The 72,089-nt window shown below is 38.6% G+C and overlaps 1 protein-coding gene and 1 pseudogene across 2 annotated transcripts in view; one reads left to right on the forward strand and one right to left on the reverse strand.

The window, feature by feature from the left end:
• Positions 1-18,266: 18,266 nt before the first annotated feature.
• Positions 18,267-58,526, forward strand: LOC308609862 (ferritin light chain-like; annotated as a pseudogene). The gene is made up of 2 exons: positions 18,267-18,298; positions 57,836-58,526. The product of its transcript is annotated as a ferritin light chain-like (transcript).
• An 11,126-nt stretch (positions 58,527-69,652) lies between these two features.
• The window catches only part of LOC308609867 (UDP-N-acetylglucosamine--peptide N-acetylglucosaminyltransferase 110 kDa subunit-like), a 3,418-nt gene continuing 981 nt past the window's right edge, over positions 69,653-72,089 (reverse strand). Inside the window, exon 1 of the mRNA XM_081259151.1 lies at positions 69,653-72,089. This exon is cut by the window's right edge and continues 981 nt beyond it. Within this exon, the coding sequence (XP_081115277.1) occupies positions 69,877-72,089 (2,213 nt within the window). The 3' untranslated portion in view covers positions 69,653-69,876.

The raw sequence follows: 72,089 nt of genomic DNA on the forward strand, positions 1-72,089 counted from the left end.
GCTACTAAAGTTTTCACGTTAATTGAGGCTCTATTTTTGATTTCAGTTTAAAGGTGTTGCTAGTGATTGAATCTACTCAGTAGTGCACTTTTATGAATAAGACTCTGAATATTAAAATTCTTACATGTACTCTCTCAATTCATTGAGATTCAGTCAAATAGAAAGATATCATATACCAAGAAGATTCCTTTGTATATGATGTACAATGGGGTAACAGATTAATTTTCCTTTTTGGACAACTTAATGATATTGATTAACATTAAAAAACTTCAACAGCTACATATTAAAAAAAAGACTGGGGTACAAGGCAGATAATTAGTAGTATTACCTTTAAAGGCTTTTGTTAGAGGAAGTGAATGTTAACAACTCTTTATAAATTAAAGTTGCCCTCTCCCAGGGACTTCAATACTGTATCAGAAAAAAATAAAATAAAATTGTCAACTATTGCTTTTAAGAAAGGGAACAATTCCCATTTTCTATAACATTACTTCTGAAATCAACACCCTTGATATCATTTCTGATAATGAGCCAGTGAAAAGAGTGATTAGACAAATGGTACAATTCAGAAAGAAAATAAGATGCAGAAAGAAATTCAGAAAGAAAATAAGATGCCAACTGAGTTTTCCCAGGTCATCCAATCAACTCCTTGCAGAGTTAAAAATAGAAGCTAAGACTAATTCCCACAGCTACTGCCAGATCAGAGCCTGACAACTTTGCATTGTGGTAGCTTCAACCTCTCCTGCTACTGGGATTACCTGCGTTGAGACGTCTTCCTATGAGGTTCAGTCATTTCAAGGTTTGCTTTAAAATGGAGAGGGGTAGGAAAAGGTTCATAATTTTAGGGAAAATCTGTGGTAATGAGATCTCATTGTAAACTGCTCTTGAGAATTAGAAAGATAAAAACTGGAAATATTTACTAACCCTTACTATGTCTCAAACACTGCAGTAAGTTCCCTTTTATGTTATCTTCTTTAATCTTCGCAACAACCCTGTGATTTTCCTGTTTTAAATATCCAGAAACAATTCACAGTGGTTAAGTAACTTACCCTAAGTCATAGAGATAGAAAACAATAGAGGTAGGATTCAAACTAGGTGAGGTTCAAAGTTCAAATTCACTTCCTGAAAAACATGATTAGAACATAAGTGGTAGCCAAAACTCCCCAAAATAAATTAAAAAATTAAAAGTAAGAGAGAAAGGAGGAGAGGAGGGCCTAGTGATCTGCATACCTTAAAAATAATGTTTAGAACTTTTTGATTGATCTTTAAAATGACCAAAACTAGCTGCCTGAGAGCTCTAAGAATAAAATTATTAACAAACTAAACAAAAAATATTGATTTTTATACTCACTCACTTTGAGATCACCCAATTGCTTTCCTTTCATAACACTGTACTGCCATTTTATTTCATTTTCTATTATATTTATTAAGGGATAATTTAAAGACAAGTATTTTGCCTAACAGGTTAATGATTTTCTGTTCTTCTAAACGATGACCAAGATGCCGATCCTCCTCCCCTTATTCAATGGACTAATTAGTGTCAGATCATTTTAGTGTCATATTTAATTTCTGTGGTGAAATAGTGATTTCACAAACCCTGTAAAGATGTTTATAACATGCATGCAGGTGGAAAAAATTTTCAACTGATGTAGATTTTGCTTTCTCTATGATTGTATTCTTCACAATCAATGAGATAGAAAAAGACACAGAGATAAGAGAACTGTTGACTAATATTTTCTTATTAAAATGTGTATCTTGGGCTTCCCTGGTGGTGCAGCAGTTAAGAATCCGCCTGCCAATGCAGGAGACATGGGTTCGAACCCTGGTCTGGGAAGATCCCACATGCCGCAAAGCAACTAAGCCCATGTGCCACAACTACTGAGCCTGCGCTCTAGAGCCCGCGAGCCACAACTACTGAGCCCATGTGCTGCAACTACTGAACCCGGCGTGCCCTAGAGCCCGTGCTCTGCAACAAGAGAAGCCACCGCCATGAGAGGCTCGCGCGCCACAACGAAGAGTAGTCCCCACTCCCCGCAACTAGACAAAGCCCAGGCACGGCAACAAAGAACCAACGCTGCCAGAATTAAATAAATTACTTAAAAAAATAAATAAACTCTGTATCTTGCATTTTCAGTTTTCTAAAAGTTCAAATCCATGGTGGTTGAAAAAAGAAGAGTAATGTCATATGTTTTCTTGTCCTGGGTAAATGGATTGTGCTTGGTTGAGTGTCTTTTTTTTTTTTTGCCAGAATTTCTTTTTTATTATTTTTAGATCTACTATTACTTATTTGAATTCTACTCACTGTTTTTTGTTTTTTCATCTTTATTGGAATACAATTGCTTTACAATGGTGTGTTAGTTTCTGCTTTATAACAAAGTCAATCAGTTATACATATACATATGTTCCCATATCTCTTCCCTCTTGTGTCTCCCTCCCTCCCACCCTCCTTTTATCACCCCTCTAGGTGGTCACAAAGCACTGAGCTGATCTCCCTGTGCTATGTGGCTGCTTCCCACTAGCTATCTATTTTACGTTTGGTAGTGTATATATGTCCATGCCACTCTCTCACTTTGTCACAGCTTACCCTTCCCCCTCCCCATATCCTCAAGTCCATTCTCTAGTAGGTCTGTGTCTTTATTCCCATCTTACCCCTAGGTTCTTCATGACCTTTTTTTCTTTTTTCTTAGATTCCATGTATATGTGTTAGCATACGGTATTTGTCTTTCTCTTTCTGACTTACTGGTTGAGTGTCTTGAACTGCTCAAACTTTAAGGTCCATCATCTCTAATTTCCACCTTACCAAAACCTCAGACAAGAAACAGGAGAAAGGGTAGTGCCATCCATAATTCATTCCCACCACACCTACAAAAATAATCACAAGGAACTTGTGTAGAATACCAATTCTTTTGTATTAGGAAGGCAGTTTTCAAAATTAAATGGCATTGGTTCATTTGGTTGTTTAATAAATATCTTGCAGATGCCTATCATAAAGCCAAACACCAAACTGACCATTTAAGTTGCAGGAATTTGTACGGTCTTGATATTTTACTATTTTAAAGTAACAGTTTACATTTGAGTGCTTACCACAATATGTAATACCAATAAACTCCCTAGAAATCTAAACATTTATAAAATACACCAAATGCTACTGTCTCATGCCTTGCTTTGCAATCCTGGATTGCTTTCTACTATGGAGATGATGTAAGAAATATAAGCTAGATATCTCTTCTATGGGATCACCAGCCATGTCTCAACTAACTTTTATCAGTGGAGACTCTCAGTACATACATAGTTATTTATTATAAAACTCTTCGGTACTGATCATTAGGTAATTCTGGTAAATGTGGGCACGTAATAATAGTTAAGAATGTCAGCCCCATTTCATTTCAGCTTGATCCACTGCAGGAAAGCACAAATTAGATGAAAGCAATTTCCCCAAGAACAACTCACTTCCTTGAGATGAGACATAAACTTGGGTGAACAATGATTTGTCACAATTTATTTTTGAGGGTAGTGGTTTAAAAAAAGTGCTAATGTAATCTTTTCAGAATGAATTCTTTTTAAAATGCATTAATTCTCCAGTGAATATAGCTTATAATTAAAAACCTATACATGTAATTTTACTTTCCTAAATTTTTACATATGACCATATATAATAAATATGGAAATCTTAAAATCTTCATTATCTTTAAAATTTGATGGCCTTTAAATCTGAATTTGGATTTGGTGAGTCTGACGGATTATTCTTAGTGACTCTATTGGGTACCACCAATTCAGATTCAACATTATTTCTGCAAGTCTCAGAAGCATTAAGTTTTGTGAATGGATAGAGGGTATTAACATCCTGGTGGTTTTTCACTACATTGAGATGACCAGAGAACCTGAGTGTGAAAGATCATGGAGAGGAGTGTAAGAAATGGCACTAAAGGTATCACTGACTTCTCTCTATTTACTCAGATTCTGCAGTATACAACAGAAGGAACAAAGCAGGTTGTGTTGCTGCTACTGTTGCAATGGCCAAGGATCCTCAATCTCATAGCCACTGCAGTCCATTGTTTAAGATGTGAGCTTGTTGTTGCTTATTCAGGCAAAAGTCAGAATGCTTATTTGTTTTATGTCTGTTTTTTAATGAGGGTTTGATTAGACAGCAATAAAGACAAAAGTAAATAGGAGAAATGTTTATTAATAGGTCCCTCCATCCCTATCAACCAAAGAAAAGGCATACCTTAAAATATTGTAGTGAAATGTCTAGGGTGAGTCTGTCTGTGTTCTTACCACCCTTCACCTTTAAGTAGCTTTTCAAAAATAAGTTATAAACATGTTGCTTCATCCTTGCCCTTTTAGCCTGTTAATGTCTAATTTAAGTAAAGCAGGATGCAATCCCCAGCAAGTTATCTGTTTCTCCTTTCTTGGACCATGCAAATCAAAAGAGTCTTCTTCTAAGGAGAGTAGTGAAAAGTTGTGCCAATTGTGTTCATACTTCAGCTATTCCAACGTCCTTTAGTTTATCTTAAATGAGACATTCTCATCTTTGGGCTTTAATTATTCTGTTTAAAAATAAATTTTAAAAGATACTCTGAAGAGAAACTAAGAAAAAAAACAACAAAATAAAAGATTTACCATAATGCAGGTACATAAATATGAGCTAAAAATACTTTTAAATTAAAAATTAATCTATTTTATTTTAAAAATTAATCTCATTAAAATTACAGATTAGGCTGGATAGAATTGATCCATTGCTGAAGCTTAAAAACAAACTAGCTATAAATGTTACTAGTTTTCTACACCGTTGTTACAAGACTTGACTGACATCCGTGATGTACTCTGCAATATTTTTGAAATGATGAAATGTGTGATCCAGAGACTTGAAATATTTCAATACTTGTGTATAGGAATTTTCTTCCATGAACTAGAAATGAAAAAAGTGAGAATGTTTCCTTGCTCAAATCACATTAAGTGGATTCCCTTACATTACTTGCATTCATTTTTAAGATAGTCATAAATGGTTACATAAAATACAGGAATATTATCTGTTGAAGAAGTTGATGGTTTTTATAGTCAATGTATGTATTCAAATGATAAATGTTTCTGCATAATCTCTGACCCAACAATACCATTCCATGCCACTCCAAGAATTCTTCCATCAAAAGTAAAAGCTCCAGGACATAAAGACATGAACCTCTATGTCCATTACTACATTTCTTGAAATCATAAAACTGTTTGGAACTTAATAAATGTTTATCAATGGGTTTTGACTGAATGAAATTATGGCTCACTCATAGTACACATTACTGGGCATCTACTAAAGGTAATATGGTAGTGACATATGCTAGATATCATTAATATAATAGAAACACAATGTACTAAAAGTGTTTTGCAACTAAAAATCACTATACATTGTATGGCTTTAAAAAGGAATGAAATGCTGCTACATGCTATAACATGGATAAACTTTGAAAACATTATGTTAAGTGAAAGAAGCCAGACACAAAAGGACAACTATTATATGATTCCACTTATATGAGGTAGTTAGAATAGGCAAATTATAAACCCAGAAAATAGAATAGAGTTAACCAGAGGCTAAGGGGAGGGGAGAAATAAGGGGTTATTGTTTAGTGCGTACAGTTTCTGTTTGGGATAACAAGAAAGGTCTTAAAATGGATAATGGTAATGGTTGCTCAACATTGTGAATGTACTTAATACCAATAAATGATACACTTAAAAATGGTTAAAATGGTAAATTTTACATTATGGGACATTTTACCAAAATAAAAAATAAAAATATACTATAAAATAAAGTAAAAATTTACCTCATACTAGGCATACTATGAAGTTTGCATAAAATTGCACTTATTTTAGGAGCTTATATGGTTATTATCATATTTGGGGACATGTAAAGAAAGCAACAGCTTAAGTAGTCCTCTTGAGTTCTTTCTCTCCATCTTTCCAACCTGGTGTTTTCTAGATTAATGGTTTTGTCACGCCTCTCTTTGAATACTAGCATCAGTAGGAATGCTAGCTAGTACTGGTTTCCTTAAGTATCAGCTAAAAAGTTTAATGTATTTTTATGCTGGTAATTGTTCTAGAACCTGGGAGGGATGTCATTGTTTTCTTAACTTGCCAAAAGCAAATATAGTACTGTAGACAGCATTACTAGAAAGAAATAGTAACTTTGAAGTAGACATATGTCCATCCTAAGCAAACTGAATATATTTCAAAGCAGACCACACCACTCAACTGCTGGCAATGTTCTTCCACATACTTGGCAGTATACTACTCGCAGTCTGAGAACTGTTTCTTTTTTTTTTTTTTTTTTTTAAACTTATTTATTTATTTATTTATTTTTGGCTGTGTTGGGTCTTCGTTTCTGTGCGAGGGCTTTCTCTAGTTGTGGCAAGTGGGGGCCACTCCTCATCGCGGTGCACGGGCCTCTCACTATCGCGGCCTCTCTTGTTGTGGAGCACAGGCTCCAGACGCGCAGGCTCAGTAATTGTGGCTCACGGGGCTAGTTGCTCCGCGGCATGTGGGATCTTCCCAGACCAGGGCTCGAACCCGTGTCCCCTGCATTGGCAGGCAGACTCCCAACCACTGCGCCACCAGGGAAGCCCTGAACTGTTTCTTTTTTGTAAAAAATGATTTTGATTGGAAAACCCTGAATAAATCCTTTGGAATGTGTAACATTTAGAGCTCCTTCTGGGATTCCTTTTCCATGAATCAAGGTTCTTTGATTCACTATCCTCCTTGGCACTTGCTTCCTAGTCATCTCAGCAGCCTTTGTGCCAGTGCTAATGAAGAGCTCCCACTTTAGGTCCTAAAGCAGGGAGAACAATAAAAGGAGAACCTCATTTCAAGTACCAGAAATGTCTGGGCTATAAAGGACACACATATTGTCAAAGTAAGCCCAGAGTGGGGTGACATCACCAAGGTCATTCCTGGCTCCACGTCCCCCACAGGAGGAACAACTAACAATTATTTGGAAACAGGACACTATTTGAGAGAATCCTAGAACATGGAGGTGAGGCTGAAGCACCCCCGTGCACCACAGAGACCAAGACAGACTGCATTAGAAGGGTGAGAAAAGGAGCTTGACCACACTGCCCCTCCCCCAAGCCAGTGGAGCACCATGGGTGAGGTCTCCCCTGAACCTCTGGTTCCTCCAGTAGGGGAAGAGAACTGGGGGACAGCAAGCACCACCACTAGCATTGGGGTTGCTTTGTGGGAGCCACTGCTCTAATCTGCTCCACTGGGTTTGCAGGGGAATCTGCAGGGTTTGACCACTAAAAGTTGGACTGTGATGAAGGGGGAAGGGGCATGCAGCAGCCAGCACATGGATTGTGACCGATGGAATTCATACCTGCAGTGCCCAAGTAGTGATCACAACTGGCACCTTTGCTTATCTACAGAGCCAGGTTGGTGGGACACTACAACCGGGGAACTCAGCAGGGTACAGATCCACCTGATATGCATCTGGCCCTTGAACCTGGTTTGCCCATACCCAGGGAAAGAGCAGAGTCACAGCCCACCCACTGTGGCGAGTGTCTTCTGGCCATCTGACCAAAAGGGCTGGCAATAAATCCTGGAAGCTATTTGGCCCAGTCGTGCTCCAGCCAAGAGGCAGGCAGCCAGAGCTCATCACTGGCTCTGGTACAAAGCAGAGCCAGTATCAGGTGTGGAGGGATCCTGTACCATGCACAGGCAGGGAGATTAATTCATATCCAAGGCTGAGAGGAGCTCCCAGCTCCTCCCAACTGGGGAGCCTGTTTGAGAAATTAAGAGTCGCCTGGAGTGGTCCCTCCTCATCCCACCCAGGCAAAGGAACTGGGACTAGCCCCATCCCATCTGCTGTGGAGAGTGTCTTCCTGGCCCATCTGACTAGAAGGATTGGTGACAACTCCTAGAAACTGTGCGGCCCAGCAGTGCTCAAGCCTAGAGAAGGGTAGACAGAGCTGATAGTCTGCAAAGCAAAGCCAGTGGCCTTGTTCAGCCACAGAACGTGGAGTGTGGATCAGCTTGAGTTAAGACAACAAAGAGCTTTACTGGCTTTAGAGCTGCTTCTCCTGCTGCACCCAGGCAGGAAATCTAATTCATAGCCCTACTCATCACTGAATACAGCCTTCAGCACGTCCAACTGGGGAACCTAACCAGAGAACATGGGAAGCTGTACAGCCCATTAAACAGCCCTAGATACAGTGGCACTTGAACAGACAGCACAGCCTGTGGCCTCCCCCTTCTGCAGGGCAAAACCAGTGCCCTCACCTGACCAGGGAATTAAGGGCACACTCTGGCCTGATTTGGGTTCCCAAACAATGAACTATACAGGCTCTGGGTCCTGTCCAGAGCCAGGTCCTATACAAGCTCTGATTCTCTGCCAGGAAACTAATTCATAGCCCCATGTACTACTACTACTGAATATAATACCCAGTTAAGTCTGGAGGAAGAGCCCAATTATTCAGATATGCAGATACCAATGTAAGGAATCAAGGATCACAAAAATTAGGCAAATAGGACACCACCAAAGGAAAGTAATAAAACTCCAATAACTGACCTTAAAAAAAATGAAGATCTGGGCTTCCCTGGTGGTGCAGTGGTTGAGAGTCCGCCTGCCGATGCAGGGGATGCGGGTTCGTGCCCCGGTCCGGGAGGATCCCACATGCCGCAGAGTGGGCTGGGCCCATGAGCCATGGCTGCTGAGCCTGCACGTCCGGAGCCTGTGCTCCGCAATGGGAGAGGCCACAACAGTGAGAGGCCCACACACCGCAAAAAAAAAAAAAAAAAAAAAAAAAAAAGAATATCTATGAACTGTCAAAGAATTCAGAATAATCCTCCTAAGGAAGTTCAGTGAACTACAAGAAAGCACAGACAGCTAAGTGAAATTAGGAAAACAATGCATGAACAAGACAAGAAGTTTGACAAGGAAGTAGCAACATCAAAGAAACAGGAACACTAGATTTTAAAAATACAATAACTGAACTGAAGAATTCAATAGAAAGTTTCAAAGGTAGATTCGACCATGCAGAAGAAAGAATCAGCAAAGTGGAGGACAGGACTTTAGAAATTACCCAGTGAAAGGAACAAAAAGGAAAAGAATAAAAAGAGTGAAGAAAGCCTATGGAAATTATGGGACACAATAAAGTAAACAATGTTCATGTATGGGAATTCCAGAAGAAGAAAAGAGAGAGAGAAAGGGGAAAAAAGTATATTTAAAGCAATAATGGATGAAACCTTCCCAAACCTAGGATGAGAAATGGACATCCATATCCATGAAGTCCAAACAAGCCCAAATAGGTTGAACTCAAATAGGGCTACTCTGAGACACATTGCAATTAAATCACCAAAGTCAAAAACAAAGAAAGAATTTTAAGACCAGCAAGAGAAAAGAGAGAAGTTACATACAAGGGAACCCTGGGATAATTGGATATTCACATGTAAAAGAATGAAATTGGACCAATATCTTATACCACTCACAAAACTAACTTGAATTGGATTAAAGACTCAAATGTAAGACCTGAAACTATGCAACTGCCAGAAGAAAACATAGGAATAAAGCTCATTACATGGGTTTGGTAATGACTTTTTGGATATGACACTGAAAACACAAACAACAAAATAAAAAATAAACAAATGGAACTACATCAAACTAAAAAGCTTCTGCACAGCAAACGAAAACAAAAACAAATCAACAAAGTGATTGAAAAGACAACCTATAGAATGCGAAAAACATATTTGTAAACCATATATCTGATAAGGGTTAATATCCAAAATAAATTAAAAATTCATACAAATCAATAGCAAAAAAAAATACCCAATTAAAAAAATGAGCAAAGGAGCCGAATAGACATTCCTCCAAAGAAGACACACGAAAAGCCAACAGGTACATGAAAAGATGCTCAATACCACTAGTCATTAGGGAAATGCACATTAAAACCACATTGAGGGGCCTCCCTGGTGGCGCAGTGGTTGAGAGTCCGCCTGCCGATGCAGGGGATACGGGTTCGTGCCCCGGTCTGGGAGGATCCCATATGCCGTGGAGCGGCTGGGCCCGTGAGCCATGGCCGCTGGGCCTGCGCATCCGGAGCCTGTGCTCCGCAACGGGAGAGGCCACAACAGTGAGAGGCCCGCATACCGCAAAAAAAAAAAAAAAAAAAAAAAAAAAACCACATTGAGATATTACCTCACACCTGTTAGAACAGTCATCCTCAAAAATGTCAAGAGATAACAAATGCTCGTGAGGATGTGGAGAAAAGGGAAGCCTTGTGCTGTTGGTGGGATTGTAGATTGGTAAAGCCAGTATGGAAAACAGTATGGAGGATCCTCAAAAATTAAGACTAGAACTACATATATCTAGCAACTCCACTTCTGGGAATATATCCAAAGAAAATGAAAACACTAACTCAAAAAGATATCTGCACCCCCATGTTCATAGCAGCATTATTTATAATAGCCAAGACATGGAAACAATCTAAGTGCCCATTGATGGACAAATGGGTAAAGAGGTTGTTTTATATATTTATAGATATATACATATTATATGTATACACACACACACACACTGAAATATTATTCATCTGTAAGAAAACAAAGAAATGCTACCATTTGAGACAACAGAAATGGACCTTGAAGGCTTTATGCTAAGTTAAATAAGTCAGAGAAAGAAAGGCAAACACTATATGATCTCACTTATATGTGGAACCTAAAAAAAAAGAAAACAATCATAGAAAAAGAGATCAGACCTGTGGTTACAGGAGACAGAGGGTCAGGGGAGGGGAAATTGGAGGAAGATGGTCAAAGGTACAAGCTTCCAATTGTAAGATAAATACATACTATGGACATAATGTACAACATGATGACTACAGCTAACACTGAGGTGTGATATATAGAAAAATCGTTAAGAATAAATTCTAAGCATTCTCTTCACAGAAAAGTATTATTTGATCTCATTTATATAAATTTGTGTGTTTGTGTGAGAGAGAAGGACAGAATACAAAAATGCAAAAAGAAAAGTTGTAAAGTACGAAGCTGCTTAGGTTTATATCTCAATCTATAACAGATAACAATTTGTTTAATTTTAATAGGTACAAAAATAAATATTAAGCATAGAACAAGCAAAAAGAAAAACTGAGCCCAGCGTAGATGTCCTTAAAGCATTTGCAAAGGAGGGCTTTATTAGGTCCGCGAACACCTGCAATTACAGGCAAAATTCTATGTGTGTGTGTTGTGTATGTACTTGGGGAGTGGACGCATAGCCTTTAGTGAATTATTAAAGGGGATGTTAAGACCCAAAAGTTTAAAAAGCACTGGAAAGCCTGACCACAAAACCATTTTAAACTACTCTGATTATGTTTTTATAGTTTTCCTTCACTCGTTAACACTTCAAAGAACAGCATGTGAATGTGGAAAGAATCTCTGCCATTTAGGTAAGATCTCTGAGTCTCAGTGTAAAATTAGCATATAGTAGAAGGATGAAATTATACACCATAGATGAAAGTACCTAGCAGAGTGCTTTAAGACTAGTACTTATTTATGCAAGACATCTTCCCCTGCTTACTTGTTTTCAGTAGAATGAAAGCATACTGAAAGCTGGTACAATGTCTTCTTTAAACTTTTCTTTTGTAATGCTTACTATGCTTTTTGATACGGATGAGCCAATATCCACTTAAGGGCATGTAAGCTCACAATAACTTTTGTTGAATATAACTGTTTGAATGTACTTTCACTATATTATTATATAGGGATTTTAAACTAAAATGTACCTGCACACACTATTTAGAGCCTAACTTGGATATTTGAGTAGGTGGATATACACCCCTGGAAAATAATAGCTAATTTCTTCACTAAAATCAAATTGCTGAACATCTACTTTGCATATACATAGCTAGGCACTGTATTATGAGTTTCAGGTAATAAAAAGTTGTTAGTCAAAGACTCTGCTCCCTAGGGTTATTTTACAACAGCAAATCATGTTCAAACTAAAGGATAGACCAAAATAGAAAGTGCCACAGGCGTTTAGACAAGGGAGAAACACATCTGAAATGAGAAGGAAGGTGGGTATGGGGAAGGGTTCATGGAAGAGGCAGTGTATGCTGTGAGCAAGGTTTCAACGTGTAGCAGGGTGAGTGAAAGGAACAAATGAAGACATATAGTCGTGATATCATGAGGCACAAACTAGAAATAAACAGCACTTGTTCTAGGCTGGTCATGAGGTAATTTAAGGGGATTAGTGAGAAACTAGATAAAGAGATATCTCTTTATGTATTACTTATTAATAATACTTTTGAACACAAGTATTTAATTTTTTAAAAAAAGAACAATATTGGGATAGGAGACTAGGAGGTACAAACTATTATTATAAAATGAGCTATAAGGATATACTGCATAGCACAGAAAATATAGCCAATATTTTATAACTATAAATGGAGTATAACCTTTAAGAATTGTGAGTCACTATATTTTACACCTGTAACTTATATAATATTACACATCAACTATACTTCAATTAAAAATGCTATTTTAGTGAATAAAACACTAAGCAGTAAAATTTTTAAAAAAGAACTTAGAAGAGAACTTAAAAATAAAGACATAAAGAGCAGGTTGAAACAGCACAGAAATCTGGCAATTAAGAGGCCATTGATAACTTTCAAAATAGCACTTTTTCTACCCATTCTCAGTGGAGGCAAAGCCTTATGAATCCTACTATTTCTTTTTCTGTTTTTCAAAATCTCAGGATAAGTCTATTTCAATTGTAGCTAATGGCAGTAAAGCAGCACCAGAAAATGCCTTTTGTAAAGAGAGGGCAACTTTGTGAATCCTAAGTGGGTACTCAAGTCTTAAATTACTGATAACACTGACCACCCACCAGACTAAATGTTTTTTTTTACGTGATTGGAAAGCAACAGATTGATTTCAATTCTATCTTGTCATATCTACAAAAAAGTTCCTACAGTTCATTTAGCAACTAATAGAATACATCCTTCTATTTGGTATTACTCCTCCTTAACACGGGGCAATTAATTTTTCCTTTCTCTGGGAAACGTTTTTAACAAAGGAAATAGAGTCATAAATTAGTTTCGGTTAGGAAATCATACAACTATTTCTACCTAGGGCTTTGAATTTAGAAATTTTCCTCAGAAATTGTTTAAATATAACGAAGTCCAAATTCAGAAATACCTTAAATTTAATTATTTTAGTTGCACTAAAATAACAAATTCTATTTTCTATCTTGTTTTCTTTCTTCCCTAGAAGGCTTCTCCAACCCTAATCCATAACTTAATGCATTCATCTCACCTATAAAGTCACTGGCAGGTATGATGCCGGCTTTGGCAGCTCCAGTCTCCTAATCCTGACCCATTTCTTGCCAAAGAACTCAGTTTCTTCAGAAACAAAGTAACAGACATTTCAATTTCTAACCATCATTAGCATATTTTCATGTACTAATACTCAACATAAAAACACCTTTCAAAATTACAGAAATTTTTACTGTACTTAAGATCAATTGCACTAACCTGTATTTCATAAACCTTGGGCTACTTTCTAAAAATGAATTATTATTTTAATATGTTTTTCACTTATTATTCAGAATAATTAATTCATATAATTAAATATTTTACAATTAGGTAAGAAAGGTGGAAAGTAGTTTTGCTATTCTTGTTCTTTGTTCTCTCTTCTAGTTGGTGTGCCTGAGCCAAAATTTTAGAATATTGAAAATTTAATATTTCAAACCCAAACCACATTTAAAGATAATAATAACAACCAGCCAAAACAATATCGGTCCAGAGGTTTGCATGGTCCGGGGAACAGTTCTCTGAGGGGGCCATTTGGAGTGGGATTTGCCCACCCCCCTCCACTCCTTCTGCCTCATATACTGAAGATAGAGACAAAGAAACCAACTCAACTCTTTCCAAAGTGTATCTATAAATAGAGAATTTGTAATCAGAAAAACAATAACGATATATAATAGAAGTAACATGATTTTTCAGAACCAGTATCTTGTTCTAAAGCAATATTTAAAAAAGAAGGTAAGAAGGTTAGCTATAAACCCTGGACCTCTTTTTCATTGGTCTCCTATTTTAATTTGTTAAAATAAAATCCATGGCCTTTTGAGTCAAACTGTCTCTTTAATTTCAGATTTAAAGATAACAAATCTCTTTTTAAATGGAATATTGGCACACAGACACCACACAGTCTGGCTTATTGCAACTGTTCTCTGTTGGTGAAGTGGCACATTTGTAATCCCCACCATAGCAATCTTCACCATTTCACAGAATATCATTCAATTGTACATCCCTAGGTGGGCAACAAGAATGGGCACTTGAGCTCAGCAGCAAAGCGTTTGTGGGGAAATCCTAGGTCAGAACCCCCAAAAGGGGAGACTAACTTGAGGATGCCCAAATAACCTGAGGTTTACCTTGGCCACCTCCCCTGGCTTTCTGACTGCCTGTGGGAAAAGCCTCTCTGGAATCTCTTTTGAGGTTATTGGGGGAATCCTAGGACAAACACACTGCTTGCTTTTGCAGGAGGACTTGCCCCATACCCTACCCAGCTAGGTGTCTCACAACCTAGCTGGACTAAAAAAGCTTCAAGAAAAACGGGACAGACTGACATTTGCATTTCTACTTCCACCTATTCTTATGCACGTGGAGCAAAATATGTAGGTATAGCCCTCTTTCTCACACCCCAACAGATTCTGCTGTCCTCGAAACCCATCTGGTAGCTGCAGTGACTACAATGAAGGGAGTTATCGGAAACCATGTTGGTACTGGGTTTAAAGGATTTTTCATGCCATGCATTTTGGGGAAGGACACAGATAATAGTCCAAACATGGTATAAGGCAATGTCCTTTCTGGGTCCTTGAAAAATCAGTCACGGAACAGAGGTGGTGGACAGGAGCTGACAAGAGCTGGCTTGTTAATGAGCACAGCATCCCCGGGGTGGGGGGTGGGGGAATCCATGAAATGATTGACAAGAGAAGATGGTAAATGAAGGGAGAAGTGGGGACAAGTGCTGCTCAACCCAAGCTGAACTCCAGGAGGTAAGTTTCTCCTCTAATTGGAGATTCTTTCTAAAGGTTCAGTATTGAAGTGGGTGTTTGACGTTGAAATGTGCAGACCCATTCTAATAACTGGAAAGGGAGAAGACTGAGGAAGGCAAAAGGAGAGGGAAGATTTCCGATTACTTCTCTAGGCTGCTGACAAGAACCTGCTGCTCGCAAACCAGAAATTAACCAAGCGAAGGTTGAAGGTAGCAACGTAAAAGTGCAACTCAAATTATTTTACATTCTGAATCCTCTTCAATATCGAAGCGAGTGTGGCACAGCAATGGTTGATTATCTTAAGATTACAGAGGCTGACCGCCTTCTTTGTTTGCCCAGTAACACCGCTCCTCCAATAATCTCAAGCACTTGGCTGATTAATATTTCAATTCCAGTTGCTGCTCCTTTTCCCATTGCAGAAGGCGGCAGGGATATTCCCCTTCTTCCCTCTGTATTACAAACCCCATTACTAACCAAGCAGAAAGCACCGCGCAGTGTGGCCGAGGCTAATAATAGCCGGGCTGCTTACCTTCTCCGGAGGGATCGAATCAGCGCATGTCCCCGCGCCGGCTGCCCGGGGGCCGCAGTGCCGCCGCGCCGGGTCTGTGCTTGGTCAGTTCGGCCGGCCCCCACCCCACCTGCCAGCTGCAGCAGCTGCTCCCGCCGCTCCCGCCGCCGAGCTCCGGCCGCAGGAAGTCATCCCCCGCGCCGGGCCGGATCGCCACATTCCGCGCCAGCCGCGGGGGGAGAGGGGCCTCTCCCTGCTGCGGGGACCAGCTCCTGGAAACTGCGCTCAAAGATCGCTACCCTTCCCGGTTGTAGGGTTATTTTCTAGGAATGCTTTTACAGAAGAAGCGTCGCCGGCTGGTGGACCGAGAGAGAAGAGCCAGAGTGACTTTCTCTGCAGAGCGCCTTACCTCTGAGCGCTCCCCTGTCACTCCCGCGGCATGCACAGCTCCATTCCGCTGTGTGGGTTTTCCACCCTCTTCATCTTCCTTATCTGTATTGTTCATTTCGCTGAATTTGAGAGTGGGATTAGCTTTGAAGATATCATTCAAACACTCTGAAAATATTTTAAATTGGCGACTAGTTTTTCTAAGCCCCTGTAGCAAGCTCCACTTTCCCTCAACACACACACACACACACACACACACACACACAGAGTTACTCGCACGTACACACCCAGCCAAACCACTCACAATTAGGAAAGCTGGGACCTCTCGCCCTCTTGCCTACGTAATGGAACAGGAAACTCCCAAAGGAGTGGGGAAGTAGGACCGGCTAGCGAAAGCACTCGAGGAAAGAGAGAGGGGTCGCCCCAAGATTTTGTTGCTGTTCAGTAGTGTCCTTAGTGGACAGATGTTCCCCCTCTAACCCCCTGGCCCCGCCCCAAGTGGAATGGCTGGTCTGGTGACCGCTGTAACATTTGGAAACAAAGAAGCTGAAGCCACATTAACAGGTGGCTGCATCTCTTTCTTTCCCGAAGGATTTATCAGAATTGGCTTTAGGAATAATATTAGCATATACGTATATAATAAACCCTTTCCTTCTCTCTTTAAATTGGCACCAGCTATTAACAGGTTTCTCTCTCTCTCTCATTTTCCTCCCTCCCTCCTTCCCTTCCTCCCTCTCCTAAGCTGACCAGATCATCAGTTTCCGGACTTAAGGGGGAAAAAAGGCCAAGGATGTGCTCTCTTTACAGCTGAACCAGGGCTTATTTTCCCAGTGTTGAGCCATTCCCAAGTAGAGAGGCTCTTTGACACTAGGGTTCTCTGTGAGTGAGCTTCTCACATTCAGCTTGCTTTTGGAATTGCCCATCACTAGGTCCAGGCCAGTTTTATCCTTGGATTTGTCCAGCAACCTAAACAGTATAATTGCACAAGGCCAAGGCAGTACTTTTATTCTAGGAAGAGTTCCCAACTCTCTGTTTAGCAGTTCCAAAATTAGGAGGTAGTGTAGCAAACAGTTTCAACAAGGCTCAGTAAGAATTCTTGACCCTAGAATGCGGGCTTTTTAAAAGCTGGAACAACCTAATTCATCTCTCTGAGTTTCACTTTCATAAAATTAGACCTCACCAAAGAGCAGGGGATTCTTAATATGTATCAAAGTGTATGTGGAATCTGGATGGGAATATTACATCTTTAATTTCACTAACCTCTAGCTGCAATTTAGTATTTAGCATGTCCTTTAAATCTAAATGCAGACAACAAACCACAATATTAGGAGTACCTGTGACTATATCCCCAGCAGATACCACAGACAATTTCCTAAGGCAGTTTTTAAAGTTATCTCAAAGTATCACTACTCTGATGTTACAATCAAATCATCATTACCTTTTTTGTTTTATCTAATAGACTATATCTATTTTAGAATGGTTTTAGATATACAGAAAAATTAAGGGGATAATACAGAGTTCTTATATATCTCATTCCCAATTTCCTCTATTATTGACACCGTACACTAGTGTGGTACCTTTTTTACAATTAATGAGCCAATATTAATACAATAATATTAACCAGAGTCTGTACTTTATTCAGATTTCCTTGGCTTTTGCCTAGTGTCCTTAATTCCATTTCAGGCTTCCATCCAGGACACCACATTACATTTAGTTATCAAGCCCCCTTAGGCTCCTCTGGGCTGTGGTAGTTTCTCAGGCTTTTCTTGTTTTGGATAACCTTGACAATTTCTTTTTTAAATGTATTTATTTAATTTATTTATCTTTGGCTGTGTTGGGTGTTCGTTGCTGCGCGTGGGCTTTCTCTAGTTGCGGAAAACGGGGGCTACTCTTGGTTGCAGTGCGCAGGCCTCTCATTTCGGTGGCCTCTCTCGTTGTGGAGCACGGGCTGTAGGCGCGTGGGCCTCCGTAGTTGCAGCACATGGGCTCAGTAGTTGTGGTTCACGGTCTCTAGAGCGCAGGCTCAGTACTTGTGGCGCACGGGTTTAGTTGCTCCCTGGCATGTGGGATCTTCCCAGGCCAGGGCTCGAACCCGTGTCCCCTGCATTGGCAGGCGGACTCTCAACCACTGCGCCACCAGGGAAGCCCCAACCTTGACGGTTTTGAGGAGCAGTGATCAAGTGTTTTGTAGCATACCTCACTAATGTAAACTGTCCAATGCTTTTCTCATGGTAAGACTGGGATTATGGTTTATTGGGAGGACAACCAGATAAAGTGCCTTTTTTATAACATCTTATCAAGGGTACATGCTATCAACGTGATTTGCCTGTTGATGTTGACCTTGATAACATGGCTGAGGTAGTGTCTCAGATTTCTCCACTGTAAAGTTACTCCTCCACCCCTTCCACACTACACTTGTTGGAAGGAAGTCACTATGTGAAGCACAAACCCAAAGAGTGGAGAGTTATGATCCACCTCCTTGAGGACAGAGTATGTACATAAAGTATTTGGAATTCTTCCACACAGATTTGTCTATTTTCCCCTAAACATTAATTTATTCAATTATTGATATTTATTTATATCAGTATAGACTCATGGATATCTATTTTATCCTTTGGGTTATAATCCAATACTACTTTATTTTGTTGTTTGAATTGTTCCAGCTTTGGCCATTGGGAGCTTTTGCTTTCGGCGCCTGTGCTCCTTTGACATACTCCCTTTGGGGTGTGTGAGTTTGTGTGTGTCTGTGTATCTGTGTTTAGCATGCATGTTTGTGTGTGTGTTTAACACTTCCTGACTTTCTGGTACCACAAGATGCTCCAGGCTCATTTTGTGTATTTCCTGACCCAGTCCTAGAATCAGTCATTTCTCTGAGGAGCCCTGATTCCTTTTATTGGAGAGTAGTAATAGAAACCAAGATCTGGGCTCTAGATGTGCTGTTGCTAATGGGCTATTATTTGATTAGGCTCTCTTAACTGAGGGAACAAAGAAATATATATGTATACTAACCCATGTATATACACATATCAGTAAATATTTCTATATATAACTATCTATATCTATATTGAGCTGAGTGTATACTGATGTCTGCAACTATAATGCATTAACGCTGAGATTAGTTTAGCCTTCTCCTCTTGTTTATCTGTAAATTCATACTTCAATATTGAGAAATGTGGCTACCACCATCCACCATCTATTTATTTAATTGTTCAATTTCAGTACACATGTATCAGAGTTGTGAACCCATCTCCCCAACATCACTATTTTTAAGTATAGTAGTTAATAGAGTCTCTGTTGTATCTCGTTATTTAATGAGTTTAAATACCCATTCGTTTCTATATCACAAATTTGGTTTTTAAAATATTCTAATGACTGCACTTAAAACATAGTAACTAGTTTCTTTTGAGATTCTATGTATTATATTTTATGAATTTAAAAGTGTTATTTTAAGACTCTTTAAATGGGCTACTCCATATTGTCAAAGGGATCCACAGTAAAAAGAAGGTTAGGACCCCAACCTCACAAAGATTATTGTCAGTTTATAATGAGATGATGTGAAATTGTCTGGTGCAAATGTTGGAAGCTCATGCTTGATAAGTGTTAGCTTTGTCCACTTGGGCAGGCTTCTTTCTCCTTTAAAGTTCTAAATACCTTGGAAGAGAGAACATGCTAAACCTTATGGTTAATAATTTAGAATGTAGTGGAAGGATTTGCTAGGTATCAGTGTTGGAGGTAAAGGTCCATATAAGGTTGACGGAGGATGAGTGATTCCACTGCAGAAGTTTGTACTTGATATAAATTAATATAAGTGCAAGCAATGTATTTTAAGTTCATTCTAGAGGAGTAGTTCAGAATAGCTTCACAGAAGAGAAGACCTGAGCTATCTTGGGAGATGTTTAAACAGATGAGGAATGGAGCCGGAGTTGGGAAGGCAAAGGCAGTGTAGCCTTAGAATGCAAATGTTCACAGACATGATCTTGTGGCTTATTCACCATCCTTACCAACCTAATAAGGACACCTGCTGGTAGCTGCATCATCATCATCATCACCATCAACATCATCACCATCATGTTAATAAAGAATGGATATATTTGCCAGGTAGTCAAACCAGCTCTTTGCACGTAGCACCTAGATGTTTTCTACGATCCACCTTATGAGTTCAATCCTTGTAATTATTCTCATTTTTCACATACAAAAATGAAGACTTAGAGAGATTAAGTAATTTGTTCAAATCTTGGTGTGTGCCCTCTCAACTCCATGCTCTTTACCTCTGTGCTTAACAGGCTAGGATGATTTGCCCATATTAAGGGCTCAAATATTGGTTGATAAGTATAATAATCTCATAAAAGGAAAAGTGAAGTAATCTACTTTGATGTTTATGATGCAGTTTGGGGAATGCACTTAAGTGCCAATAGATGAATAATAAAAGTTAGAAACACACAAAAATAGAGAAGAAAAATTCATATGTGTATGTCTGCTGGGAACAAAAAATCCTCCTGAATGTCTAACTTCTTAGTAAATATCAGGATATCACATACACATCATTAGGCAGCATCAATGGAGGATCCTCTGTACCCTGCAAGAGGGCACTGTTATAGATGCACAGAAAGAAAATTCATATTTCCTGTACATTATAAATAAGGACATACTATGATCACTCTTTAAGAATGAAGTAATTTGAGTTTTTAAATTTTCCTTATCAATTGGTGTATATGAATCATGTTAGGTGAAGAATTATTGGTTGATTGGACATTTTATGTTTTAATTCTTTACAGAAAACAGTAAACAAATCCTTTTAGGCTTAAAATATCACATTCAGCAAATGAGTTATTATACTGAAGAAAGTGATGAATTCAGTAAAGTGTCTGGAATCTAAAATAAGAAGTAATTGAAGGAACTGGGAATAGATGACATGAAGCAAGACCAGGAGAGAAGTAGGTGGTCGCTCTAAACTATTTTAGGAGTTGTCCTATGAAAAAGGGTTTAGACTGTCCCACACTGAAGATTTTAGACCAAGTAGACAGGTTTAGGTTGATAAAAGGATGAATATTTTGACAAGTAGAACCTTTCAACTATAAAATGGACCGACTGCATTTTAAACTCAAGAACTCCCTGTTACTGAAGTGCTTTAACAGAGGTTGAAGTTAAGCAGTTGGAAAAGTAAGAGCCTTTACAGTGAGAAAATTCTATGATTCTATGGTTTTCAACTCATAAATTTGTGTAGTTCATCCATTTTACTCATTGTATACACTTAAGTATATTGTTCCTTGAAATGGCCATTCAAAGTTGTTTCCTGTGCCACACACTATGAATGTTAGGGTTGGTCCTGTGTAAATCTTACCCCCACTGAATTAGTATTAACCCTAAGCAAGCAGCTTTCTTACATAAGGAAACAAAAAAAGAGGTTCAGAAATGTCCAAACTAAGTTTTTATAAAACTGTGTTATCAAATCTAATTTATCAAAAAACTTCAAACAGGGGCTTCCCTGGTGGCACAGTGGTTGAGAGTCCACCTGCCGATGCAGGGGACACGGGTTCGTGCCCCAGTCCGGGAACATCCCACATGCCGTGGAACGGCTGGGCCCGTGAGCCACGGCAGCTGAGCCTGGGCCTCCGGAGCCTGTGCTCCACAACGGGAGAGGCCACAACGGTGAGAGGCCCGCGTACCGCAAAAAAATAAAAATAAAAGGAAGATGCAGACCTGTATGCTTCAGGATTTTCTCACCAAAACCCCACACAATTTCTTTACTATTCCAGCCAAGTATGGCCTAGCCCTACCCTCATCCCTGTTTTTCTTGGTTTAGTAATAAAGAAAGAGATGGGAATAAAGAAGAGATATCAGGTAGAAAGATATAAAATAGTGGGGAAAATAATATAAGTGAAGTCAAGTACCACCATCATTTACTAGAAGTGAACTTTCAGCACCAGCATTAATATTTTTTCCTGTTATATCTGTAAATGATAATAACTAATATGTACATAACAATTTTCAATTTAAACAAATCTCATTTTTATAACTAACTACTTCGCAACAAGTAACATGCTAAGGCAACATCAATAGATGAAAAACGGTAGTCCCTGGCCCCAAGGAACGTTGCCCAGGAGAACACAGATATATGTAAACAACACAATCACAATACAGTGTAGCGAGTGCAACAATCAGGCATGCAGAAGTGCAAGGGTAGCAAAAAGGAGCATGTGATCACAACACTAAAAAGAAGACTGCACAAAAGACATAATATGTAAACTGAGGTTTGAAAAATGAAGTGGGTTTCCCAGGTGCCCCATAGGGAGAAAGGAATTCTTGGAGGAGGGAAAAGCATAAATGAAGACAGTGAATTGTTCATATAATCCAGAAGTGAAGTAGGCAATGGCAGGAGAAATGATTGGACACAGGCGTCATGAATACTTGCATGTCTGCATTTTAGCAAGTCCATTCTAAAGGAAACTTTGAGGATCAACTCGGGGGTGGGGGGCCGCGGGGGGGGACAGAACTAGTCATTGCTGCCAGAAACACGGGAACCACTTTCTACCAACCCACCAAAATAACGATTTCAAAGGCAACATGGGGGCTTCCCTGGTGGCGCAGTGGTTGGGAGTCCGCCTGCCGATGCAGGGGACACGGGTTCATGCCCCGGTCTGGGAGGATCCCACATGCTGCGGAGCGGCTGGGCCTGTGAGCCATGGCTGCTGAGCCTGCGCGTCCGGAGCCTGTGCTCCGCAACAGGAGAGGCCACAACGGTGAGAAGCCCACATACCGCAAAAAAAAAAAAAAAAAGGCAACATGGTATCACAGAAAAGGTTTGTTTTTTTGTTTGTTTGTTTTTAGTTCATTAGGTCTCACTTAAAATTCTGATTCCACAATGCACTTGCTTTGGGATCTTGAACAACACTCATAACCTCTGCAAGTTTCAGTGTAGTAAGTTTATGTGATTACCTTCATCTGTAATATCCCTGTGTTGCAATCTTAATGGAAACTCAAGTTCAGGTCAAAGACAAGTTTCTCTGTGACCTCTCCTCTGAATTGATTCAAAAGCCGTCTCGCCCGTCCTCATTTGGCTTCTCTTATGAAATCTCATAAAAACTTCTATGACCTCTTTCGGGTTTTTTTGTTGTTGTTGTCTGTTTGTTTTTTAATTTAAGTATAGTTGATTTACAATGTTGTGTTACTTTCAGGTGTACAGCACAGTGATTCCTTTTTCACATTCTTTTCCCTTATAAGTTATTACAAAATATTGAGTAGAGTTCCCTGTGCCAATAAGGAGATCCTTGTTGTATCTATTCTATGCCTTATTTGAATGACCGTAGCACTCATTGTGTGTATCATTTTTATGTCTCTGGTTGCTTTGTGACTGAAAATGAAAAATTTCTATTTGTTCATTTCCTTCCTTAAAAATGTGTTCATTTATGTATTTCATATTTATTGACTACATCTTAGACACCGTGTTAACTGCTGGTTCTAGATGTTAGTAAAATATAGACCTTCCTGCTCAAAAGGTCACAGTATTTGTGGGAAAACGAAAAAATGAACAACCTATATCTCAAAGAGCTTTGTACTTCCCAAAGAGAACACACCTAGTAGGTACAATAAATACATGTATCATACATAAATGTATAAATAGTTAATGGGATTAAAAACTAGAGATAACTGCTTTTCGATTCTGAGGAAATGATGATTATATTTCACCAGGAGCTCAATACCACTCTGAGAATGAGGGCTTAACCCCCATCCTGACTCACTGCATTGCTTTTCTGTATAAAAATACACAAGTCTGTATATGCGCTCTAGAAAAAGGCTTATCTGGCATGAATTTCAGATAGCAAGAAGAAAACTTCAAGAAGTTCAGAGAAGCATCCAGAAGCTCAGATGATTGGCACTAATACAACTTGCTTGACAGGAAAATTGAGCTGTAAATCTCACAAAATTAGATGATCTTTGAAGAATTTCAAAACCTCCTGCTATTAATTGGAAATCCTAGAAGAACCGCTTCTTTTAAAGCATACGGATAATATGCTTTACAGCTTAATATTCAGAAGCCTATGTTTTGGCTAAGTGAGCTTCAGGAAAGAAGGAAACTTGTGGTTCAGTTCCATCTACTCTGCAACCTCTGGTCAAGACATCTACTTCTGTGCTCAGCCATCTTATCATCTGTAAAATGGAGGCAACTCTAAGAAAACATAGTTACAGAGATGTTGCACAGTTTCATGTGTCATTGTCTTCATTTGTTTCAGAAAACCAATAACATCTAAGCTACTACTGCAAAGAGTGCAATGTTACTTGGGGTCATCTAGTGCAGCTCTGTCAAAGTAAAGAAAGGGAAAGGGGCCTAGAATAACTATAATTTTCCCAAGAGGACACTATTATTTTATGGTAACTCTGGGACAAGAACCCTGATCTCTTTGATGCCATTCCATTGTTCTTTCGTTGGGTTCTGAACAACCCAGAGAAAGAAAGAGAAATGAAACTCCTATGTGCTGTGTCACTGGTACAGGACGTGGCAAGATTGGAATTGGAGCACTACATATTAACAGGTATTTGGGGAATTCTTCAAACTAATTAACATATATACCAGGTCCATAAAAAACAGTATGTTTTCTGAAGGTGATTCTGTGGCATGAACAGAACTGGTAACTGAAGGTGTCTGTGTGCTGCAGTTCCAAACAGCATGGATGAATGCTTGTTTTCTGGCACCTTGAAGACTCCATCCCAACATACACATTAAAATAAAATTAACATTTCAACTGGGTCATATTTAATTCTGCATGCTCTTGTAAGTCAGCAAAATATTCCATATATCATTTAAGTTGTCACTCACTTTCTTTTTTTTTTTTTTTTGCAGTACACGGGCCTCTCACTGTTGTGGCCTCTCCCGTTGCGGAGCAGAGGCTCTGGACGTGCAGGCTCAGCGGCCATGGCTCACGGGCCCAGCCACTCTGCGGCATGTGGGATCTTCCCGGTCCGGGGCACGAATCTGTGTCCCCTGCATCGGCAGGCGGACACTCAACCACTGCGCCACCAGGGAAGCCCCATATCTGATTTTCGTATTAGGACTCTTCTAATTTTTTATATATATTGGAAAATAACTGATGTCTTTCTAAGGTGTATATCTTTGATTATGTTTTCTATTTTCATAAAGCTTCTTGTATTCTCTACTCAAAACAGGAGTAAATAATGGCTGCATATAACTAATCATAATCAGCCATTTTGTCCAGATTTTTAGATGTGTTGGTATAAAGCTACCATAGTATTCTTTTGTAATTAAAAAAAATTCTGTTTTATAGCTAGTCCCATCACTATCATATTTGCCAAATATTGCTTATTTTATTGGTGTTTGTAAAGAGCAAGCTTTTGGTTTTCTTTGTCACGTTTACTGCTTTTCTTCTCTATTTTTGACTTTTCTCTTGATTAATTTTGTCCTTCCACTCTGGCATTTACCTTGTTCTTTTTCTATGTCTACTGTCCATTTCCTGTAGCTTCAAGAGCCATTTTCCAAAACTCAACGAGCTCTGCCGGCTGTGTCATGGCCACTTCATCATATGCCATTAAAGCTTAATCTCATACACTGTGTGAAGACTCGGCAGTCTTATTTTGCTTTCAAAATTGTTCTATAGCCTTGGATCCTTCTTCTTCTCCTAAATTAGCACTATCATCAGGGAAAATTCTAGTGGGCCTAGAATTCTAGGCTTCCTTTCCTGCAGTTTCATAATCAAAGAAAAAAACATGTCCACCCTTTTTTGATGTTGATCGAAAATTTAGCAACACTTCTTTGCACTGTAGTCAAATCCCCAAATATGAGCAAGCCTTCATGCACACAGGCTCACTGAAATGTCATAACTTTAAACTATGTATGACCTTGAACAATGACCTTTCCAAATACTCCACACTTTTTCTAGGTGTTCAGACTTTTTCATTCCTACAACATCTTTTACATATGGTCGATTTGTGTCATAAGTTCTTCCTCACTCCCACTTCTGAGTATATATCCAAAGGAAATATCATAATTTGAAGAGATATCTGTACTCCCATGTTTATTGTAGCATTATGCACAAGAGCCAAGGTATGGAAACCACCTAAGTGTCCATAGTAGATTAATGGAGAAAGGAAATATGGTATATATATAGAATAGAATATTATTCAACCTTAAAAAAGAAGAAAATCCTATCATTTAAGTCAACATGGATAAAACTGGAGGCCACTATGCTAAGTGAAATAAGACAAAGACAAATAGTGCATGATGTCACTTATATGTGGACTCTAAAAAAATAATGAAATAAATCAACTCTTCCCTCCCTGGACATTTTCCTCAGCAGAATCTAGCAGCCTCTACTATGAGTCTTATCTCTTTTCTTTTTATTGTTTGTACCAGATCACAACCCCAGGGAACCTATGTATTTACTGATGTATATCTACATTATAGTTTACCGTTGTTCTTTTCCTTTGTAATCCATTCCTTCCACTTCTGGCCTCAGAACCTCATTTTTACTTTGGAGAAGTCCTTGTGATTCAGGTAGGCTGTGTGTCTCCTTCCTAGGCTGTGTGACTTGGGGCTGGCTAGACACAGTGTTTCACATATACTCTATATGTCTTAAGTACTTATTTCTCTGTTTTCCATCATTTTCCCTCCAAATTTTTGTGTAGTTATTTTTTAATTGACATTTGTATTCCTTTCTTTTGTTTGACTAAGGTACTGTTCAACCAATCTTCTGAGTGCTTAATTTCAACTTTTTTAATTCTAGAAGTTTCTTTTGGTTGCATTTCACAGATAATTTTTGCTTAAATTGTACATGTTGCCCTTCTTTTAATACATTAATCATAATTTTAAATAATAGTTTCATTGAGATCTATTTTACTTTCCATATTATTTAAAGTGTACAATTTAATGTGTTATGCATCTACCACCACAATCAATTTTAGAACTTTCATCCACCCCCCAAAAGAAAAAGAATCTATTATAGGTCACTCACTCCCCCATTTCTCCAAACCCTAGGCAGCCACTAATATACTTTGTCTCTACAGATTTGTCTAGACTGGACATTGCATACAAATGGAATCATACAATTACTTAGCATGTTTTCAAGGTTCATCCATGTTGTAGCATGCATCAGTACTTGATGTCTTTTTATGGCTTAATAATATTCCATGGTGTGGATATTACTATGTTTCATTTATCCATTCACAGTAAATGGCCATTTGGTTATTTCCACTTTGGGGCTCTTATGAATAATGCTGCTGTGGTTGGATTTACGTGCAAGTTATGTATGCAGGTCTAGATTTGTTTTTTAAATTAACAGACTATTTCGGAGCAGTTTCTGGTTTACAGAAAAATTAAGCAGAAAGGACAGAGTTCTCGTACCTCCTTAGCTCTCTACCCAGTTTCCCCTATTATTAACATCTTACATTAGCGTAAGATGTTTGTTACAGTTAATGAACCCATATTGATACATTATTACTAACTAATGTCCATGGTTTACATTAGACTTCACTCTTTGTTTTGTACATTATATGATTTTTGATAAATGTGCAATAACCTGTATCCACCATTACAGAACCATACACAGGAAGTCTCTTTGCCTTTAAAATTCCGCACTTCACCCATCCTTTTCTCCCTCCCCGCAACCTCTGGCAACCATTGATCTTTTGACTGTCTCCACACTTTGGCCTTTTCCTAAATTTCATATAGCTGCAATCATATAATATGCATGTAGCCTTTGCAGATTGGCTTTTTTTCACATAGCAATATGCATTTAAGCTTCTTCCATGTCTTTTCATGGCTTCATAGCATTTTCTCTTTATTGCTCAATGCTATTCCTTTGTACCGATATACCATAGTTTGTTTATCCATTCACCTATTGAAAAACATCTTGGTTGATTTCAAGTTTTGGCAATTATGAAAGAAACTGTTATAAACATCCATGTGCAGGTTTTTATGCGGACGTAACTTTTCAGTTCCTATGGGTAAATACCAAAGAGCATGATTACTAGATCACTGTATGGTAAAAGTATGTTTAGTTTTGTAAGAAACTGCCAAGTACCCTGCTAGCAGCAAATGAGAATTTCAGTTGTTCTGCATCATCAACAACTTTGGTATTTCATTATTTGGATTTTAGCTATTTGAATAGGTGTGTAGTGGTATCTCGTTATTCTAATTTAAAATTCCCTGATGACATGGAATGTGTAGCATCTTTTCATATGCTTATTTGCCATGTGTCTATTTTCTTTGTTTAATCATAGTTGTTTTGTTTTGTTTTTTAACCAATGCCTACTAACCCTTGTCCTCCTGTGTCTATTTATATTGTCTTTTTTCTTTCTTTCTTTTTTGAGCTTTTGATCATTGAGTCTTTTTCCTGGTATGTCCAATTATTTTTTATATTAAAATTGGGCTTAACTTATTTTAGGAAACTATAAAGATACCTCCACATTCTGGATGTTGTTATTGTTCTCTTGAAAAGATTTCCTTTTGCCCATGGCAGACAGTTACTATAGGGACTGGAAACCTTTGTCCATTCTCAGTTTGAGCTCATTCAAAGCCTTTTTTTCCATCTGTGTGAAGGGTGCTCTATTTCTGTCTTGTCCTTCCTCTACGGGTGTTGCCCTTTGGGATTAACCATGTGAAAGTTTGGATTCTCCCTATTCCCAACTACCCTTGTATTTGTTAGGCTTTAAATGTAATGCTTCCCGCAGCCCTGTGAGACTAAGGATACGTGTAGCTTGTCATTCCATTAGTTGTTGCCTTTAGCTTGAGCTCTTGCCGTTTGGCTTCTGTGGTTACAGTCTTTTGAACTCCTTGGCTTTTCAGCTCCTAGGCTGTATGAGTTGAATCAGCAAATGCCCCAAGGAGAAAAGCTGCACCAAATGTCAAGCTTGCATCTGTGTTTCCCTTCTCTCCAGAACTTGGCCCACATGTCTTGGTGTCTCTCTAACATTCGGATGCTGGCGAACAGATGTTTTCTTACTGTATCCAGGTTTTCTAAAATTTCTTTAGACCTCACCTGATCTTATGTTATTATTGAAGTATCATCTCAATTAGCCCTAGGAAGAAAGTTTACAATTTTATGTTTTTTTTTTAATTTTCTATATTACCTCAGTTTCTGTAGAGACCTTTTACCTGATAGTTCAGTCTAGTTCCTGTGTTACCAGTAAGATGGAGATAGGTGGAGTCTAAGAATATTGGGGGGAAAATCACTGATGAATGATATGGCTCGTTCTTTTGTTTTTCCTCTCCTTATTTACTCTGGCAGCCTACATTTGCCCTTCTTGATTTGACCCAGTTGCCCAGATAAGCAACCCACTCTGGCAAAGACATGACTTTACTCTCATAAATGTCTGCATGTTAGGATAAGTTAGATGATGAACACCATGCCAAAGTTCTTTCTGTGACCAGTCAGAATGGCCATCATCAAAAAATCTACAAACAATAAATGCTGGAGAGGGTGTGGAGAAAAGGGAACCCTCTTGCACTGTTGGTGGGAATGTACATTGATACAGCCACTATTGAGTACAGTATGGAGGTTCCCTAAAAAACTAAAAATAGAACTACCGTATGACCCAGCAATCCCACTACTGGGCATATACCCTAATAAAACCATAATTCGAAAAGAGACATGTACCACCATGTTCATTGTGGCAGTATTTACAATCGCCAGGACATGGAAACAACCTAAGTGTCCATCGACAGATGAATGATAAAGAAGATGTGGCACATATATACAGTAGAATATTACTCAGCCATAAAAAGAAATGAAATTGAGTTATTTGCAGTGAGGTGGATGGACCTAGAGACTGTCATACAGAGTGAAGTAAGTCAGAAAGAGAAAAACAAATACCGTATGCTAACACAGATATATGGAATCTGAAAAAAAATTCTTCTGAAGAACCTAGGGGCAGGACAGGAATAAAGACGCAGACGTAGAGAATGGACTTGAGGACACGGGGAGGGGGAAGGGTAAGGTGGGGTGAAGTGACAGAGTGGCTTGGACATATATACACTCCCAAATGTAAAACACACACTAGTGGGAGGCAGCCACATCGCACAGGGAGATCAGCTTGGTGCTTTGTGACCACCTAGAGGGGTGGGGTAGGGAGGGTGGGAGGGAGACACAAGAGGGAGGAGATATGGGGATATATGTATATGTATAGCTGATTCACATTGTTATAAAGCAGAAACTAACACAGCATTGTAAAGCAATTCTACTCCAATAAAGATGTTAAAAAAACAAAAAGTTAGAGAGTAAAAAAATTCAAAAGAATTGGCCACATGCCTCCAATAGATTCTCTAACATTTAGCAGAACAGAATTCACACTGAATCTGGTTTATGAGTAAAAGACAAGTCAACTTTAAAGTGGATCAGAGATGACAACATTTCTTTTCCATGTGGCTGCTTTGGAGCCATATTTCTGCTGACCACTCAAAACCTTCCTCTTGAGTATTCTGTGATATATTAGAACCAGGAATAAGGGGTGTTAGTGCTGGAAGGGTCAGACAGTGGTCTGCGATTTAATTCACATATCCTTTCTGCACCAGACTCTTTAAGATCGTTGAGTTATCCTAAGAATTTTGAAGCTGTAGAATTCACGACAGTACATTACAATATGCCAATATTACTATTCTCCTGCTCTGACATTCTCCACTGATGGACAGATGAAGGAGAAGGAAGGGCAGTCAGCAGTAACTGAGAGTAAATGAAACTGGAATATTATAATTCAGTATCATTTGAGTGACTGAATTGGCTGGCCCAGTGTTCTCCAGTTAAGGGTGAGGGAAGATTAATCCTGCACATGACACCACTACTGTATTTATACAAGTCTACTGGGACAGTTGTTTGCCTTGATTTGTTTTCTTCATTCATTTCCGTCAGACAGTTGTGTTGACTGATTTTCCTTTTTGATGTATGAAATGACTGTTTGACTGAATTTACCATTTACTTTACACTAGTGCACTGGAAAAATGATACATTCGTCAAATTGGATTGGCAGGTATGAAAATGTTTACCCCAGAACTAGACAGAAATATAATATTGCCTTCTACAGAAATGTAAGTCATATGCCCTGGATTTGGGGGAAATGTTCCAACTTTAACTATTTTGCCAAATTTCAAAAATGTAGGGTAACTGATCCCATAGTAAAAATAAGAAGATCTGTGAAGTCCAGATAAAAATAGTTTTGTGTGACTCTGACAATCACATAACACAAAAGAAAAAAGTATTATGAGATAAATTTTAGTGATTTTCATACTTATTAAGAGGTGTTTCTATGTTAAACTTTTGAGTCTTATTCTAGAAGTTCTTTAGGAACAAACACTTCAAATATATTCATAGAAAACCCTCTTTATTTATAATTCCATTCTTCCAATATTTATAGTTACTATGACAGGCCATTTCTCCACATCCCATCCCATGATTCTCTGCTCCTATTGAACATTTGGAAATTGGTGGCATGAGCAGGAAAGTGAAGCAGTTTTTGAGATTACTGAATAATGCTGATTTTATAAAGACTGCTTTCTTCCATTGTTGACAAACTTATTATGGTACCGATGGTTGGATACTACTCTTAGAGATGAAAAAGGTCTTAAGGAATCTTCCATATTCCATTCACCAATCTGTGTTCTTGTTCAAAGCAAAATTAATTCCTTTCAAAATTAACATATTAGCTTAATAATAATTTTTATTCTTAAAATAATCTATCTGGGAGAATGGGAATTTTTGGTGGGAAAAAGTGACAGAAGATGGGACGAAAAGAGAGTTCATAGAAAGACAAAACAGCATTTTTTAAATGGTGGGTACGAACTCCTGTTTCCAACTATATCAGTTTACCTTAGGAAAACATACTAGAAAGGCCAGATAAATCATAAGCAACATTTGACTGTGAGCGTTAGAAAGCTACTGAGGTAGCCATGACCTAGAAAAGTAAAATAGAGAAAGAAACTCACTGAAGTGAGAACAATATTCTGCACATGCTTTTCTAGCCCAGTCATTTAGAAACTACTGATGAAGAGCAAAAGGCTGAGAAACCAAATGTGGCTCCTAAGAGGTAGAAAAGCCAGTAGATCTTAGGACAGTGTCATAGGACTAAGGAAACCAGAACTGGAATTGAGAAATAACAAGGCAGCTAGAATTTTAAGGACCAAAATCACAGAGAGAGTAAAGATTCAGAGAACGGAGCTGGATTCAGCAACAGTGTTCCCTTGCAGTATTTTCCATGTATAATAGGTAGACAAGGCAAGATGCTAAGAAGTCAAACAAAAGCTAACTGAAGTCAAAGCAAAGACTTAGTTGGTTCATAATGCTGAAGAGACAAAATTGGGGTTCAGAACCTATGAAAGATTTGTGGCCCAATGGTAAACTAATGATATGAATTAGGACACTGAAATCTCTACATGTGTGTGTGTGTGTGTGTGTTAGGAAGGTTGAGGCAACATCTACATTGAACCTTATAAAGAAGGAAAATGAGTATGAAGTTGGTCCAGTGACTGAGGTGATCTTCCCCTCTGCTCCCTACCTAAGAATAGGAAATTCTCTCCTCAAGAAAATACAGTTGACCCTTGAACAATGTAGGGGTTAGAGACACTGACTCCCTGTGCAGTCAAAAATACACATATAACTTTATGGTCGGCCCTTCTTATCTGTGGTTCTGAATCTGAGGATTCAACCAACCACACATCATGCAGTACTGTATTACTTATTGAAAAAAAATCCATGTATAAGTGCATCTGTGCAGTTCAAACCCAGGTTGTTCAAAGGGCAACTGTAATGTCATTCAGATTCTATACAACTTGTCATATCCCAAGTCTGGTATTCGCTGAAGAGCCACCAAGACTACCAAGAAAAGGAGAATTAGAATAAAAAACAAAACAGAATCAGAATCATAGATGACCTAAACATCAAAGTTCATACATATTTTGGTAAATATTATCAAGTTCAAGAAAATAGATGACAAGGTGGAGAACTTAACTTGACGACTAGAAACTATAAACTGATTGAAGTTGAACTGATAGAATTAAAAACTATACGAAATTTAAAACTCGGTACTGGATTGGACACAGGTAAAGAGAGGTAAGTGAACTAGAAGACAGAGTAGTAACAATATTAAGACTAAGGCATGGGAAACGAAAAGAATAAAAAGTAGACAAAAGAGCATTTGAGACACATGGGCCACAGTAAATATTTTTTATCATATGTGTAAACTGGAGTCCAAGGAAAAAAGGAGAGAGAGATTGGGATGAAAACAATATTTCAGAAATATTAACAGCTGAGAGTTCTCTAAAACTAAAAAGAATATAAGGAGCCATAAATTCAATAAGCATTAAAAAAGGCAAAAAGAACAAATCCAAAGAAAACCACACCTGAGATCACCACAGTACAATTCATGAATAGCAAAGAAAAACATGACATCTTAAAAGCTGCCCGACGAAAAAGAGAGAGATTACTTTCAAAGGAACAATAGGATTAAGATTACAGCTTTCTTCTCAACGAAACTGACTGGATACTAGAAAATAATGGAATAACATTTTTAAGTGCTAAAGAAAAGAACTGCCCACTGGGAATTCTAGAGGCAGAGAAAATGTTGTTTGGAAGGAAAGATGAAATAAGGAAATTTGCAGACAAACAAAATTTAGAAAATATGTTCTCATCAGAACTGACTGAATTAAATTATAAAGGGAGACCCGCAGGCTGAAGGAAGATTATCATAGACGAAAATAAGGACTTTATAAAGAATTATGTATAACAGAAGGAATAAATAAGTGGATAAACCTAAATAAAATCTAACAGCACAAAAAAGTAATAATAAAATATATCAAAAATTAAAATGCATTAAAACAAATGGAAGAGAAAAAGTAGTAAAAGATATTTAAGATCTCAGCATTGCTTGAGAAGCAGTAAAAGAGCTAATAAGTCATGGTACATGTGTAACTGCTACTTATGTACAAATAACAAGCTAATACAAGGGAAAATGGAATTTGAAGAAATCTAAAAGGAAGAAAGAAGAGCAAAAGGAACATATCAAGGTGGGACAGATAGTAAACGAGGAGTAAATGGTCTACAAGAAAATACCTTAACTGTAAATATTCAAATTAAAGGACAAGGATTATTCAAACAAAAAACGTAATTCTATGCCACCTACAAGAGACAAGAGTCAGATTGAAAATTAAAGGATTCAAAAATTATGTCCTAACAACAATAAGTAAAATTGAAGAAGATTTTTTAATGTTAACATAAATTTGAAAGCAAAAAGTATCACTGGCGATAAGGCAGGATAATAAAACCCACTGTTACTTTACAAGGAATATATTATAAATCTAAACTTCAATGCAATAGATGAAGGGAAATTCCAAAAAACTAAGTAGAAATAGAAAAATCTAAATTACCTAGATCAGTAACATAGAACCACAACAACAAATCAGCAGATTAGAGAAGATCTGAATACCAACATTAAAAACTTTGGCCTAAATTTACATAAAACACTGCAACAACAATGATGGAATATATATATCATGCAGAAAATTTTAGGTGCACATGGCACATTTATAAAATTGACTATATTCTGGTTATAAAACAAGACTCCGAATAAGCAAGAAATTTAAAAATATATAACCAATATTTTACCAAATAGTTGGATATTAAAAACATACTTCTGATCATTATGTAAGTCAAAGATAAAGTCACAATGGGAATTAGAATTTTATTAATTGAATGATAATGAAAATATGCCATAACAAAACCTGTGGGTTGCAAATAAAGCTGTGGCCACAGAGAAGTTTATGTATTCAAATTATATTTTCTAAATGTAAAAGGGAAAGGAATAAAGCAACTAGAAGATAACCTATCACCCTGAGGTAGGCAGCTCCTGAACTGTACCTGGTGGGGAAGGCAGGGCAGAACTTCAGGAGGCCAGCTGAGAGCACGGTGAACGCCACGTCAGGAGCAGTCTCCAAGAAAGAGCATTTAATGTACAAAGGGATGACTAAAATATATTTAAGAGCTAGCACCCTGACTCCTCTTAAGGATGACTTAACTTTGCTGGGGAAAAAATAAGAAGTGCTCGATGTAGAAGGTGAATAGCTTTATAATTCCCAGGAGAATCTTGGTACCAGGACCACACAATGAAGAATTTGGAGTCCCCGTGGCTAATCCAGCAGAGAGAAAAGGAGAAACAGAGATGCGAGAGAAAATAAAGGGAACTCTTGGTGGAATTTGGTGCTGCTGCAGGCCCAAGTCCAGGTATGTGCTCTCTAGCTCCCCATCTTAAATAAAAGCCACCATGTTCCTCAGTCTTTCAGGTACTTAGAATTTCTCTTTAGAACCTGAAAATGGGGTCAGGTTTCCTGTCTGCATTGCTACAGTCCAAAATAGAGGCAGGATGGTTGAAATAGTTCTCTATCTGGCAGAGGAGGCCTTGAAGCTGTGAGCCACTCACTGCAAACCAGCAGGACATGAAGGATTCTTGAGCAGATCTGAAGCTACTGGGAGGCCTTTCAGGTGTTAAATCCCATAGTAAATACTGTACCTTCATTGGCCCCTTCTCCCTCTCTGTCCAGTCTTCCTCCACACCCATGGGGGCCCAAAGGGGTTAAATGAGCACTCTTTGACTTGTACTTGGTGGTCCCAGAACTTGACTTGGGCTTGGAGACTTCCATGAAAAGTCTGCCTTCCACCTACTGGCTTGGGTTTCTTGGTCTCTCTGCTCCAGGCTAATCCCTTCAACCTGCTTTTTCCATTTCTGCCAATAAGCCCCCTCTCCAGACCTTCCTAATGCTCTTCTGGGGTGGGAGGAGACTTACTGAGGGCAATGTTTATTTCTAGAGGGAGAGGTGACCACATGACCTCACAGTGGTCATCCCCTTGATTACTCAGTTTCTGTCTAGATTAGTCGTGGGTGTCTGTGCACCCCAGCCTCACCCCCAGGAGTCTTTAGATCACTGTCCTTATCTCAGCCCTGAGCCTCTCTCTATCCTCCTTCCCTCTCTCTCCTTACCCATCTTTACCCACAGACTCGCAGACTTTCTGGACCTCTGAGGACGACAAGCACTTCACAGAACCTCTGCTACAGAACCAAACATACTGAAATGACTCTTTACAAAGCTATTGAAACAACAGAAAAAGAATACATGAGGATTGTTTCTCCTGAGGGTTCAATTACCTAGGGGGCCTTTAGCAAACTTTGATTGATAAATCTAACCTTTCCTTCCTTGGCAATAGTTGATCACACTGTGAGGAAAACAAGTTAGAGAAAGGAAAAATAATATTTGGATTTCAATGAAATAATAAAGATGCAGGGACTATCTTTGACTTTTGCAAGCTGAGAAGAGGTTTACATTTTGATTATTTGATGGCAGGAATCCCTTTTAAAACAGGGCCAGTATGCATGATGCATTTAAAAATCAACGTTTTCAAATAGAGCCATAACCCCCACAAGATTTCCTGATTTCTCTGGGGTCAGATAAACCATCACATTTCACAGTGGTGCCCTGTATATGAAAGTGATAAACATAATCTGGAAGCACGGCAGTGGCTAAAAATATGGAGCTGGAAGGCATTCGTTGAAATGATTTTTTGCTTTTAATTCATTGCATAAAATGCTAATGTCCAAATTCAGGCAGGTAGATCTTACCAACCATCAAGAGCTTCAACCCTGCTAACAGCTAAGTGTGCACTTTTAAACCCTACTTTGACTGCTCCAGAAACTTACTAGGTTTCTTTAATGCCTCTGTTACTATTTCCTTTGTGTCATTTTGCTTTTCTTTAAAAACATAGCTGTGTGACCTTGGGGAAGTTATATTATTTCCTTGAGACTTGGTTGCCTTCTCTGTGAATATCTGGGTATAATTTTAGTATTGCTCAATAGAATTTTTGGTGATAATGAAAATATTCTATATCTGTACTATGCAAAGCAGTATTCAATAGCTACATGGAGCTAATAAACATCTTTGAAATATGGCAAATGCAACTGAGGAACTGAATTTTTAACCTTATTTTAAAATTTGTTTCCACATAAATAATGCCACGTGGCTAGCATCTGTTGACAGATGCTAGACAGATCTACATAATATTTTAAGAACACTCTCCACTCAAAAACTCTACTATTCATTAAGTCAACCTAAATAATTTTGCCCTCTGACAAACAGAAAATAATTTATGCTTCCCTTGAAATTATCTGTCAAGACCTTTAGCAGTTAGGGGACATTATATTCTTAAAATTGACTTTGCTTTATGAAACTTTAATAATGTTGGAGTTCTCTGCCCTTGGTACCACCTTTGTGATGATGGGAAATACTGTGGATGATCAAGGACTATTTCAAGAGAACATGGAGAGAAACCGTCTGGATTTAATTTCATTATGAGGATGTCAAAATGTTAAATTACTTAAAATAAAACCCATATTGTTTTTATGCTAAGTTATAGTCTACATGTAGCTGGAAAAATGTTAAAAATATTTTTAAAGAACTACACATCTGGGCTTCCCTGGTGATGCAGTGGTTGAGAGTCTGCCTGCCGATGCAGGGGACACTGGTTCGTGCCCCGGTCCGGGAAGATCCCACATGCCGTGGAGTGGCTGGGCCCATGAGCCATGGATGCTGGGCCTGCGTGTCCGAGCCTGTGCTCCGCAACGGGAGAGACCACAACGGTGAGAGGCCTGCGTACCGCAAACAAACAAACAAAAAAATTAGAAGTATCTGAAATAAGCCTAAATTCAGAGTTAATCAGATTGGCCTGCTTTCTCAGGGGGACTGGAATTCACTGCTCTTTCCCCTCAACTCCCTGATGTCAGTGGCACTTTCCACAGATGAGGTGGCCTTCTCTGCCTACTGCAGAAGCTCAGTTCCCCCAGGCCCACTCCGTTTGAATCCCACCCTTGAGGCCAGGTGCCACCCTTCCCAGAACATTCGTGGTCTCATTTCAGTTTTTGACCTGCTCAGATTGAGTCCCTGTAGACTCTTTCTCAGCTTGAAACCTGATCTTCAACCCCTTTCCCTGACCTCGATGGTTACCTTCCTACTTTAGGTCTCAGGTGCTTTAGCTATAAAATGATATAGTTGCTCTTAATTCTAAAGTCTTCTTTCTAAAGCTCTACAATGTGGTGGCTCCTTGAAAATGTTTCTCTTTGCTGGTTTTAATTTTGTAGAGAATTAAAACCACAGCTACTCTAAAAGACAGTATGTTACATTGGATAAGGAAAGTGTGTTTTTGTAGTTAGATTAACAGGGATGGAAGACGACTTAGTATGTTTTAAGATACTCATGATCCATTCTAGTGAGAGTCAGGGGAAGAAGGGGAAGAGAGTTAATAAAATACCAAACCATTGTGACAAATTAAGTTAACCAAGATGTAGCTGATTAGTTACTACTTGAATAAGCCACACATATCCAATTCAAGTTTTCCTTTATTTTTCTAAGAAGGGATCCCAGTGAACTGAGTCCCATGTTCAGGAACTCCACGTTCAATGGCTTAGTCTTTAAAAACTGTTATGTTGCTGGAAGAAGAAATATTTCCCATCAAGTCCTAATTGATGTTTAGCTATCACGCACATTTGAAATAAATTTATTACTTTGCCTGATCTCAGTGTAATACATTCCAAAGGGGCAAAGAGCACACGAAAATTTATGGAGTCTCCATCTTCTACACTAAAGTGTGCAATAAATTACATAATATTGGGCCGTGAAATTCACAAGCCATAGAAACCACACCATTAGCAATGTATACAGTGGTAAACAGCAGGTAATGATAATCATATAAAACAAAATAGACTGTGTGTGTTGGCACTGCTGCCAATAAAGCAATCATTAAATGCATTCATAGGCATCTACGCTAGGTAAGCTCTTTGAGGGTAATTGCTATGAATTCTACATACCTGTCAGGATATTATATATAGTCCAGTTTCTACGGCCTTTATTCAGAGACGCTGAGAAACGGTTACTGTGGGTAAATTCAGACCTTTTCTCAATATAGAATTTGGTCAACATGCATTCTGAACAGCAAAATTTCACACTGCTTTCAATTTCCTACAGTAATTGCCACCTCAACAAATGCAGGATTAAGTATAATGGATTATAAGAAGTTAGAAAGGAAAGATGGAAGAAAAGAAGGAAGGTAGAAAAAAGTTGCGTATGGAGTACATCAACATTTACATAAAGAGTGGACCTAAAACTAACCTGAGGTTACCCTAAACTATTAGCGTATGATATAGAAGCATAAATGAAAAAAAAAACCAGCAAGGAAAACTCAAAGATTCTTTTTTTGTTTACTTTACTGCATATACACGTCCGTCTTAAACAATCTATATGCTTATATCCAATAAGAGCATTGTTTTGCAAGGCTATTTGGGTTCTATCAGCAGGTAAAGGTCGGACAACTCAACTTTAGCAGAGTTAGCCTTCAGGTGAATAATTGCTTCTTTCAGGTTGTGAGCATTTCAATTTTCCAGAAATGTTTCCCCAAAAATGAAAACTAAAAGAGTCCTAGGACAGCGTCCTTTAGAAGTTTTATAGTATCAAGGTTTTTGGAGGAAGAGTATCCTTGTCGATTATCAACACAATGATTCCAAGCAGGTCAATTTATGCTGAGAATATTATATAACAGACCCCACTTCACCTCCATTATACTGACAATGATCTTCCTTACTTCAACCTTGTGCTTCTTAGTAAAGTTGAAAATACTGAGCCAAGAACAGACAGTGACAATGCCAGAGACTCAGATGTACCTATAGGTGCCTTCAGACAACATCAGTCACCCAGGCTAAAGTCCTGGTTTAAAACAGCCCAACATGAATGAATCTCAAAAACCATATGCTGAGCAAGTGAAGCCAGATCAAAAGGGCACCTACCATATTATTCAACTTACATGAAATTCTAAACTGGGCAAAATTCATCTCTAAAGATAAAAATCAGATCCGTGGTTGCCTTGGGGTGGGAGATGGGGATACTTTTGCAAAAGCCTAGGAGGAAACTTTCTAGGGTTTTAGAATTGTTATCGATCTTATGGGGGTGGTAGTTATACAGATGTGTACATTAATTAAAAGTCATTGAACCGTTGACTAAACATGTCTGCATTTTATTGTGTGTAAATGATACCTTAATAAAGTTGATTACAAAATGAACCAAAAACAAAACAAAGAAGAAGAAAAACCTCTCAAGACCTCAAAGGAAATACACTGTTTTCTTCCAGGGTACCAGATTGGAAATGAGGCACTGGTCTGTTCTACCCTCAGATTATCCCGAGGATTATCTAGTCTACTTGAAAGCACTAGAGTCCCCTATCAGAAAAACTCACCCCATGTTTAATTACTTTGATTTCTTCTCTGCCTCTTCTCCCACACGGTGAAGTCATTTACGGAAGAAAAACCAGCTTTTTCCAACTTTGCATCATCACATATTCTTTCCAAAGCTACTATTTATGGAACAAAATTTGGCTACACTTTGTAAAAATCTAGTTTTTTGAGCCTTACAAATCTTAAAAGTTAACCTATTGCCTCCTTTGGAATTTGGAAAAAAAATTATTTTGAAAATGAATAGCTGAGATTTGACATTTTTGTGTTTTGTGATTTTCTCTTCCCCTAAGAGAGAAGTGAGTAGGAATGAGAAACACATACATAAAGAAAAAACAAATTATCTTGCTGCCTTTGCATGGTTATAATTTATAGGAAGCCCTTTTCAACAATAATCTATTATCAGAATCAATAAAAATAATCTCCATGAAGGCCAGGCCAGGATATTTGTCTCTTTTTCAGCAGATTGCAATACAAACCACATTCATGGATATGCTTCTTCATGATCTTTGTAATACTGTAACAGCTGACCATTTCCTCATGCCTCTTCACCTTAACTTAAACCTGGTTTTTCATTAATGACCTCACATTTCCTTCTCTATCACTTGGTTGTCGGCCTCTTTTCCAACTCCAACTCCAACTCGCATTTCACTCTGGAACCAAAGGAACACTCACACCTTCCTGCTTTTTAGTGGTACCTCAAGGTCATTACCATATTGTGATCACCCTGAAGAACAGCCAGACAATTGTTATTGCAGAGCCATCTGACAGTTTGTAGCTCTAAAAATTAACTAAGGACCGCATTTGTCAAAAATACCCTAGTTTAAGATTTTGGTAATATAGCAACAGTAATTCCGAAGTCATTTATGACGATCAGTGTGGGAAGCACCCTCCTTCGGGAAGATCCTTTGCCATACAATACACTTTCCCTGTCAGGTAATAAGGAAGCACGGCCGTGGAAATTAAACTTTTGTGGAAAGAAATACTTGGCTTCGAGAAGGCTTGAAGTTCATACATTTTTCTTGAATTAGATTCCCCATTAATTACATTATCCACAGAGAGGTAATTATCAGAATTATGTAAGCAATTAAGGAGATGCTACTCCACATTCTTTCAGCTTGTTGACCTTTCTCACTTTATTTCATGTGGCTATCTGAAACATCAGTGATTTACATGTCTTTCTTTTTTTTTTTAACAGATTTCTGTGTGTGTGTGTGTGTGTGTGTCCCCATGATGAAAACATCATTAAAATAAAATATCATGAATAGACTCTTAAGAAGCAGAGTCTACTTAAAGTCCTGGAAAATGTGAAAGCACTAATATTCATGGACAACTCTACACTCTGAACGCTACTCCAAATTTTATTGATCTCTATTTTGTCTAGGAGTTTTTCAAATTTTCTACCATGATCATTTGTTAGTTTTATAATTACATAATAAAGGCATTACATCATACAATCTTTTGTTATCCATTGCAGTTTTAAAACTATTCCTTTCCTTGTCCTCAGCAGATATGTCATAGATTATTAGTACACAAGCAAAGACTTTCAACGTAACAGTACTTTATAGTGAGAAGAACTATACTGAGCTATCTCTATCCTAAGACAATGCACTAGGAAAGCACTAGGAATTCTTAAGCACTAGGAATACAGAGACAATCAAGGGGCAAGTCCCTTGCCTTCGAGTATACATAATCATTATAGCAAATGCTTAAATAGCACTTAGTATATAATTCACCACAGCAGTCTTATTATACTCCTTTTAAATAGGTGAGCAGAGGAAGCCACAGGGAAGTCATAGGGTCAAGCCAGAATTTGAACCTAGGTAGACTAGTACACTGTCCACGGCTTTAACTACTATGATAATATATATATATATATATATATATATATATATATATATATATATATATATATATATATATATATATATATATATCTATATAACTCCAAGTATTCCGAAGTTACAAAGCACTTATCTACCAAAACTCAAAAAGGAGCACACAAAATTGCATAGAAAATAAACATGTAAAAGGTCATAAATAAACCACAATATAACCTGCTCCACATAATATACTGACTGCAGTGTCCTGGGCCTCTCCCATCCTTAGGTAGCTGGAAATTACAATAAAATAATACTTTTCACTTTTGGAAGCCACACTATCTCTCATATCAACCAACCAATTACTTCCTTATAGAGAATAGGAAATTAACCTGAATATCAGAAAAAAATATATATATATAGCATTACTGATGTAGAATCTTTATTTAAAGACAATAACTTCAATAGCAGAGGGAACTTTACCATTGCAGGCTTCAGATAACCTCTATATTTCTCAGATTTTATGCTAAATCATAAAATGCCATATTGTGTCTGAAGCTATTTTTTCAATAGTCCATTTTCTTAAATGGACTAGCAAAGCAGTAAATACTGAGGAAAATTTTGGCTCCCAAATCCTAAAGCCATTCTGATTATGCCTGGGTCATCATGGGGACATCATCGGAACTACCAGAGGACTGGCAGAAATACCAGTGGTCTAGCCAGCTTATAAATTAGAAATTATACAGAATCCAATTTTATTTTTTTGTTAAGTAATTCCTATGAGGTTTTTGGGATGTGAATGTAAAGTCCTTTGATGTGTAATCTTTATCCATTAGATAGGGAACAATGCCAATCCCCATCATAAATACGTTCACAATCTGACACTGAAAATCCACTGTAGGGCATAGGACCTGCAAATAGGATATGAATCACACACATCCATCCACTCATTCAGACAATCCACAAATATTCATTTTTAAGTCTACTATATGCCAATAATGTACCGGGCTCTAAGATGCTACACCATGCTAAATGCTGAAACAGACATACTCAGTTCTGGCCCTCCTGGAACTTATGACCTACAGAAGTGCCTTCATTGTAAATGGTCAGGACTCAGCCAATGCTATTATCATCAGCAGGTGACCAAATGATAGAGCTTGCTTTCTAAACAAGCTCCACACTCTTTGCTTTCAACATTTTTGCTTTCCTTCAAGCCACATAATCCAGTGGTCAGTTTCTCCCAGTTAGTGAGGTTTGGGGAAAATGTACCCAGTGAACAATTCCTTGTGGCCTCACTCTTTCCTCACACTCTCCTCTGTGCTCTTGAGCTAAAGAGACCTGGATTCAAGTCACTTGCTCTAACCTTATTATTTTAAAATAGGGCTGCTCCTGCTTTGAGGATTTCCACGGGATCAACACAGTAGCAAAGCAGCACTGAATCAGAAGCAGGTAAATTTCAAAATGACAGCTCTAAAAATATCCACTCTCCTTTTGTTCTCCTCCTATCCCTTTGCTCTGAACACCTCTGCTCTGAGGCTTTGCCTTTACCCTTCTCTGATTACTGCTCCAAAAGGGTTTCCAAGAACCGGGAGTATTTATGGTTTCACTTGCTCCCAAGTCCTTGGTGGGAAAGGATGCTTGCTTTCTGATTCTTACTAATTCCACACTCACATTGTTAACACAAAAATCATCATTTAAAAAAAAATTTCCTCAGCTTCATATTTCATCTGGGCCAACACTGAAAGAATATTTTCAAAGAAACAATATCCTCTCTCCTTTGCTCTTCTGAGTTTCACGTTTTTACCTCCAGTCTCATTTTCAACCCTTATTACGGGATGCATCACCAAAATAGAAGAAAGTTCTTTCTGCTTTCCCTGTACCAGCCAATTATTCTACTTTGTTCTGTCTCTAACGAACAGAATGCGAAATCAACACAAAGCCTGATTATGCGACCTCTTCCAAGGGAAAGGTCTGAGAGTTGTCTATTTACTAATGAAGCTCAGTGTGTATTAAGGGTTGACTGAAGCAATCATCAGGAATTTTCATCCCTTAAATTAGTGTTTTCCACCAGATGCACATCGTTCATTTCAGATAATATAACTTTTAAGTTCAGGATACAACTGGACAAAAGAAAAGAAAAAAAAGTAACCAACACAACATTTGCAGTAATAACACAGTAACAGCTATCATCCTTCCCTGAGGAATTCAGCCTACTTTATGGACACAATTTAGTACAAACTCATAAGAAAGCTAACAAAGCCCAAAACCACTTCACAATAGTGTAGAGAGGTAAAGGTCAAAACTTATTACTGCCAGGCCCAGCAGACAATGGCACCTACCGAAAAGAGCACAGGACAGGAAAACCTGGAAGCCTGTGTTCCAGCTTCGGTTATTCCTGTAAGCATTGGTATGATCTGAGTGAACTCAGCCTGCCCTGCTTTTTCCGTTTATAAAAACCTACATCATCCTCTCATTAGAATGAAATGCCGCATCTGAAAAGTTGCAGATCTCTTTAGGAAAGAAACAAAACTCATGTTTCTAACCAAAATGGAATAATTCAGTCAATGGAGACATAATAAAAAGCTGCCATAAAGCAACTGTTTACTTGAAATCTATCTTTTGTGGTGTATTTATATGGGTAAGGAGTGTAAGGATATCATAAGTAGAGTTACCAATTCTTCCAGAAATCAAGGTCATTGAGTTCAGATTCCAACTTTGACCTTGACCCAGGCTTACAGAGATGTAACATGTGCCAATACCTCATATCCACCATACATGGGAGAAACAAGGTATGCAGACAGATCTTCTTCTAAGTATCCCATATGTAGTGGTTTTAATACAGGGTCTCAGATTCGTTGCCATTCTTCACATCCAGATGTGGGCATTTTCCCTTGAATTTGGGCAGGCTTTCCATGGCTTCAAACAGTAGAGCAGGGGTCAGTAAATTATGGCTGGTGGGCCAAATCTAGGCCTCTACCGGCTTTTATAAATGAAGCTTTATTGGAACACAGCCATGTTCCTTAGTATATGTATTGTTTGTGTCTGTTTTCACATCACAGCAGCGGAGCTAAGTAGTTGCAAAAGAGACTGTATGGCGTGTAAAGCCTAAAATATTGACCGTCTGACACTTTATGGAAAAAGGTCTCCAACGCCTGCAATAGTATAAAGTGATACTATGTAACATCTAAGACTAGGTCATAAAAGGTCATGCAGCTTTTGCATGATTCTCCTGGAATGCTTCAACCCTGAACGCTCATTCTTGGGATACTCTATCTTGAATCCTAACTACCATGTTATGAGAAGTCCAAGCCACATGGGCAGCCATCTATAGGCACTCCAGGCAACAGTCTTTGTTGGGCACAGTGTTCAAGTCATCCCATCTCAAGGGCCAGACATGTGAATTAAAATTATCTAGATGATTGCAGCCCCAGCCATTTGAATCCTCATGAGCTGAGGTTTCAGACATCAGTCACAGAGTAGAGACAAGCCATCTCCTCTGCGTACTGTTTGAATCGCTGACCCACAGAATCTGGGCACATATTACAATTTTTGTTTATTTCACCACTAAGTTTGGACTTCTTTATTATGTAGCAATAGATAACTACAGCACTGTGTCTGTACACAGGAGATCTACATTTCACAGAGCACATACTTTTAGATGTGAATGTTGACTGCTCAATTTCTAAGAAGAACGTATACACACATATAGGTACAAAATAGTTATGTATATGTAAATATTAGACCTATATAAACTAATCTATATTATCCATAAAATGAGGGGCCCTTGATAATGGCTAACATTTCTTTTCAGTATTTATTGTGTTCCAAGAACTGATAAATTCTTGCATTGTATGAATTTTTTTAACCCTCATAGCAACTCGCTGAGAGAAGTAATGTTATCTCTATATTATAGATGAGAAAACTGAGGCAAAAACAGATAACATGCTCAAGAGTACTCAACAAGTAAATTTTAGAGTCAAGATTGGAACCCAAGTTCTCAAGGTTTAGATCCCTTACTCTTAGTCACCAAGCTATATACTGAGTAAGGAGATGAAAGCTGAAGCCATTACCTCATGCTCAAGAAGGTAGACAGAAACTTAGCAGGTATGGTTGAAAGAAAACAGGACTTGGAGTCGTAAGTCCAGAGCCTGAGTTATGAAATGAATTCTCCTCTCATCTAGATATAGGTTTGTTTTTAGAAAATGAAAAAGATCACTGCATATTTTGATGGTTAATTTCTGTACTTAATGATTACAAAAGAATGGAATTTTACCAGGGAGCTATTTTGCAATGACATAACTTATTGATTCAAATTCAAACCTTTATTATAAATTCTTGATTCAAAAGCAAATCTTTATTAAGTCTCCGTTGCATCAGAAGTCTTTCCCATTCTTCATTTCTTTTAAAACCCTTTCCTGTCTACTCTTGGCCAAAGCTTGAAGCCTAATTTAACATTGGAAATAAAATAATGAAATAGTCATAACACAGCAATTCCAATGCCTACTGAAATGGAAGCTCTAAATAATTTTCCAGATAATTTAGGAAATCAAAAATATTTACATCATAGATGCAAAGAGAGAAGTTACTTGTGTAATAAAATAAATGGTGAGGCAAAAAGTTTCTGGTCAAGTAGATTTGTTTAAATATGAACACTAATTTAAGCTCTATCCCGGTGCTAAAACCCAGTGACAGGTTGCATACAGTTTCTAAAGGGATAGTTCAGTGCATTGGGTCAAATTCATGACATAAAATGTGGTATTATTAGTAGTACTAGAAGACAGAGTGTGACTGTCTTCTTTGGGACATAGATAAAGACCCCAAGTTAGACAATATCAAGCACAAGTTATGTAGAATAAGATATTATCTCAGTCTTTGGAACATGTCATCCAGGATTGAACAAGAGGCAGATTTATTATGAAGTACATGAAGCCAGAGACAGTAAGCAATGAGTGGTAGTTGGTTAAAATAGACAGGTTTTAGAAGTAGAGGCAGGGATGTAGAAAACAAACTTAGGGTTACCAGGGGATTGTGGTGGGGAGGCTAAATTGGGAGATTGGGGCTGAAATATACACACTGCTATACATAAAATAGATAACTAATAAGAACCTGCTCTTCTTATTAGCACAGGGAACTCCACTCAATACTCTGTAATGGGCTATTTGGAAATGACTCTAAAAAAACCTAAAAGTGGATATATGTATATGTATAACGGATTCACTTTGCTGTACACGTGAAATTAACACAACACTGTAAATCAACTATATTCCAATAAAAATTTTTTTAAAAATAGGTTTTAAGAACCATAGTCAGGGAGCAGTGTGGATTGGAAAGACCTGGCAAGAAATGTTTCTGCATCCTCAGACAATGCTCCCCAAGCTGGCTATTGCAAGGGTGAGCATTTAAGAGATCTTTGACCTAAGGAGGACAGAAGATTAACAATCAACCCCAATGTGCATGAATTATTCTCCTCTGTGTTATCAGAAATCAGATGGCATCCTAGAGCAAGGGTCAGCAGATCTTTTCTGTAAAGGGTCAGATAGTAAATATTTTGGATTTTGTGTACCATACCTCTCCGTTGCAACTGCCTATCTGCTGCTGTAGCACAGAAACAGCCATGCACCATACATTAATGAATGGGTGTGGCTGTGTTCAAGCAAAATGTTATGTACAAAACCAGGAGTCAAGCGAGATCTGATCAGTGGGCCAGAGTTTGAGGACCCCAGTTCTGGGTCAGTGTTCACAGCTGAATGAGTCATGAGGCCTTAAGTTCCAGTTCTCATTGTACTAATTTCTACCTGGGTGAACTTGGGTTCATCCTTTTATTTATATGGGCCACTATATTAGTCAAGCTTCTCCAGAAAAACAGAACCAACAGCATGTGTATACAATGTGCCCATATATATTGATAGATATAGATCTAGATATCAATAATGATACCTAGATCTATATCCATATCTATATAAAGATAGAGAAAGAGAGAGAGAGATTTTAAACAATTGGTTCACACAATAATAGAGGCTTGGTCAATTCAAAATCTGCAGGTTAGGCTGTCTAGAGACTCTAGGAAGAGTTGCAGTTCAATTTCTGTAAGTCTTCTGGCAGAATTCCTTTTTGCGACAGGGAGGTCAGTCTTTGTTTTATTAAGAGCTTCAACTGATTGGATGAGGCGCACCCATACTATGGAGGATAATCTGCTTTACTCAAAGTCCAACACCAATTTAAATATGAATTTCATCCAAAACACCATCACGGAGACTACCCTGGTGGCGCAGTGGTTAAGAATCCGCTTGCAAATGCAGGGGACACAGGTTTGAGCCCTGGTCTGGGAAGATCCCATGTGCCGTGGAGCAAATAAGCCCGTGCACCACAGCTACTGAGCCCGTGTACCTAGAGCCCATGCTCTGCAACAAGAGAAGCCACCACAATGAGAAGCCTGCACACCACAACAAAGAGTAGCCCTTGCTTGCTGCAAATAGAGAAAGACCACGTGTGACAACGAAGACCCAACGCAGCCAAAAATATAAATAAATAAATAAATAAAAATTGTAAAAAACACGAAAACACCATCACAGAAATATCCAGAATAATATCTGACCAAATAACTGGGCATGGTGGCCCAGACAAATTGACATAGAAAATTAACCACCTAAGCCATAGTTTTGTCATCTTTTACTGAGAAATTTGACTTATCTGAACTATTTTGATAACTAGAAGATACCTTCTAGAGGTAACACCCTCAGGTTTTTACATGATAGGCAGCAGAGGGAAAGAGCCCATTTGTCCAGTCGATGACACCTAAAGGATAAAATTCTGTCTTCTCTTTCCAACCCACAAGGATGAATGCCAAAAATACATCACTTATATCTGCTTTAGCTAACATAGGATAGGTCTGGAACAGACCTATGCTCCCAGTAAGCCTCATGAAATGCTATTTCATTAAGGGGAGACTTTACTTGCTAAGATTAGAAGCAAAAGAGGGTGGTGGATGAAACACTGCCCAAGGATATAAGTTCATGCAAGGAAGCAGGAGAGAGAATGGGTATCCGAAGATGTGCGCTCTAAGCCAACACTAATTCCAAAGCATCAGGTTATAATTCAGGGAGCACAACTGCTGGGGTTTTTTTCCCCTCTTTTTTTCCCCCAAAGAGGGACAAATCAAGCATACTGACAAAGGAAGAGCATTAGTCACCACAGATAAATTCCTTTTTAGAGGTGATCTCACAAATAATTTGGCTCAGTGTAGACTATGATTTGGTTCCAAAAACCATAAGCTAGAGCATTTCATTCCAGGTCCCTCCTCAAATATCCATGATAGGTAGAAATTTGGCATCGGTAGTTCTTGAAATCTCCCCAGGTGATTATAATATGCAACCAGGGCTGAGAATCTGGAGATGTAGAGAGAATTTAAATTGAACTTTAGTTAAACAGTACAACAAGCTCTGACTCTACTGGCTGGAGCTAGAAAAGGGATATGCATTTACTGGGATGAGAAGATAAAGAAAACCAGGGAGTAAATCAAATGCTTTACACCTGTGCTTAGCTAATTGTTACTCAGATAATTCAGACAATCTTACAGCACCTGAACCCTGAAATTCCTTAGTTCTGTTTAAAAAAAAAGTAACTCTTCAAGTAACCGAACTCTGAGAATCATGTAAATCATAAAGAAAAAGAAGAAATCTCATTTTTTGAATTAGTTGATTTCATATATACTGTTTCACTTTCATGATATTAACTAGTTAGCTTTCTTTCCATTTTATGTTTGAGGAAAGTAAGGCTTTAAAAATCTTAGTAATTTTCTCAAGGTCACTTGTTAAGGGTGTGGTAGGCAGCATAATGGCTCCTAAAAATGCCCTCACCCTAATCCCTAGAACCTATTAATATGTTACCTTACATGGTGAAGAGGACTTTGCAGATATGACTGAAGTTACAGACCTTGAGATAGAAAGATTATCCTGGATTACCTCATGGAACAAATCTAATTGCATGAGTCCTTAAAAGTAGAAAACCATTCCCAACTGTAGAAAGAGAAAGAGAGAGATGTCCTAATAGAAGCAGAATCAGAGAGATTCAACATTTTGGGTTTTGTAGGTGGAGAAAGGGGACTCTGAGTCAAGGACTACAAGTGACCGCTGGAAGCGGATAAAGTCCAGGGAACAGAAACACCCCTAAGAGCCTCCAGAAAAGAATGTAGCTCTGCCAACACTTTTTTTTCTTTTTTAACCATCTATATTGGAGTATAACTGATTTACAATGGTGTGTTAGTTTCTGCTTCATAACAAAGTGAATCAGCTATACGTATACATATATCCCCATATCTCCTCCCTCTTGCATCTCCCTACCACCCTCCATTCCCGATCGCACCCTTGTAGGTGGACACAAAGCACAGAGCTGATCTCCCTGTGCTTTGCGGCTGCTTCCCACTAGCTATCTATTTTACATTTGGTAGTGTATATAAGTCCATGCCACTCTCTCACTTCATCCCAGATTACCCTTCCCCCTTCCTGTATCCACAAGTCCACTCTCTACGGCTGCGTCTTTATTCCTGCCCTGCCCCCTAGGTTCTTCATAACCATTTTTTCTTTTTTTTAGATTCCATATATATGTGTTAGCATACGGTATTTGTTTTTCTCTTTCTGACTTACTTCACTCTGTAGGACAGTCTCTAGGTCAATCCACCTCACTACAAATAACTCAATTTCATTTCTTTTTATGGCTAAGTAATATTCCATTGTATATATGTGCCACATCTTTATCCATTCATCTGTCGATCCTGCCAACACTTTTACTTTACTCAATTGAGACCAATGTCAGACTTGTAAGGTAATCAATTTACATTGTTTTGAGTCACTATATTTGTGGTAATTTGTATGAAAGCAATAAAAAACTATTACAGGGGTCCTACAGGAGCCAGGCTATATATTTATACTTAAGTATTTCTGAAATGAATTTAACCTTGTGATTGACAGCAGCAGCAGCTTCCAAGGGATCCCACCACACACCTGAGGCAAAAGCAGCCTAATACAAAGCAGTGACAGCAGCAGGTCACTGCCCCACACTTGGGGTAGAGGGGGACTTGATCTACTGTAGCAGCAGCATAGCCTGAATGGGAACCCATCCTCCTGTGGCACTAGTCCCATCAACATTAGTCTAATCTGCTAGCACCTGCTGCGCCAACAGGCCCAACATATACAAACCCTCCAACTCAGCAGCATTAAGTGAGCCAGACTCAGTGTTTCCTGAAACTCATATCCAATGGCACTGGAAAGCCCAGATATCACCTAATGTTATGAAAACATAAAAAAAAAACAATAACAGAAGACTGGGAACTTCAGAAAGAAAAGGGGAACAATGGAATGGGTGAAAACAAATGGGGTAAATATAAGAGACTATCATTAGCCTCATGAGTTTCTTAAATACTATCTGATGGTCAAAGCAAATATTATGACACCATCTGATGTGGTTCTCAATGTAGAGAAAGGAAATACTACAGAAAATCATACTTTAAAACTGGGGAATATTAAGAGACTAAATGGAAGTAAAATTTTGAAACTTCACTTGAAGTAATAAAACACTGATTCCAGTAGGCTATGGTAAGTTACATATGTATACTGTGATGCCAAAAGTAACCACTAAGAAAACTATACAAACAGTATACACAAATGATTATAAATAAATTAAATTAAAATGGACTTATTAAAAAATGTTTAAGTAACCCACCAGGCAAAATAAGAGAAACACAGGATTGAGAAACTAAGGTAAAAGACAAAACAAAAAATAAAATGGTAGACCTAATCTTTAACATAGCAATAATTACATTAACTGTAAATGATCTAAATAACCAAGTCAAAGACAGAGATTGGAAGAGTAGATTAAAAATTCACAAGCATGATCCAACTATATACTGTCTATAAGAAGTTTACTTTAAACATCATGATATAGGGAGTTCAAAGTAAAAGGAAGATAATGATATATCATGTGAACGTTAATCAGAAAAAGTAGGAATGGCTATATTAATATCAGATAAAGTAGACTTCAGAGCAAAGGAAATTATTAGGGGCAAACAGGGTCATTACATAAAGATAACAGGAATAATCCACCTAGATGACCCAATGATACAAAATGTGTGTGCACCAAACAACAGAACTTCAAAATACATGAAGCAAACACTGAAAAAAGTAGTAAAAGGAGAAAATTTTAAATCCACAATTATTATTTGAGACTTCAGCACAGCAATTTATAGAACTACCAGAGAGAAAAATCAGCAAGAATATGGAAGAAATGAAAACATCATCAATCAATAGGATATAACTGACATTTAAAGAACACACTCAGTAACAGCAGAATACATATTCAAGTGTCCATGGAATATTCACTCATATACTATATACTGGGCAATAAAAAGAACCTTAGCAGATTTAAATTGTAATGTGCCTAAGTGTTGGATGCTAAGACTCAGAGGTTTTCTTATTTCTTTCATTTATATATTCATAAAAAAGTTAGCAGATTTAAAAGAATTAAAATCATAGAGTATGTTCTCTAGCCATAATGGAATCAGACTAGAAATCAATAACAGAAAGACAACAGGAAAATCTTCAATCACGTGAAAACTAAACATCACAATTCCAAATAACTCATGGGTAAAAAAGACAGCATCAAGGAAATATTTTTTAATGCATAGAATAAAAGGAAATGGAGATATAACAGATCAAAGTTTGCAGAATGAAGTGAAAGCAATGCTGAAAGAGAAGTCTATAGCACTAAATTGGGAAAGAAAGTGTTTCAAAGCAATAATCTAATTTTCTATATTACAACAGTAAAAAAGGAAGAGGAAAAAACACTAAACAAGCAGAAAGAAGGAAATAATAAAGATGAAATAGAAATCCATGAAACTGAAAACAGGAAAATAGGGGGGAAAATCAATGAAACAAAAGGCTGGTTCTTGGAAATAAACAATCTAATCAATAAAGATCTAGCAAGACTGATAAAGATAAAAAGATGGATGGCACAAATCACAGATATCAGAAATGCAACCAGGGATACCATGGCATATCCTGCAGGTTAATGAGGAACAAGTTGTTATGAGCAAGTCTACACTATAAATTGAAAAATGTAGGTGAAATGGGCCAATGCTTCTACACTCAAAACTACCAAAACTCAGCCAAGATGAAATAGATAATCTCAGTTTTCCTGTAACCATTAGAAACACTGTTTTTTCATTTAAAAACTCCCAAAAGGAATATTCAGGCTTAGATGTTTCACTTTTACCCAAGACATAAAGAATTAACACCAATTTTACATGATTTGATAAGAAATAGAAGTAGAAGGAACAGTTCCTAATTAAATTTATGAAGCCAGTATTACCTTGATACCAAAACCGGACAGGGATACGATAGAAAGAAGAAAACTACAGACCAATATTTTTTATGAAATTGGCTGTAAAAATCCTCTGCCAAATATTAGCAAATTAAATCCAGAAATATATAAAAAGAATAATATACCATGACCAAGTGGCATTTATTCTAGTTATGCAAAGTTGGTTAAATATTTTAAAATCAAACAATGTTATCCACCATATCCAATAGATTAAAGGGAAAAGTCATGTGATCCTATCCAATAAGGCAGAGAAAGCACTTGACAAAATCCAATCCCATTCATGATTTTAAAAAAAGAAGAAAAAAGAACTCCAAGCAAACTAGGAATAGAAAAGGAACATACTGAAACTCATAAAGATGATCTACAAACAACCTATACCGAGATTATATTTAACCGTGAAAGACTGAATGCTTTCTCTGTAAGATCAGAAACAAGGCACAGATATCTGCTCTCACCACTTTTATTAAATGTATTACTGGAGGTTCTAGTAAGAAAATAAAGCAAAAATAAATAAATACATACATTTAAAAGTTAAATTTTTAAAAAGTTCATTTAAAAGATAAAAGGACTATTCCTACTATGTTGAATAGGAAGGAATATATCCTACTGAATGTTGAAGAGTAATATATCCTATTATATTGCCTAAGGAAAAGTAAAACTGTCTGTGTCTGAAGAGGACATGATAATCTAAATGGAGAAAATACCAAGGAATCCACAAAAAGCTTGAGAAATAATATTAGTTTGTAAATGTTTTAGAGTACAAGATCAACACAATTTTATCACATTATATATTAATAACAAATGTGTAGAAGCTTAAATTAAAATATGTGATGCCATTTACAACTGACCTAAATAAATACTTAAATACAAGCCCAATAGGACATTTATAGGACCTCTATACTGAAAATTACAAAATGCTGATGAAGAAAAATTTTAAAGTCCCAAACAAATAGGGAGACATACCTTGTTCATGGATTAGGAAACACAACATAATAAAGATGTCAATTCTCCCCAAGTTAAGAGGCTTAACACAATTACTCTTAAAATGCCCTCAAGGTTTTTGCGGATATAGACAAGCTTTTTCTAAGATTTGTATGGTAAGAAGAGGCTGAAGAATAGCTAAAACAATTTGTAAAGGAAGATTAAAATGGGAGGAATTAATCCACCCAATTTCAAGACTTTGCAGTAATTTTGGAGGGTAGATACATAGATCAATGGAATGGAATAGAGAACCCAGAAATAGACTGACGTAAATACATTTAACCTGTTTTTGACAGCAGTGCAAAAGCTATCAAGGAAGAATAGACATTTCAAAAAATGGTACTGAAACAGTTGGACATCCCTTGACAAAAACAAACAAAAAATGAACCTTAACCTAAACCTCCACACCTTACACAAAAATTAAATCAAAGTGGATCATAATCTTAAATGTAAAAGCAGGACATTTTTAGAAAAAAAAATAGAAAATCTTTGGCATCTAGAACTAGGTGAATAATTCTTAGACTTGACACCGAAAGTATGATCAATAAAAGCAAAAACTGATAAATTGTATCTCATCAAAATGAGTTAAAAATGCTTCATAGAAGATCCTTTTAAGTGGATGAAAACTCAGATTACACAGTGGGAAAACATATTTGAAAATCCCATATGAGACAGATGACTTGTATCTATAATATACAAAGAACTCTCCAAACAACTTAAAAAAATCCAACTAGAAAATAGGCAGAGGACAGGAACAGACATTTCATGGAAGAGAATATACACATGGCAAAGAAGCACATGAAAAGATGCTCAACATCATTAGCATTAGGGAAATGCAAATTAAGACCATAATGAGATATCAGAGAATAACTAAAATTATAGTGACAACATCAAATGCTGGCGAGTACGTAGAAAAGTTATATCACGTCACTGGTGGGAAAATAAAATGGTTTAGCCACTCTGAGAAACAGCTTGACAGTCTCTTTTAATCCTAAAATTAGATTCACCCTACAACGCAGTACTTGTACTCTTGAGCATTTATCCAAAAGAAACAAAAACTTAATTAAGTTCCCACAGAAACTTACACATAAATGTTCATAGCAGTTTTATTTATCATAGCCAATAACTGGCAACTACCCAAATGTCTTTCAATGGATGAATGTTGAAACAAATTGTGATAAAATCTTATGATAGAATACTACGGAGCAACGAAAAGGAACAAATTATTAATATATGCAAAAATTAAAATGAACTTCAAGGGAATGATGCTGAAGAAAAAATTTTTAAAAGCCAATCTCCGAAGATTAAGTAATTCATGATTATGTTTACGTATTATTCTTAAAATAACAAAACTGTGGAGATAGAGAACAGATTAGAAGTTGCCAAGGGTTAGAGATGGGGGTAGAAGGTACAGTGGGGAAACTTTGTGAGGTTTTTGTGGTCCCAGTACAAATAATACAGCACTCTTGGTTTTAATCCCTAAAGATTTTTAAAAACAATTCCTAATAAGAGTTGTCCAGATATTTAGCAATGGCAGCAGATTACAGGTATAGCTCCCCAACATGACAACTTCAAAAGAGATTGTACTAATTCAATGCATATGTTAATTTTAAAAAGGCCAGTCACAGTACTTAAATGGTATATATCTTAACGATATTATTCTAAGTATCTAGCTGTACCAGATGGACTAGCAGGATTTTCTGTACATTCAATCTTATTTAAGACAGTAAATCTTATAATAAGAGAGTTAAAAAAAGAAAAAGAAAAACAAACAAACCTCAACTACAGTTGGATATTCTCATAGGAAGATGAGGTGAAAATATGTAGCAGTGGTTCAAAAGCTTAAGCAGTGGCACCTAAATTTGGCTGCATATTAGAATCATCTGAAGCACTTTTTAAAAACCCTCACACTGACTGTTGGTCATCCTAGACCAATAAAATAACTTTAAATCTCCTCAGACGATGCCAGTGTCTAGCCAGAACTGAGAACCAGCAGACTAAGCAGAAGGGGATGTTTCTACAAAGATTTCTTAACAATAAGTCCTTTCACCCAATCAGATTTACCTTCCCACAAAGGGGTAAAGAAGGCTAGATGCTGACCATACTTGCTTAGCTGTAATTAGCACTTGTGACTCGCCCAAATCCTAGATCATGTTTCCCCTAAATTTCATGTTATTCCCTAAGTTTTTCAAATCCAGGGCTAAGGGGTTTGCCAGGATGAGGTTTTAAGTGTTCACACAGGGGAAGTCCCTGGCAAACCAGGACAGCGGTCACTACATTGAATTGTAAAGCATCCTAAATAACCCTGCCACTGCTCCCAGATACTAGTCTGTGCCAACCAGTGGAGAAAAGGCATTCTCCATTACTACCACGGCAAATGCTGCTGTACTTGCCTTGGCTACTCCCTATCTTTTCCAGGCATCACTCCCCTTCACCTGCTGGTGGACACTTTGGCCAGCTGACAATGCAGATCTTTTCAAACTTTAAGGTGAATAAAAATCATATGGAGGGCCTGTTATAACAGAGATCACTGAGCCCCACTAGAGTTGCTGATTCCATAGGGCTGGGATAGGGCCCTAAAACTTGAATATCTGACACATTATCAGGGGACGCTGGTAAAGCTGGTCAAGTTGTTACCGAATGCAGGTTCATGTGTCTGAAGCACAGTGAGGCCAAACAAACCTAAAGGTTGGAGTCTGGAGAAGAGAAAGGTTTATTGCAGGACCGAGCAAGGAGAGGGGTGGTCCGTGTTCCAAAACCCCTGAAATCTCCAAAGGATTTCAGCAAAGTATTTTTAAAGGCCAGGTGAGGGAGGGACATCCCAGGGCATGTGATCAGCTCGTGCACAATCCTCTGATTGGCTGATGTTGAGGCCACAAGGCAGGTAACATTATCCATCCTTAGGTGCCAGGAGGTCTGAGGGCTACGTGCTCATGATCATCAAGGAGTTCATTTCTTCCATTGGGTGGTGGTTTTTAGCATCTGAAAACTCAAGAAATATGCCTGAGATACTATTATCTGAGTACTTCAGAGAGAAACTACAATAGAGGATATGGCGGATGGGTCTGTCCTAGGAAGGCCCCATAGGGTACTGCTTGGTTACAAGGTGACCATACTTTGAGAACCACTGCTCTAGTGGCTTGGAATGTTAAGAAAGCAATGGAAGAATCCCTTCCCAGATCTAGATTCTAGTATCACCAGCTATTTTGGTGGGAGGAAGGGTAAGTTTTGTCCTTGCTTGGACTTCTTGTTCATTTATATCAAAGCCTATTTGAGGCAGTGCGTTCGGCAGTCCTGCAGATCTGTCTTTTGCTTCAACAGTGTTTGGAATGAACAGACCCAGGGACGCTCCTTGCTCCAGCCCCCGACCACCTTCCAACCTTTCTTCCTTTCGCAACCTTTGGAATCAGACACTCAGCTATCCTCAGCCTCCAGGACAGGCCAACACCAGTTTTTGAGCTTAGCTCCTTATCACTGATCAACCACGAGTTCACAGGTTCGTCAGAATTATTCCACCGAGGTGGAGGCCGCCGTCCACCGCCTGTTCAACATGCATCTGTGGACACTTACCTCTCTCTGAGCATCTATTTCGACAGCAACAATGGGACTCTGGACAGTATGGGCCACATTTTTCGCCAACTGGCTGAGGAGAAGTGTGAGGGTGCCCAGCGCCTCTTGAAAATGCAAAACCAGTGCTGCGGCCGCGCCCTCTTCCAGGATGCGCAGAAGCCTTCTCAGGATGAGTGGGGTAAAACCCAGGATGCTGTGGAAGCCGCCATTCTTAGGGAGAAGAATCTGAACCAGGCACTAACGGATCTGCGCGCCCTGGGTCCTGCCCGTGCAGACTCCCAGTTCTGTGATTTCCTGGAGAGCCGCTTCCTGGAAGAGCAGGTAAAACTCATCCAGAAGATGGGAGACCACCTGACCAACCTCCGCAGGCTGGCTGGTCCGCAGGCTGTGCTGGGCGAGTATCTCTTTGAAAGGCTCACCCTCGAGCCAAACAGGAGTCTCTGAAGTCCAGCCGCGTCTGAGGAGACCCTCTGGCGTCAGAGCTTCTGCCTGAAGCCCCGCTCTGCAGCCACTAGGCAGCTTTGTAACCGCCCTGGAGCCCTCTCCCAAGCCTTGGACCAAATGGAAACAATAATGCTTTTTGCAGAAGGAAAAAAAAAAGCCTATTTGAAATACAAACAGAATAAAGTGAAAAAAAGAAATATATACATATATTCACGTTCTTTTAACATATGAATTGCCCCACTTTATCTGTGTGAAATAAGTTTGTTCCCATTATTGGGCTGGTTCTCAAGCTTTGCTGCTCGTTTGAATTACCTAAAGAGCTTTGAAGAAAAACATTGGTGTCTGGGTCCCAGCCCCAGAGATTTTGATTCAGTAGGTCTAGGGAGGAGCCTGGGCACGGGAAGGTCTCAGAGTTCCCCAGGTGATTCTAATGTGCAGCAACTTTGTGAACCACCTCTTGGCTTCAATGCAGCTAGTCATCAGATATTAAATCTAAGACACATGGACTACTAGTGCGTGAGCTCTGTCGCTAGGTGTATTCCATTTTCTTTCTCCTGGAAGATTCGTGCCAGGGAAGATGATTGATAGTTGTGTTACTTCTCTGAAATGGATGGAAATTTCCAATTAGCGTGAACAGGGGAGGGTGAATGGGTGAATGCAATAAGGTGTATCATTTACGTATTGCCCTATGTGTATGGCTAGAAGCTTTTGCAACTGAGGTCTGCCCTACTTTTCATGCTAATGGTAATGCTTGTCCTCCTAATGCAGCCGTAAACTTTATAAGCCCATAGGTAGACAGCATCACAAAATATTTACCCCTCCCCACTGGCCCACTCTCAAGCTTCACTCCCCTTCCCCAATACACAAATGTACATCAATGCGCTTGAGACCAATATCAACATACTGACCTTCAATTCTTCTACTCTGCAGCTTCCCTCTTATCAGGAGATGTCAGCATTTAGTGCAAGGACAAATGCTTGCCTCTTGAGGAGTAATGTAGACAAAGCCTCCAAGAGACAAATAGCCCTCAGGGAGGGGGAAAAAGTCTTTCAAAAAGGTTGATGCCCAGAGGAGGCATTTTCAGTCATCTCAGCTTAGAGGTCAAATATCCAAAATTAAAAACGTTAAAAAAAGAAGAAGAAAGCAAGGAAGAAAAGAAGGAAACAATTTTCTTATCTCATAGTAATAAGGCAGTTTTCCTTAAAAAAAAAAGACTTAAATTCTCTTTCCTAATCAAAATGTGCTTTTCCATCTTTAGACTATTCCTCTTATATCCTGTATTATTCATGATGTTTAATTCTTGAAATAGCACATGGCTGAAAACAGAAGCTAACCTCTTGTTCACTATGAATTGAATCTTCTTTTCCTAGGACCCGTCTACAATGTACAATTTGGGGTTGGCCAACATAATTATTTTCTCTGAAATACGTTACAGCATTTTGCCTTTTCAATATATAGTTATACAATACATTGATAACACAACATATTTAATATAGTCAATATAGTAAATACAGCTATAACACACATGATATGATGCCACTTTGGTGATTTTCTTCATCCATGTAATTCTGAAATTTGACAGTATAGTTTTCATATTCTAATGAGCTGAGTATTACCTTTGCAAGGATAGAAAAATAAAATAAATTCATAATATTCTTGTGTGGTTTGCCCCTGGGGTGGATTACCATAATGGGGGGATATTTGAGCCTTTCCCCAAGTCATTAAAAATCCTCCAGCGAGCAGCCCCTTGTCCTCTCCAGGGAGTGGGGGGAAAGGATCTTTAATCATAATAATCCTGGGGGGAGAAATCTCGGAAATAAGACATCTGCTTCTGTGCCTTGTTGTTTTGCAGAATAGCAATGATTGCCTTAGCAGCTTCTATTGCCATATGTATACAATAAGTAAATGAACAGAAAATTGAATGAACGCATAAAAGAAGGATAAACCCACCCAGCTTAACAAACCCACTCTCTCACCTGCTGTGCCCCGAAACATGAAAGAAAGAATCATGGGATCATAAGGATTAATAAAATAACAGTCTCTGTTAACAATATTGACAGGAGGTATAAGGATAATTTGTCTGATGTGGGACCAACAGCTTAACTAACTGCTTAATTCTTTTTTTTTAAGGGCAATTCATTCATTTATTGTTTAAAGATTGTAAGACATCTGAATTTTTGTAGCACAATTTAAATGTTTTACTTTTTTGATAAAGCAGAGTATAATAGCAAAAACAATTAGTTTCCAGTAATATCTATATCTCTATTCAGAATTAAGTCTTCCACAGACATGTAACCTGGAAACAAAAGCCTGTTACAATAAGCAAAGCTTCAACGGAGTGGCTACTTTTCGGGCCAGGGAAAGGTTCATCCCTATAGGAGGATGATGTGCTATGTAAAATGGCTGCAAGGTCACAGCCTTGAGGGCGTTGGAAGTCTACTATCCTATTCCACATTACGTAGTTCAGGGAACTTCAAATGTCTGTTCATCTGCAACCAAGCTGGCAACCTTTAACTGCTATTTCAAGCAGGTAAGAAATAAATGAAAAGAAATCCCTACATTGATGTTCCTTGATTTACACTGTTAAATGGTTCATTAACATGTAATTCTGGCTAAGAATTACATTTGAGACTCCTTGCTCAGATTTTGGTTAACAGTACAAATCTTTCAGAAATTCATGTTTTTATTAATCAATAATTTGTCAGCTAGGATACGTTCAGGCATCAGCTGCAACATCAAAATAGGTGCACTGCCTCAGCGCTTTGGAAAGACATAATCTAAAACACTAATAGCAGACAAAATATCTGTTACTAGACAGCATATGTGCAGTACAGCAAGACAAAAACATATTCATATGTGCCACGGACCAGCCTCAGAAAGAGGATTTCACCGCCCAGGGTCAGAAGGGACGGGGTAAGGAACTGAAGTAGCACCGACGAATGGGGTCAGAAGGACCAAGACAACTGACGGTTGCAAGGCAAGTTTTATTATGCTACAGTTGCAGATTATATAGACTAGAAAAGGGAAGGTTGCCAGACGGTGGTTTACATTATCTAATGACTGTCTCGGCTCAAGGTTAACTTCCCTGGCAGAAAACCCATAAACCCAGAATCATCCAAAATAACCTGCACGTGCAGGGTGGAGACAGATTGGCTTGTCTCATTTTACATACTTTCTGATTTCTGGGCCCTGGTGATTTATCTCCCGTGGAATGGAACAAGGAGGGGAACAAGTAGGGACAGTCCCTTCGAGCAGCGGCGGCATGCCTGGCATGTCTGTAGCCTGCTCTCAAGGCTGATTGCTTCCCACAGGTCCCCCTTCTTTATTTTTTAATTTTTGCTGCAAAATAATTCCATGAAGCTTAGTGCCGAGAGTAGTATACTGTAGCATGAGGATACGAAACAGACATGAGAAGATTATTATCAATAATAGGCAAATTATGGCCAGGGTAATAACTCCTGACAACCCTCTAGTAATCCACGACTAAGGGTTTAACCACTTTAAATGATCCAGTAAAGTTTGAATTACATCTTCTGGTGAAATATCATCAAGATGTGCATGTTGTATATCCTGAATTTCAGCATTTAATTTCTTAAGATCAAGACTAATATTATTATCTGACCAAACACTCAGCAGATGCATTTTTACTTTTTCCCATTCCCAAATACAGTCATTGTACTTGTAAGGAATAACACAAATCCACGTATACTTTGCATGACAAGCTAAACGCATCCTCAATTTTAATGCTGCCATCTGATCTCCAATCCTCAAAATTGCGTTTTTAAATTCATCTAACTTGTTATTAATCTGTAAATCTATGTGACTTTGTAAAGATTAAGCAAGACTGGTATTTTGAGATAATTGATTAGCAAAGTGAGCATGATTAATACTCTGTGAAAGAGCAAGACGGGCAGTAGCCGCGGTAGCAGACAGAGCAGCCAAGGCAAGTAAACTTACTATTAGCCACCCAATAAAGCGTCTCCTTCTCTGCAAGGCTTTAGAGAGTTCCACCCATGCCTGTACTCCAGTATCTTCATACCAAGGTTCTCTCAGATGTACAGGCACCATAACATATATGGGTTGCCTTAGTATAAGCACAGATTGTGTTCCTGCAGAAGGGAACATACAACTGCTAAAAATACAATGAACACAGCTAATATTATATCCTCCTTTGGAAGAATTACCAATGTTAATAGAACCAATCAAAAGTGTATATGGAGGAGCAACACAAGTTATAACAGGTGTATTGGAATAAGTTAGAGCTAGTTTCCATATATCCCAGTTCTTTTGAAATGTGATAAACCTATCTATGATGGGAATAGAAGAGAGAAGAATTGACCCCTTGGTATGATCTGTAGTACACCATATTTGGTTATTATTCCAAGATGCATTGCAACATTCAAAATTGGATCCAGCAAAGTTAATGGTCATAAAAGGAGGAAATTGAGGTTTTGATTTTCTGTTAAGAATAGTAACCTTATGTCCAACTATAAGTATCCCTTGTCCTCCAAGTAAATGCTTCATACAGAAATAATTTCCTGAATCTTCACCTGGAACCTTGGCTATAGTAATAGCGGAATCCCAAAGTGGCGAGGCATATGAGATTCGACCTCTAATATTAATAGCTTGCCCATTTTTATACCAAATGATGGTATCCTTAAGATCCTCTCGTCGGCTGGTAGCCGGGCCTGTAAGAGTAATGTTGGTTCCTGTAAAATGAAGGTTCACAAAAGCAAAACAGTGTAATAAATGAGTGATAACATGTTTAGTAGCTTCTCGGGTCTGTGCTGTAGCACAGAGGAAACCAGAATAAGTATCAATAGTGACATGAACAAATTGTAATTTCCCAAAAGACGGGCTATGAGTAACATCCATTTGCCATAAATAACTAGGTAATAATCCACGAGGATTAACACCATAATGTGGAACAGGAAGGTGAGGTAAGCACTGTGGGCATTGCTTAACAATTTGTCGGGTGGCTTCACGAGTAAGGGAAAATTCTTTGCGTAACGTAGCCGCCGACTGATGGTGTAAAGCATGCGACTGCTGTGCTGCTTGTGAAGCAGTTTGATCATAACTTACCATAATATGAGGGTGTCCAGGACATGGACCATGAGTATCAACAGTATGAAGATAATGAATGCAATACCTTAGCCATTCTTGACAGCATGACGAACGGAAAGGAGGAGGACGGTAATTTGGGATATGTCCTGCTTTAGGGAAAAGAGATTGAGGAGGAAGAGTAACTTTAACTTTATTTTTGGGAGGAAAACGCACAGGATAAAGATCACGTTTAGATCGAGTTAAAACATCTGCAGTCACATTAAGTTTAGACAATGGACCAGGCAAGTTAGAATGAGCACGGATATGCAGAGCTGCAACACGGCCATCGTGGGAACGAATAAGCTGTTGAAGCAAACGAAAAGAGGATGATAATTCAGGGTCATTAGTATGTCCTCTGGTCGCAGTCTCCAGAAGAAATAATAAGCTGATAAGATATTTACTATCAGAAAACAAATTAAAAGATATAGAAGGCAAATGTTTAAAAGCCATCATGACAGCATACAGTTCAACACGTTGAGCTGAAGTCAAGGAAGTTTGTTTAATGAGTTTTGTTCCGTCGTCAGTGATTACAGTAGCCCCTCCTGAAGAAGAACCGTCTGTAAAAACCAAAGGTACATGAGGAATAGGCTGTTGCCTAATTATAGAAGGAAAGATATAACAGTTAACTTTGTCGAATTGGATCAATTTATCAGCAGGGTAATGGCATTCCAAGGCACCTGAAAATCCTGCAAGAGCAAGACCCCATTCATTACTATGTTGAAAAAGCCAATTTTGTTGACTAACTGAATAAGGGATAATAATTTGAGAAGGTTCTATACCCAGAAGTTGTAAGCATCTAGTTCTACCTTGCATTATTAGCTTACTACTAAGTTCAAAATAAGGGTTAATAACCTTAGAGGATGTAGTTTTCATATGAATCCATTCAATAATGCCAACAGTTTGCCATAAGATGGCAGTAGGCACATGAGGTGTTGGACAAGCAATTAAAGAAATTGGCAGGTGAGTATGCATTCGAGTTAACTGTGCAGAGCTGATAGCTCTATTAACTACTTGTAAAGCTTGAAGTGCTTCTGGAGTCATAGAGCGTGAAGTAGAAGGAGCTGAGTCACCTTTAAGAATATCAAACAAAGGCTCTAATTGAGCAGTAGTAAGTTTTAAGGAAGGCCTTGGCCAATTAATATCTCCAAGTAATTTTTGAAAATCCTTTAATGTTTTTAAATTATCAACTCGAATTTGCAGTTTCTGAGGCCTAATGGTAGTGTTATCAATATATTTTCCCAAATAGAAAAATGGAGATTGTCTTTGAATTTTTTCTGAGGCAATGACCAAGCCAAATGATTGTAAGGATTGTTGTAAAAATTGAAAAGCAGTCTCTAATAAAGAAATATTATCAGTGGCTAAAAGTATATCATCCATATAATGTATGAGATATAACGTTGGAAACCTTTTTCTCACAGGAGTTAAGGCCTGAGCCACATAGTTTTGGCATAATGTAGGACTATTTGCCATGCCCTGAGGCAATACTTTCCATTGAAAGCTCCTCATGGGCTCCTTAAAATTTAAGGAAGGCAAGCTAAAAGCAAAATGTTTTCTATCTTCAGGAAACAAAGGAATAGTGAAAAAAACAATCTTTTAAATCTATAACTAAAAGATGATAATCGTGTGGTATGGCTGTTGGAGAGGGTAGGCCTGCTTGAAGAGCTCCCATTATTAGCATAGTTTTATTAACAGCTCTTAGATCCGGTAATAACCTATATTTTCCAGATTTTTTCTTGGTAATAAAAATAGGAGTATTCCAAGGACTATTGGAAATTTCTAAATGCCCTAATTGTTTCAGTACTAATTGTTCTGCAGCTTCTAATTTCTCCTTTGTGAGGGGCCATTGGTCCACCCATACAGGGTCATCACTCAGCCAAGTAATTGGATCGGCAGTGAGTGGAGGAGAATCCAAGGCCCCTAAGAAAAACACAAACCTTGTCTATCATATTTTATTTTCACATCAATAGGATAGACAGGTCCTTGTTGATTTGTTCCCAGCCCTTTTGTGGGAAGAAATCCTTGATCCAACATCATATTAGAGACTTGAGAATTTGGACTATAAAGTAATACTCCCATTTCTTTTAATATATCTCGGCCCCAGAGGTTTAAAGGCAGCCTAGGCAAAACATAAGGCTGGAAGTATCCTGAATGGCCCTCACTATCTTGCCATAATAACTGACTACTTTGCATAGGAGAAGAACTCTGTCCTATTCCTTGAAGTTCTGTAATAGTAGGACTAACGGGCCAATGTTTATGCCAGTGAATCTGTGTCATAACAGAGACATCAGCTCCAGTGTCTAACAAACCTGAAAAAACCTTTCCATTAATGGTTCATTTCCTTTCTGGATGTTCTTTCCCTATCTTCTGAATCCAGTAGGCAGCATTAGATGATCCAAAAGCCTTTGTGTCTCTCTTTTGATGTTGTAAAATTTGTCCATGAGGTACAAAGGGCAAAAGTAGCAATTGTGCAATTTTATCCCCAGGAGAAATCATTATTATATTTTTAATAGTTTGTGCCATGATTTTTATTTCTCCTTCGTAGTCACAATCTATGACTCCTGGCATAATAGTTAAACCCTTCATGGTGACACTACTTCTTCCCAATAGTAGTCCCATCAAACCCTTGGGTAAAGGTCCATAGATGCCCGTAGAGAAGGCCTGAGGACCCATTTCAGGAGTTAATACATATCGGGCGGAGGTACTGTGGTCCAGTCCTGCGCTTCCTGCTGTTTCTCTGGAGAGCAAAGATATTGTATGTTTTTGTTTTTGGTTAATGTCTGATTGATAGTTTGAGGAGGATACACAGACATTGCCCCTATTATCTGTTGGGGCCGGGGAAGGCCCCGGGAGGAGTTTCCCGACAGTGGTGTTCCATCCTTGTGGGCCACTGAGCGACCAACAATCGCGTGCCCAACGTTTTCCCCTATTGCATTTAGGGCATAAACCAGGGATTTTCTGACCATCTGGAGGGTTTTGAGTAGGGAAGGAAGGACCAGGGTTACAGTGAAAAGATCTACATTCTCCAGCAAAATGACCTGCCTTTCCGCATTTAAAACTAGTCTTTGTTCTCTTTGGATTGTTTTTAAACCCCACTTTAGTTAATGCTGAAGCCATAGCAGCACCCTGTATATAAGCAGGCCCAATGTCTGCACAAAGGCGAATATAATCCTCCAATGTTCCCCGTTTTCTCCAAGGTCATATCGCAGCCTGACATGCATTATTAGCATTTTCAAAAGCAAGTTGCTTAACTACAATTGTACCAGTGAGTCCATCCACAATGAGTCTCCCCACCGGCTGTAACAATCTATCTACAAAATCAGCATATGGTTCATCAGGTCCCTGTCTAATTTTTGAAAGATCCTCAGTTTTGTGTGTAGAAGATAATTTCCTCCAGGCTTGTAATGCCAAATGATTTATTTGAGGATAAGCAACAAAGGGATAAGTTAATCGAACTTGTAAAGAAATATATGGTCCTTCCCCAATCAGCATATGATAATCAACTGGAATATCATGGGTAGCATTCTTTTCTGCTTGTTCAGCAGCCCGTTCATAAAAATCAAACTTCCATATTAAATAATCTCCACCATTTAAACAAGCTCGTGCAATAGACTGCCAATCAGCAGCGGGAAGAGCTTCTCCTGTAATAGTGTCAACCATAGCAGTAGTAAAAGGAGCAGTGGGCCCATATTGAGCACAAGCAGATTTTAAATCTTTCAAAACTTTAAAAGGAAGAGCCTGATGCTCCCTAATAGCCTGTTGAGGATTATTAGGATCAGGTCTTTCCGTGACAGGACAACAGAAAATAGGATCTTCTCCTCGTTTTATTGCTGCTTGTACAGCACGTTGCAAGGGACTGAGCAGTTTTACAGATGGAGAATTTTGAGGAAGACAGTCCTTACTAATTTGCAGCTTTTTCACTGACTTATCTATTATAGCCATTAGAAAATCATCTTCAGGATACTTCTCTCTTTTATGTTTAAAAGCCTCATCTGTTAAGTCAAAATGTTCCTCTTCATCTGAAATATTTAAATTTATTAGCTCTTTTGGTTTAGGAAGTGGCGACACAGTAGCTGATAATACAGTCGTTTCTTCTGTCAGAGGCTTATGTTTTTCTGACTTTACATTCAAATCAACACTATCATGAGAAGAACCTAAACATATTTTTATCAGATTCCACAAACTAAATGTAACAACGGCAGTATGAGTAGGCCCTCGAGACTCATAATAATTTTTTAAATCTTCTCCAACTTTCTGCCAGATTTCTATGTCACAGAGCCGCCATCAGGAAACCAGGGAGATACATCATGGATATGCTGCAAAAATTCAGTCAACTGTGAGGTAGAAACTTTATTACCCCGAGCTTTAAGCATCGAAAGTAAAACCGGAGCAAATAATTCACGCTCCTTTGAGCCCTTTTGCCCCATCTTATTTTACTTCTGACTGTTGCCTTATGCCTCTGTTAGTTTCACTTTTACTCGTGTCCACACATATTTTGCATAAGGGTTCTCTTACCTGCACTTTCTTTTTCTTTTCATTGGCTTCACGCTTCAGGTCCCTGTTCAGGCGCCACTTGCCGCGGACCAGCCTCAGAAAGAGGATTTCACCGCCCAGGGTCAGAAGGGACGGGGTAAGGAACTGAAGTAGCACCGACGAATGGGGTCAGAAGGACCAAGACAACTGACGGTTGCAAGGCAAGTTTTATTATGCTACAGTTGCAGATTATATCGACTAGAAAAGGGAAGGTTGCCAGACGGTGGTTTACATCATCTAATGACTGTCTCGGCTCAAGGATAACTTCCCTGGGAGAAAACCCATAAACCCAGAATCATCCAAAATAACCTGCACGTGCAGGGTGGAGACAGATTGGCTTGTCTCATTTTACATTCTTTCTGATTTCTGGGCCCTGGTGATTTATCTCCCGTGGAATGGAACAAGGAGGGGAACAAGTAGGGACAGTCCCTTCGAGCAGCGGCGGCATGCCTGGCATGTCCGTAGCCTGCTCTCAAGGCTGACTGCTTCCCACACATATGTTGGCTTGTTTAAGCCTCAAGCCCTCGATCCTTTGATGAAATACAATAATTTCATTCCTATGGTTTTCAATACCAAAAACTCAACCTCCAGGAGGGCTAAAGTCTAATTTGTACTCCAAACCAAGTAGCAGTGCAGTTCGCTACTACTGAGGCTGAATCCATAAAGACTTCAAGACCACGACCAGAAGACAAGTTATTATATATAATACCCTAGAAGGCCTGAAACATAATTATCATATACATAGCTGGTCCTTCAGAGCTTTTCACCTATAACATGTTTTTTGATGAAAGTTATTTAATGTACTGGAGATAACTGTGACTTACTGATCAAATATTTGAATACTTATACTTACCTGGGATTTCATTTCTGCTGAAAGAAAAAGGAAAAACAGGACTCACCTAAAAAAAACAAACTTTAGAAATGAAAGTAAAAATCTTATCACACACTCTCACTTTTGGAAGCAGCATAGAGGGGCAGTCAATGGTAAAACACTGGTGAAATAGGTCAAAACTCTAGGCCAAAAATCCATTATTATTATCGTCAGTGACAGTACCACAACTGTGCCCTTCATAATTAATAAGCACTCCTAACAATCTTCATTTGGCACCAGATGATGTGTTGAAGAGAAACACTCTGGGAGGTTTTGAATCACACTTGGTATTTTGTTAGCCAAGTTACAGGAGAATTTTTAAAGTGGGGGGAAGGGAAGAAGGAAACGGACCAGAAAAAGAATTGAAGCCATCATCTACAGACCAACAAAGCACTGAGAGTTCCAAACGTTATGTCAGACACTAAAGTGACTGATAGAGGCTCAAGTGGTTTATAAAACCTATAAAAAGACTACACCAGCAAAGTCCCCATTTATCGGTAGAGTTCAGAAACTAAAACAAGGAATATTTTAGCTTAAAACCTTATCTCAAGAGAATCATATACACTTCACATGAATAAAAATACCTGAAACCAAACATTTTTAAAAGCTCCAATACCCAAAATATAAAGAAAAAAATTAATTCAGAAGACTCAATCAATCCGTGATAATCACAAAACGGCCGGGCAATCTCTATCTCCCTTCCACATTAACCATCCATCCCCTGGAAGACCAAGGGAGATCAGACCTTCCAGACTTACCTTCCAGACTTACCTTCCAGACCTTCCAGACACCTGGCTGCTGCAAAATTCGATGGAGACTCCTTGTGGAACAGCAGTTTCGCATCTCTTGGGTTTCTCCCTATCGTGATCATGCAGGAAGCAAGTCTGGCTGTGCTATTTCTTATCATTGTCTGTCACCCATCTGCACCATGATATTGAAAAAGTAGTTCCCTTTCCCCCAGAAGGTTGAGGCTCAGCTACAGGGGTAATTCTCCTGGGCACACAGTCATTATTTAGGCCGACTCAGTGACTTCAACCGGCTTAATCATGTGATCAGGTTTGTTGCCAGCTGCATAATGCTCCCACATCTGTAGGTAGAGCCGCTCTAGTTCCATTGTATATTGTTTGGTGTTGAACAGAGGGCTAGATGTTCTCTGCTTCCAGACTTTGCCACGAATTTTCTTCAGGTATTCGAGATCAGTTCCCAGTTTCACAGCTATCTCTTCATATTCTTGCCGATTTTTAGCAATCAGCTCAAGACAGCCTAAACAAGTGAGCTGGGAACCTGCAACTCGGGAAGCAAGAGTCTCTCCTGGCATAGTCACCATGGGGGTCCCTGCCCAAAGGACATCCATCCCTGTGGTGTGGCCATTACAGAGTGGAGTGTCCAAGCAGACATCAGCCAGCTGGCCTCTCCGAACATGTTCCTCTTTAGGAGCAACAGGGGAAAAAATGATACGGTTTGGGGGAAGGCCCATATTTTGTGAGTACTGTTGAATATTAGCTTCTCCTGCTGCTGGAAAACGCAACAGCCACAGTACACTATTGGGAACACGCTTCAGAATATTTGCCCACATCTGCAAAGTAGATGGGTCAATTTTGTATAACTGATTAAAGTTACAGTACACAATGGCATCTTCCGGTAACCCGTACTGAGAACGTGTGGTTACAATAATGGTACGGGGAACCTCCTCTCCAGTGGCAGCCTTATTGTTGATCAGGGTAGTTGCCAGGCCATTGCTAATACTGAATCCATTCATTGTAATCTGAATTTGTCCTCTGTTAATCATTTCAATAACTGCTTCTGCAACAGTATTCATAGGAATGACAGGCATATTAAGAGCTGTATTACTGCTGTCTGCGTTGTCTTCTCCATCAGGACATTTCATCTTGACTATTTGCACATCTGATAGACTATCAAGAAATGCTTGGAGGTCGATGCCATTCAGCACAATCCGATTGTCATAAATGTGCCCATTGGACTTAAAATCGATGACGGCTTTTTTCTTCAGGTGAGGGAACATATTAGCATGATCACCAATAAAGAACGTATGGGGCATATAAGCCAGTTTCTCAGAATACTGCTCAGCAACTTCAGCAGGTGACGTTTCCTGATCAGTGATGATATAATCCATGAAAAGCACGCCACTAGTCCCAGGGTACCCCAGCCACATTGCCTGAATAGGAGCTGGCCTGAGAGCAAAGAGTTCATTTCGAGCACCCCTGGTATAACCATTCATATTTACAAGGATGTGTATACCATCTTGATGGATGCGATCAGCTGCTTTCCCATTGCATGGAATCTGAGAAAGATCAGTGAAATGATTGGCTTCTGCCATCACCTTCGCTCGGAAGTTTGTGCCATCATGTGGGCTCAGGGCATAACAGAATATCTCAAATTTATCAGGACTGTGCATGCCTGGAATAGACTGCATAAGGTGAGAAGTAGGATGGTTCCCAAAGTCAGAACTCACGTATCCTACACGCAGTCGACCATCACTGAGCTTCAAGTCTGTTATATGTTCATACGGTGGTTTATGAAGGGCACTTATATTAGCCAAGCAGAGGTTCCCATGCCTCTCAGCAATAGCCTTCCTGAAGCCATGAGGAAGAGGATAGAGCATACTATGATGAGGCTGCACAGAAGGCAACCTATTCTTCTCCAACTGGTCAGCCACAATGCTGACCAACTTCTTCATTCGCTCATCATAGTCTGTCCAATCACAGACAACCTGCAGGCAATGAGCCAAATTACAATAAGCGTCAGGAAAATCAGGTTGAAGCTTCAGAACAGTGCGATAAGAAGCAATTGCTTCTGGAATATTCCCTGAATCCTGGTGAATGGAAGCCAGATTGCTGTGGGCATCCGCAAATGCAGGGTTGATCTGCACGGCACGAGTATAACACTCTAAGGCTCCCTGAACATCCTGCATCTCCCATAGAGTGTTTCCCATATTACAGTACGCATCAGCAAAGGTAGGACTGATTCGAATAGCCTCCTTATAATGCATCAGAGCTTCGTGCAGTTTTCCCTGCTGCTTCAATACACTTGCTAAATTTGAATGGGCATCAGCAAAGTCTGGGCAGAGCTCTAATGCTTTACGATACAAGTGAACCGCGTCTTCACTGTTTCCCTGTTCTCCTTTGATATTGGCTAGGTTATTCAGAGAGTCTGCATGGGTGGGACACAGCCGGAGAGCTGTACGATAACAATCTTCTGCTTCAG

The sequence above is a fragment of the Mesoplodon bidens genome (assembly GCF_964165515.1).
Source record: "Mesoplodon bidens genome assembly, contig: HAP1_SCAFFOLD_312, whole genome shotgun sequence".
Lineage (NCBI taxonomy): Eukaryota > Metazoa > Chordata > Mammalia > Artiodactyla > Ziphiidae > Mesoplodon > Mesoplodon bidens.